Genomic DNA, 72,089 nt, shown 5'->3' with positions numbered 1-72,089 from the left:
GCAGAGTTTCTGAATGGCAGAATGTTGTCTAATTAAAGTCCCTGGTGCATTAAAAAACGAGTAGGTCATACTCGTAGCGGTAAGGTCTTGCTGAATCCCAGTTTGGAGGTAGTTATTACTTCCAAGAGGTAAAGCACGCTTTTGGCACAGTACTTCAAAGCGTTTCAGTTCACAGATGTAATGCGCTTTGGTGCATACTAATTCAAGGTGTTTCAGTTCACAGATGTGAAGCGCTCTTTTGGCACAGTAATTCCAAGCGTTTCAGTTCACAGATATAACGCATCTTGTGTACAGTAATTCAAGGTGTTTCAGTTCACAGATGTAAATCGCTCTTTTGGAAAAGTAATTCAAAGCGTTTCAGTTCACAGATATAACGTGTCTTGTGCACAGTAATTCAAGGTGTTTCAGTTCACAGATGTAAAGTGCTCTTTTGGCACTGTAATTCAAAGCGTTTCTGTTCACAGATATAACGCGTCTTGTGCACAGTAGTTCAAGGTGTTTCCGTTCACATATGTAAAGCGCTCTTTTGGCACAGTAATTCAAAGCGTTTCAGTTCACAGATGTAACGCGCTTTTGTGCACAATAATTCAAGGTGTTTCCTTTCACAGATGTAAAGCGCTCTTTTGGCACAGTAATTCAAAGCATTTCAGTTCACAGATATAACGCGCTTTGGTGCACAGCAATTCAAGGTGTTTCCGTTCACAGATGTAAAGTGCTCTTTTGGCACAGTAATTCAAAGCGTTGCAGTTCACAAATGTAACGCGCTTTTGTGCACAGTAATTTAAGGTGTTTGCGTTCACAGATGTAAAGTGCTTTTTTGGCACAGTAATTCAAAGTGTTTCAGTTCACAGAGATAACGCGCTTTGGTGCACAGTAATTCAAGGTGTTTCTGTTCTTAGATGTAAAGGGCTCTTGGCATGACAATTCAAACGCTTCAGTTCTTAGATGTAAAGCGCTCTTGGCATGATAATTCAGGCGCTTCAGTTCATAGATGTAAAGCGCTTTTGGCATGATGATTCAGGCACTTTAGTTCACAGATGTAAGCGCTTCAATTCACAGGAGGAAAAGTTTCTTGGCATAACAATCTAAGTGATTCAAGTTACTTGAGTAAAATTGCCTCCTGGTATTATTAAGTAAAGTGTTTTAAGTTCAATGAGAAAAATCTTTTGGCATTTATGGTTGTGAATGTGAAGATATTTCTGGAGATAACCAAATCATAGTTTTTATTGTTCTTTGAAAAGCTTAAGATGTGAAAAGCATATTTAGGCCCTCATTACAACCATGGCGGTCGGTGTTAAAGGGGCAGTAATACCACAAACAGGACGGCGGAAAAAAAAATGGGATTACGACCGTGGTGGAAACCGCCAACATAGACAGCCCCTTTAACACTCTGACCGCCATGGCGGTACAAACAAACAGCGTGGTGGTAACCGCCAACAGACAGGAGGAAGACAATGTACGCACACACTATCACAAGATGCCTATCTGCCACCTTTTCCGGGGGAACTAACGCAAACAAAAACATGGCGGAAATAGTACGCAGAAGTGAAAAAACTCACCTCTCCACACCCCACGAGGAACCAGGTCGCCATGGAGACCGAATTGCAGATACTGCTGATGCTGGTCTTCCTTCTCCTTTATCAGGAGCACCAACGACGGGGGCGACGACCACGGTGAGTACTGTACCTACTGTATGTTGGAAAATGGGTTATTGGTAAGGGCAGGTAAGTACCTACAGTTAGCAATAGGCCACTAACATCCACTTAGGTCCAGTTAGGTCTCAGTAAATTAAACCCAGCTCAACCCTTGGTAGCTTGGCAACAAGCGACAAGGCTTAACTTAGGAGACAGAGTGTAAAGCATTCAAATATCACAAAACAGTAATTAAATAAACACAGGAAACAATTTTAAAATCCAAAACCAATTTATAAAAATAGATTATATTTTTATCTTTAAAATGACACAAAAACGAATAAAATCGGATAAGGGGAACAATGAATTTTTAAAGAATTATTGTTTTTTTAGCACCTAGAAACAAAAAGCGCCAATCGGGTCATCTGGTTGCACCTGAACCGGGGCAAAGTCAAAGTTTAAGGCCGACTGCGATGGAGCCCGGCTCGGCTACAGCCTGCGGGAGGCCTCGGTCAAAAGTTTACCTTCGCACTTAGTCATTTTTCTGAAGATTTTCTTCAGCGAGACGAACCTGCCAGTCCAATCCGACCTCCTGGAACCCTTCTCCAGATACGCGCCGCGGGAATCCTCGGTGGAGATTTTTACCTTCGGACTTAGTCGTTTTTTCGATATGAAAATCCTTCGACCGGGGAAACCTGGATCTTGATCTGACGTCCTTGGAGCCCTACTCGGATACGCTGGCTGGGAGGTCCCGGTCAACTTTGTACGTTTGGACTTAGTCTCTTTTTTGGAGATTTTCTTCACTGGGTTAAACCCGCAAATCAGGCCGGGTCACGGTTTAGGCAAGCCTACTAGAGTTGCCGCGGGGGGTCGGTCCCTCTATGGAGCTTTTTTTCAAAAGTTCTCCAAACTTCTTTTAAGGTTCATTTGGGGTCCACAGCTCACCCCAAGGGTCCAGAAGCTCTGAGATGATCTTTGGGGGTGTGGACTACAACTCCCAGACTGCACCTGGCACAAACTCCTTTTTGGCCACTGGGCAGTGGTCATCTGGTTGATTTCTTCAGGAGTTGGTGCAGGGGACTCTGGTTAGCAATTTGTCACCTGTAGCAAACAGGGAGTCCTTCCTTGAACCAGTTGAAACCAGGCAAAGTCCTTCTTGTGGTGAAGCCCAAGTGTGCAGCTGGTGCAGTCCTTCTGAGTGCAGGTTCCAGGTGCAGGCCAGGGGTCCAGCAGGGCAGTCCTTCTTCTTCTGTAGTTCTTCTTGGTAGGGATGTGGTAGGGAACTGAGGTTTGGGTGCAGGTCTGCCAGTTTTATCCTTGCTCCTGGGTGAAAAACAGGGGGGTCCTGATTCTCCAATCAGGTGCAGGGTACTTCCCCCTGTGATGACCACTTCCTGGGGAGTGTGGCAAAAATCATTCCCAGGAGACAAGATTCTTCAAAAATCCATCATGGCTGAAAATGATTTTTGGAGGTTACATCTGGCTAACCCACCCACTGTTGTGGCTAAAAATCATAAACACACCCCTCTCCTGCCCTCTCCTTATCTAATCAAGGGAGCACCTAGTTGTCTGGGGTTGCAGGATGTGGGGGTGTTGCTGGTGTGCTCCAAATGTCCTTCTCTGCCTTTGAAGACCAGTTTGGCATCCCTCCCCCTTCCTGCCTCACCCTCTGCTAAGGGGAGATTCCCTCCCACAGGCACATCTCTTTGTGTGAAGCCAGGCCACTTCACACCTCATCAAGGCAGGAGGGCCACGCTGCCAGAGGCTGGCCAATCAGAGCTCAGCCGCAAAAACAATGCAGGGCTGAAATTGGCAACTTTTCAGGTAAAGTTTAAAACTCTTTACCTGAACAAGTTGTGGGATTTATTATAACAATTAATTTGATACCAAACTCTTGGTATCCATTACTTAAGGGGACTTTAAAAATTAAAATAAAGTCTCCCCATTCTAGCCTATGAAGGTCATTCACTACAATGAGGGGAAACAAATTTGGCTGTTTTTACCTCACCAGGGCTTATAAAACTACTTTTATAAGGTCCCTGCTTATAGTTACATGGCACCCAGCCCTATGGACACAAAGGCACACCTTAGGGGTGACTTCTATGTAAAAATAAGGTAGTTTAAGACTTTGGAACTACTTTTAATTCCAAAGTCGAATTTGCATATAACTTGAATTTAAAAGCCGCCAGCAAGGCAGGCCTGCCTTTAAAATTACACTGGGCACCCCAGCAGTGCACCTATGGGTGCACTACCTATGCTGTGGTCCCTAAACCTACATGCCCTACCATGTAGTAGGGACTTATAGGTAGGTTGAATTAGCCCATTATAATTAGCCTAGTTTGCAGATTGATTTTACACAGAGCACAGGCACTGGTTAGCAGTACCCAGGGCACCCTCAGAGTCAGGAAAACAAAAGCAAAAAGTGGAAAATGGGGGCAAAAAGTTAGGGGGCCTCTGCAATCAGCCCTGTTTTCTCACAACCTACAACACAGGGGAGGGGTTAGGGAAAAAGAAAGTGACACACACACACAACACGCAACACCCATGCCTCCACCCACAACACCTTACACACAAATACATGCAGCAACAGTACACATACACCCCCACAACCCCTTGGAAGAACGCAAGGACAAAAGGAATTGATTTGAACAAATGTAATCATATGAAATCTCATTATCAAAGTTCAAAATACAGTAAACACAATTATGTACACCAACTACACAAGTCCGGATAGTGCACCAATCATTGTCCGTGGACCACTGGGCCCAAAATGCATGGGCGAAGCCCACACTAGATACCTGACTGGAAACTGAGAGAACACTGGAGAGGCATCAGATCAAAATGAAACAGTCACCTCAGGGGGAGGGGGGCACCTCAGCCAGATGAATGCACGACGCCACTGCTGCACGAGGGGGCTCCATGCCCATTGATGTGTCCTGGGGAGTGCAAAGCCACAGTCTCTCAAGTCTCTCCAGTGGGTGGTTTGCCCACTGCTTTATCCTGGGGAGTGCAAAGCCACAGTCTCTCAAGTCTCTCCAGTAGGTGGTTTGCCCACTGCTCTATCCTGGGAAGTGCAAAGCCACAGTCTCTCAAGTCTCTCCAGTGGGTGGTTTGCCCACTGTTTTATCCTGGGGAGTCCAAAGCCACAGTCTCTCAAGTCTCTCCAGTGGGGGGTTGTCCACTGCTTTATCCTGGGGAGTGCAAAGCCACATTCTCTCAAGTGGTTGCCTTTCTCCACTGGTTCTGGAGGGGCCTTTGTGCCCACAGTGCTTCATCCTGCCAAGGACTGAGGTAGTGGATGTGATGCTCCACTGTTCTGGAGGGGGCTTTGTTCACAGAGTGCTTCATCCTGCCAAGGACTGAGGTAGTGGAAGCCTTTCTCCACTGGTTCTGGAGGGGCCTTTTTTGCCCAGAGTGCTTCATCCTGCCAAGGACTGAGGTAGTGGATGTGATACCCCACTGGTTCTGGAGGGGGCTTTGTGCCCAGAGTGCTTCATCCTGCCAAGGACTGAGGTAGTGATTGCCTTTCTCCACTGGTTCTGGAGGGGCCTTTGTGCCCAGAGTGCTTCATCCTGCCAAGGACTGAGGTAGTGGATGCCTTTCTCCACTTGTTCTGGAGGGGGCTTTGTGCCCAGAGTGCTTCATCCTGGCAAGGGCTGAGGTAGTGGATGCCTTTCTTCACTAGTTCTGGAGGGGCCTTTGTGCCCAGAGTGCTTCATCCTGCCAAGGACTGTGGTAGTGGATGCCTTTCTCCACTGGTTCTGGAGGGGGTTTTTGTGCCCAGAGTGCTCCATGTGCAGTGTGGCCAGTACAATTCCCTCACCTGGGTGTGTGTGCCATGAGATTGCCGAGGTACGGGTAGCATGATACGCCATGGAGGCAGCAACATACCCCACACTGCAGCCGCTTCGCATTCCACCTGCAGTTGACAACAGTGATGACAGTAATGATTCATGGAAGCTGCCCAGGGTCCTGGAACTCACCACCAGCCTCGGACAACTGTCTACTGGGGATGGTAGGCATGTCTGCGGTGGTGTCACTGTCCGAGGACGTCGCAGGGCTGCTGGCGGTGCTTGTGGCAGTGTCTACTGTGGCGGTGCTGGCTGCGGGGTCGGTGTCGGCGGTGCTGGCAGCGGTGTCTGTGGCGGCGGTGCTGGCTGCGGGGTCTGTGGCAGCGGTGCTGGCTGTGGGGTCTGTGGCGGCGGTGCTGGCTGCGGGGTCTGTGTCTCGGTGCTGGCGGCGGGGTCTGTGGCGGCGGTGCTTGCTGCGGGGTCTGTGACAGCAGTGCTTTTGGTGGGGTCTGTGGCGCCGGTGCTGGCAGCGGGGTCTGTGGCGGCAGGGCATGTGTCAGCACCTGCTGAGGGAGAAAGCAGGATGTCTCCTGCAGCCTCGGATGGCTGCCCACTGGGGAAGAGGCTGGGGACTGTTGCAGCGGCTGTAGATGTGCCGGAGGCGGTGCATGTGGCGGTGCAGGTGGCGGTGCAGGTGGCAGTGTTCACCGCCGTACAGCTTGGCGTGGACGTGGACAGAAGGTGTGACACTGGTCCCTCAGTCTGTGCCACCATGTCCTCTCCTTCCCTTCAGTTTTTGGCCTTTCCCCACCTTTGATGGTGGTGCAGTTGTCTTGCCACTATCCCCTTTCGTTTTCGCTGACCCCTTGGTGGCAGGTGTTTTCGGCTTCTCCCTCCGGGCACCTTTTTCACCTTGGCTGGGGCGGAATGTCCTTGCCCTCGCTACATGGCACACTGGCAGCCCTGATGGTTGGCGCACTCCATGACCCCGCAGTTGCTAGCATCACTGTGCCTGTGGATGTGGTGGCTGAGGTGCGGGGCTGAGACCTGGAAAGCCTGGCCCTAGGGGAACTACGGGGGGGAGGTGAAGGGAAGAGCTCAAGGTTTGACAGGAAAAGTTTTTTATACACACTGGGACGGGTAGATGGAGGGGGTTTGGGAGTGGAGGAAGAGGTAGTGGTTGTAGGAGGTGTACGTCTGCTGAATGTGGGTGAAGGTGCATGGGCTGGAGGCTGTTGTGAGGTGGATGGCTGTTGGGTGGGTGTGTGCCTGCGTTTGTGTACTTTGGGAGGAGGGACTCACAGACACAGTGGTAGAGGACACTGGGGATGTATGAATGGTGGTGGGGTGGTGAGTGCACATGAGTGGTATGAGGTGATGGGAGTGCTGGTGATGGAGGTAGTGGCTGATGATGTAGTGCATGCAGGTGTGAGTGGAGACAATACAGAGAGGGAGTGTCAGGAATAAGGCCAGGCGCGGTCCAGGTCTCGCCTGAAATTCCGCTGCGCGACTTTGCAGCGCTTTATGCGCACCACGAGACTGGGAGGCAGGAGGGAGACGTGGAGGAGGGGGACACAGTGGAGGAAGTGGATGTTGGTATGTGTGCATGGGTATGGTGCTTGTTTGAGTGCCTGTGGGATCTGTGGTACTTATGTTTGCCTGAGCCACTCTTGTGTGTTGATGTGTGTGCATGCTGGTCTGATGGTGTGCTTGGGATAGGCTGAGGTACAGGGGATTGGGTCTGGGTGGAGGAGGTTGGAGGGGGGAGGCTGGACACAGGGACAATGGTTGCAATCAGTGCGGAGGCCAGAGCCTGAAATGGTCTCTGTTGGGCCGCCGCACCAGAGTGAATGCCCTCCAGGTATTCATTTGTTTGTTGCAAATGCCTCTCAACACCCTGTATGGCATTCAGAATGGTTGACTGCCCAACAGTGAGGGATCTCAGGAGGTCAATAGCCTCCTCACTGAGGGCAGCAGGCCTGACTGGGACAGAGCCTGAGGTGCCTGGGGCTAAGGAGATGCTCACCCTCCTGGTTGAGCGGGCACGGGAAACACGCTGAGGGACTTCTGGGAGGGCGGTGCTGGTAGGGGGGGTGGCGGCTGTACCTGTTGTTGGGATGGGCACAGAGGTGTCCGCCACCGCCAGGGAGCTTCCATCGGAAGAGGAGTTGCTCTCTATGGTTTCCCCTCATGTCCCCGTCATGGTGCTCCCCTCACCCTCAGTCCCACTGGTGCCCTCACCCTCAGTAGATTTGGCCACCAGGCCCATGTGAGATGCAGCTCCCTCCGTCGCCGGTGCCACTGTTCCTCTGCCAGATGATGCTAATGCACACAAGGACAGGGTGACAAAACAAAAAGGGGGCGGAGAGACAGAGGATACCGTTGGCTTACACAGCACACAGAGAGCAGCCCTATGCACTAGGCCATGCCCAACCATTTACCACGATAGTCACCAGCCCATTGGGTACAATGCCTAACGCCATCAGCTGCACACCTGAAACCCACAGGACCCTGCGCAGTAGTAGATGCCCAATAACACTATTGGGGTAGGAGTGCTTCAGAGCCTTCCCAACAAAGGACCTACCCTGCCATCTTTGCCCTGGCCTCGGGGCACCCATAGCCCACATCCCCCACCCAGGTACCTCTTAACGCACGCAAAGTCAGGATTCAGAATCTGTACTCACCCCCTTGTGGCTGCTGTGATGCCTTCAAGCGCCCATCCAACTCCGGATAGGCCACGCCGGGATGCGAAACATCAGGGGGGTCATGGTGTGACGGGCACTGCTTTCTCATTGGGAGGCCAGCCCCAGCTTGGCCTCCGCTGTCTTCTTTGCCTAGCGGGGCAGGTCCTCCCACATCTTGAGGCAGTGGATGCTCTGCCTGTAAAAGACCCCCAGGATCTGCACGTCTTGGCGATGGCACGCCAAATACCCCTTTTCTGGTGGGTGCTGGCCTGCATGTAAAAGACAGCAGAAAAAGGAATTAGTCAACCTTCCGGACCGTCACACTCATGGTCAACCAGATCCCTCCTATCCACTGACGCACATACATTGACCACCCTACATGCTGCATTCTGGCCAGGACGCCTTCCCCCCCCCCCACATGTGGCTTACATACACAGCACTCCATACATTCATGGGCCATGCATCATGCTCACAGTGTACTCACCTGTTTGTCTGGAGGACCGTAGAGTAACGTGTACTTAGGTAGGACCCCATCCACCAGTTCTCCAACTCCTCCACAGTGAAGGCAGGGGCCCTTTCCCCAGACACATGAGCCATGGTCAGTTCCAGACACAGGTCACAGTAGCACTTGCAGTGTAGTTCCTCTCCTGTTGAAGGTCAGGTAGAAAGCCTGTGGACAGTTAGAAAATGGCAGTGACGTCCGTGGCGGTGCGTACCGTCATTGCCGGCGTACATCGCCATTGGCTCCTGGAACCCATAGGGCCCAATGATAACCAATGTGAAGTTGCGTGACTGTCTTCGACCGCCTACCACGATGAACCACAGCGCCAGCAGAGTTACCTCATTTCCTCTTGTCCCTCCTCACAGGTAAGGCATCTGCCATTTCAGGGGTGCACAGGCCATTGCACCTAACTGCGTCACAGCAGACATTGGTACAGCAACTGATTGTCGGATTCACGTTTTGTTTCTGTAAAGGAAACAAATCATCATTAGTGCAATAGATGTGGGAATATGACCCTCTGCTCACCGTTTTCTTCCATAGGCTTCAACCGCTGAGGCTGAATATGAGATAGCGGCATCCTCCCATGTACAGACCCCTGGTGGACCTTGCGACAATGGAGGATAAACACATAATCATAACCTACAGACTTGATCGTGCCACCATCCAAGAACTGTGTGCCCAATTGGAGCCAGACCTGATGTCAGCCATCCGCCAGCCCACATGTATCCCCCCGCTAATGCAGGTCCTGTCAGTGCTCCATTTCCTGGCAAGTGGTTCCTTTCAAACAACAGTGGCCATGGCATCAGGGATGTCTCAGCCAATGTTCTCCAACGCGTTGACCAGTGTTATCAGCCATGCTGAAACACATGTGCAGCTACATCATGTTCCCCCAGTTGGAGGATTGGCCACAGTGAAAGCTGACTTTTATGCCTTGGGACATATCCCCAACATCATTGGTGCCATTGATGGTACACATGTGGCATTTGTCCCTCCCCCGGAGAAATGAACAAGTTTTCAGAACTAGAAAAAGCTATCACTCTATGAATGTGCATATGGTGTGTTTGGCGGACCAGTACATCTCCCATTTGAATGCCAAATATCCAGGCTCTGTGCATGACGCCTTTATCTTGAGGAATAGCAGCATCCCATATGTGATGGGCCAACTGCCAGAGGCACCGGGTGTGACTTATAGGTGAGCCAAAGGTCCCCACACACTATGAGTAGGTGTCTGGGTATGGGGTTGTCCCTTAGGGTTAGTGTGTGTCTAATAGTTGTCCCTCAATATTTGCAGGTGACTCTGGTTACCCCAACCTCTCATGGCTACCGACCCCAGTGAGGAATGCCAGGACAAGGGCAGAGGAACGTTACAATGAGGCACATGGACGAACACAGAGGATAATTGAGCGGACCTTTGGCCTCCTGAAGGCCAGGTTCTGGTGCCTCCATCTGACAGGTGGATCCCTGTACTACTCACCCAAGAAGGTGTGGCAAATCATCGTTGCATGTTGCACAACTTGGCCAGGTGCCTTTTCTGCAGGAGGATGTGCCTGGTGATGGTCTTGGGGCAGCGGTGGAGCCTGTGGACAGTGATGAAGAGGAGGCAGAGTAAGAAGATGTTGACAACAGAAGCAATATAACTCAGCAGTACTTCCAGTGACACACAGGTAAGACACCTAAGTTCACTTTACATTTCAGTTATCTGTTGGACATTGTACATGGCAGCCTGTTTCCCTATGTCTATGGCCACTGACTGTACCCTTTGGCATCTCTATTTTCAGATCTCTGTGCCCCACTCTGGCTCTGCTGTGTGTACTGTTGCCCACCAAAGGTCATTCCAAAGTATATTTCAATGTACATTTGAGTTGCATTGCTTAGATAATGTTGTACTAATACATATGTGAATCATTTGACAGACTCCAGATTAGTATTTGTTTCAAGGGTGTTTATTTAAGTGCTCATAAGTAGAGGAGGATGTGCAATGGGCTGGGGTGATGGTGGAGGAACATCCATAGTAGAGTCCAATCTCTTAGTATCACACGTGCATTTTCCAATGGGGCATAGGAAGGGGAGTAATAGCAGTTCATGGTGGACAGGGTGACAGAGTGGGACAAAAGGTTACCAATCAGGAGAGTCTTATTTCTTGGCAGGGGTCTTGGCAATGTTCTCTGGCTTCTGCCTGGATCTCAGGGACCATTTGCGGGGTGGTTCTCTTTCTGCAGGGGGTGAGGTGCTGGTGGCCAGTTGGTCCTCTGGCGGGGCCTCCTGTCCACTAGCGCCGGAGGAGGTGGAAGGCTGTTCATCAGTTTGGCTAGTGTCAGGCACCCGTTGTTGTGCCACTGCCTCCCTCATGGTCTTGCCCATGTCAGCCAGCACCCCTGCAATGGTGACCAGGATGGTATAGATGTTTTTAGGTCCTCCCTGATCCCCAGATACTGTCCCTCCTGCAGCTGCTGGGTCTCCTGCAACTTGTACAGTATCTGGCCCATGGTCTCCTGGGAATGGTGGTATGCTCCCAGGATCCCTGCAAGTGCCTTGTGGAGAGTGGGTTCCCTGGACCTGTCCTCCCCCTGTTGCACAGCGGTCCTCCCAGCTTCTCTGTTGTCCTGTGCCTCTGTCCCCTGAACCGTGTGCCCACTGCCACTGGCCCCAGGTCCCTGATCGTCCTGGGTTTGTGGGTCTCCTGGGGTCCCTTTAGTGGTGGACACACTGCTGATTGACGTGTCCTGGGGACAGTGACATGGGCCCGCTGGGTGGGTGTTGTGCTGGTGTTTCTTGAGGGGGGAGGCTCTGTGGTGGTTTTTGACTGTGTCAGGGGAACTGACTGTCCAGAGGTCCCAAATGGGCCAGGTTGGTCATTGTGATCCAGGTGTGCAGAGCTGCTGTAGTCATTGTGGGCCTCTTCAGGGGGGGTCTGGATGTAGCTGCCACCTCCTCTCTGGTGATGTTGAGTATGGGTAATGTGGGGATGCAAATGCAGTGTTATCGTATTGCGTGTGCCATCTTGTGCATGGGTGTGTTTCACTATATGATTGTGATTTCCCTGTCAGCTTGGCCTTGTGTGAGTGGTGATTTTGATGGGCTGGGTGAGTCTCTCTACTGGGCATGCTGTGGTGATGGGTGTCCATGCAGGTCTGGGGGTCCATGCTTTGGGGTTGCATGCAGGGCTTGGTATTGGGATGGGTGGATTGTGATGGTGGGGTATGTGTGAGGTGGTGGAGTGGTGGGTGAGGGTAGGGGTAGGAGTTTGTGATGGCATGCAGGTAAGGTGGTGGGGATAAAATAGTAAAGATTTGTCTTACCAGAGTCCAGTCCTCCTGCTACTCCTGCAAGGCCCACAGGATGCATAATTGACAAGACTTGCTCCTCCCATGTTGTTAGTTGTGGGGGAGGAGGTGGGGGTCCACCGCCAGTCCTCTGTACTGCTACCTGGTGTCTTGCAACCATGGGACGCACCTTCCCCCATAAGTCGTTACACCTCTTCCTGATGTCATCCCTTGTTCTGGGGTGCTGTCCCACGCCCTTGACCCAGTCCACGATTCTCCGCCATAGCTCCATCTTCCTAGCAATGGACATCTGCTGCACCTGTCATCCGAATAGCTGTGGCTCTACCCGGATGATTTCCTCCACCATGACCCTCAGCTCCTCTGAAAACCTGTGGTGTCTTTGGGGTGCCATGGATGTGGTGTGAGTGATATGTGTGAGGATGTGTGGGGTGATTTGTGGGGTGATGTGTTGGGGTGTATGCTGTGATGTGCGTGGATGGTTTATGGGTGATGGTGTTCTGTGTCTCTGATTGAGTGGGTGCTCCTGGCTTGTGTCTCTCTGTGTTGGCAATCTTTTATTTCGTTGAAAGGATTGTGGGAAATGTTGGTGTGTGTTTTATAGTGGTGTGAGTGTGTGGCTTTGGTGTGTGTATGTGTGTCAGGTGTGTGTAGTTTGAATTGTCCAATGTGTTGTAGTTTTGTAAGTGTGTGTGTATTTTGACGGAGGCAGTGTGTATTGCCAATGGTTTACCGCGGTTGAAATACTGCTGCGGTGATTCATGGGTCGTGATACTGTGGGTGTATTCCTGTTGGCGTAACGGTGTGGGTTTTGCTATCTCCAGTTTATCACGGACCTTTGGTCTGGCGGACTTGTGTGGGTGTCTGTATAGTGGCGGAATTCTCAGTGTGGGTCATAATACCCATAGCGGAATACCGCCGCGGGCACAGTCTGTTTGTCAGCCGTCAGCACGGCGGTAGGCGTCATTTAGCCCCACGGTTGTAATAAGGGCCATAATCTAGTAATGATTTTTGCACATCCGTTAGTAACCATCATGCCTGATAGACTGATTGATGTCTTAAACAATGGTAATCCACACAGCAAAGAGATATATATCCTTTTTCTTCCTTGAATCATATGAATATGTTTCAAACATACTTCATTTTTTCCTTATGACTTTCTTGAGATCACACCTGATTTGCTAAATGATGTCTTTAACAGTACTGATCCATGCCTGGCGGTAGCCTGGCAGTCAAGTGGAGGGGTCGGGGATATGGCCCTGGCTAATGCTCTACGGTCATAATTCACTGGTGGAACACCTCCAGCCTGTTGACGGTTTTACTGCCAGTGTACCGCCGGCCCCCAGGGTCATAATGAGGCCCTCAATTTTTAGATATCCTTTTCTTAACATCAACCTTTATAGACTGAATGATGTCTGAAATTGTGGTGATCCATGTAGACAGAAGCCCATATAGTCATTTTCTTCCTCACATTCTATAAAAACAATCCATCCACATTTTATATTTTGGATATCATTTTGTTGATATCACATTGAAAATACTTGTAGAAAAAATACTGTACCTTTCTTTTATTACAGAAATCCTTCCACCTCATTTATGCTATATTACTGTTTTGATATCTTTTTTATGTCATGATCCCTGATAGCCTGAATAATATATATACGTCCATACAGAAGACTACATCTCAAATTTATTTGAAAGAAGCATGCTCAGAACTTTGGCTAAAGGAATAGTAGGATTGGAAGCTTGAAAGGCAGTTTTTGTTTCAATTGCAAAGTGATGTCATTTCACTCTGTTCATCCGGTTTGACTCTTTAAATATATAATATAATGTCCTGAGGTAATATGTACACATTTATTGGAAATAATTCCTAAAGTACAGAATGTTCTATCAGAAATTGATATCTGTCCAGCTTTAAATATTGTAATCTTAGTATCCAGTTTTGTTCCGTCTGCTCTGCATAGTTGAAACATTGCTATAATGTATTTTTCACTCCTTTGTATGAGCAATGTAGAGGATAAATTTGAATTACAGGTTGGACACGTCATTTCAGTCACTCTTTTTTATTAACTTATCCGAAGACACAGTTTTAGATTAAGGCAGAAATTAGTACAGAAATCGCTCAGATTAGGCTTCAGTTGTAGATGTCAAAGAGCAATCTTCACACTCATGGTTCAATGTATAACTTAGTCCAATATTGCATTAATATTTACTCCTTTATCTTCTAAAACTGAAAGAATCACCATACGAAATGTGTGTGCATCTTGTTTAGCATTCAAAGTAATACTACACATCCACTATATTTGTCTACTAGTTGTTGAATGCTCAAAGCCAAATTTATTACAGTTCTGTCACAAGAAAAGCATTGAAGGCAATTAGATAGTGCTGTGCACAATGTGCTCCTTGGTTTTTCTTGAATTGCATTTACAACATGTGGTAAATGCAAGAGAACATTGAGAACAACATTGTTGGAAAGTGGATTATTGGTAAGGGCAGGTAAGTACCTACACCTAGCAATAGGCCACTAACCCCCACTAGGTTCCGTCAAGTCTCAATAAATTAATCCCAGCTCAACCCTTGGTAGCTTGGCAATGAGCAGTTAGGCTTAACTTAGGAGACAGGTGTGTAAAGCATTTAAAAATCACAAAACAGTAAATAAGTAAAACACAAAACACAATACAAATCCAGCACCATTTTATAGGAATAGATTATATTTGTATCTTTACAGTGACACTAAAATGACAAAACTCCAATGTAAGGAAGCAGATATATGATTTTTTTTAAAGATTGAAAGTATATCTAGCGCTTAGAGGCAACTAGCGCTCAAAGGATTAAAAAAGGTCTCACTGAACAAGGACAAAATTCAGAGTTCAGGCCACTCACAAGGTAACACTGTTACACTTCCTTTCAGAAGTGTTTCTTGATTCAGGAAAGTGGTCCACAGCACCAGCCAAGGGTTCAGAGACTCTGGCTTGCCTCTTGGGGTCTGAGACTACATGTCCCAAAATGCACCTCTGCAACTTATGTAGCTGTTTACAACAGTTGCTCCAAATATCTCCAAACTTCTGGATCTTCATCCAGAGATCCTTTTTGGGTCCTTGAAGTGTCCACAACTTGATCCAAGGTTCCAGAAGCTCTGAGTTGCTCCTTGGGAGTTCCCAGAATGCACCTGATCAGAATCCACAAATGGCCACTGGATGTTGGTCAGCTTGGCTCTGCTTGCAGGACTTGATGCAGGAGGCTCTGGGCAGCTCCTTTGTACCTTTAGCAAACAGGGATTCCTTTCTTGAAGCAGTAGAAGACAGGCAAAGTACTTTTAGTGACGAAACCCAAGTGCAGAACTGGTGCAGTCCTTCAAAGTGTTGTGTTCAGGTGCAGGTCAGGGGTCCAGCAGAGCAGTCCTTCTTCTTCTTTCTCTTGTTTCTTGAATGGATCTGAGGTGTGGGTGCAGCTCTGCCAAATGTATCCTTGCTCCAGAGGTGAAAAGTGGGATGGGGGTGCAACAGTTTCATCACAGGCAGGCCACTACCCTCTAGGATGAGCACTTCCTGGGAAGTGTGGCAAAAATCAATCCCAGGGAGCAACATTCCTTAAAAATCTGAAATGGCAGAACATGAATGTTGGAGGTTATGTCTGGCTCAGCCCACCCACTGGGGTGCCTAAAAATCCTTAACACACCCCTCTCCTGTCCTCTCCTAATCTAATAAAGAGGGCAGCTGGTTGTCTGGGTTTTCGGGAAATGGGGGAGATCCTGAGCTGCTCTAAATGTCCTTCCCACATTTGAAGATCACTTTGGCTGCTATTCACCCATCCTGTTACACCATCTGCTGAGGCAGAGCTCATCACCCAGGGTCTTCCTTTGAGTTCAGCCAGGCCACTTCACACTTCATCAAGGAAGCCTGGCCAGGCTGCCAGAGGCTGGACAATCAGAGAAGGGCACTACAAAGCTGAATCTGGTAACTTTTAGGAAGAGTTCTAAAACTCTTTCCCTGAACTAGCTATATTCAATTGAACAAGGGGAAGTTGTTTCATTTTATATAACAATCAGTCTGAAACCAAACTTGCCATATCTGGCTCCTTTAGAGACTTTATTAATTAAAATAAAGTCTCCCCATTTCAGCCGATGGAGCCTCTTCACCACAATGAGGGAAAAACAAATTTGGCTATTTTTCCTCACCAGGGCTTATAAAACATACGTTATAAGGTCGAGTTTATAATGTGTAATGTTCTAACAACTGCTTGGGCAGCATGGTATACTGACATGTTGTGTTTGGTCTAATGATGTTGTGTGCAATACAGCTTATTTTTATATACCTTGGTGTTGTGTTCATTTGTGGTGGGTCTAATTCGTCCTGTGTGTTGTGTGTTTTGTGCAAATGCTTAACACATTGCCTCTGGGATAAGCCTGACTGCTCTTGCCAAGCTACCAAGGGGGTAAGCAGGGGTTATCTTGGGTGGGGAACTCCCTCATCCTGATGAAAGTGGGTGGGTTCTGCCTGGTTCATGTGCATTCCCTTGCCAACCAGAAAACCCATTTATAACATTTCCCCTATTTACTTAAGTTGTTGATTAACTCTGCTGCCATCTTCTTAGAGGAACACAATTTATTAATAAACTGTCTTCACTCCTCTGTCACAATACCTACTCTAATGTCCTTTAAAATGTTTCCATACCCTGTGTCAGAGGCTTGACACATATTTTTAACAAGGTGATTGTATTAAAACTATTGCCAGATGTTAGGATTTTCAATACTTCCCAATGAGTTTCAAATATCTTAATGTGAAAGAGTTTTAAAAACAGGCTGTCCTTTTACAGGAGCTAGCTGTAGTAGGTCTCTAAAAGCAATCAAATGTTTTCCTCCAAACAAGATGTTGCACTCCATTTTGAGTACCTGCTGCATTCTCAGGTGAACAAAGGCAAGCATGAGATTGGAGACCATGCTCATCTCATTAATAATTTAAAAAGTAGTCTCTGTAAAGTTATTGCTTTGATATTGTGTGCAGCTAATCCAGTAGGTACTGTCACAACATACAATAAGTCTGATTCCATAGTTTTCTTTAGGTAATTAGAAATAACTTTAATTAAAAAAGTTTTTACGGAACCTGCTTGACCACTCATATATAGTAGGATTAGTTTGAATGATGATCAATTGTATTGCTTGTTCTCATGTCACAATCCACGTTTTGTTTTCTCTTCTTCTTCAATATCAATCTTTGTTCATCGTTGATTTGTCCAACTAACTTTTTCAGATCTACAGATTCCTGTCTAGCTTGTTCCATGGCAGTTTCTACTTCTTTCATTGCTAATGCAGCTTCCATTTTCAATTTATTTTCAATAAAATGTTTTCTAAGAGTATCTTGACTTGAAGGTTAGGAACTTTGGCTATGTTGAGAACTATCATTAGCTACCTCAGTAGCAAGCACTTCTTTCTGTTATATCTCATCATTTAAAATCTGGAAGTAGTTTTTGAACATGGGGCACTCAATACTATCTTTAACAGCATCACATCAATCTTCATAGCAGTCATAATCACCAGGTAATTCCATTTCACTTTGCCAAGGTTTAAAAAGTTGAAGAAGTGCCAAATAGAAAAGTTCTCTTTTATCAGGTGTTTGGAAGCTTAGTTTTCGGTGGCTAATTAGATTTCCTTTTCTGTGTGTCACTAAACATCAATCAGATCCACAAACTGTTTAGTTACATTCTACTATGTTTTCACTTACATTACATCTGTATCTATACCTCTGTAGAATTTCATAAAGGCATTTGTCTTCTAGATGTAGACTTGTTCTTGGATAGTATGTATCCAACATATTTGCCTTTGCAATGTCTGTAGTGTCTAATTCAAATTATGGAAGGTACTGAATTTCAGGGTAAGACTTCAATACTCTCTTTCTTGTAGTACATAGATTGATACTTACCCAGACAATCCTTTTAGATTTTGATAACAAACTTGCTGAACTCACTGTCACAGGGTTCATAGGACCCCATTTCCCAATGTGAAAGCATTTTCAAGCTGAAAGAATACAATTTCTTGCTAAGTGTCTTCTCTGCAGAAATCTATTTCCACATCTCCTTCATTTCAGTTTTTTCAGACTTTGTGATATACAACGTGACATATCGAGCCATGGCGATGGAGGTGTCTGCAACAAATTGTATGTCCATGTTAGCATTCCATATTTTTAAAATCACAGGATTGTAGTCATTAATTTATTTAGAATTTTCGGTTCTCTTTAAGTTATATGTGTTTTTGGTGGTTTCTGTGTCAGAGTATGTCTGACTGAAGAAATAAAACATGTTCACTCTTCCTTTAGAAAGACAAGCCATAGAAATCCAAATCAACATTTTGTGTACAAAATTCCTTTAGACCTATACATCCGACAACAGTACTTTCCACATCTATGTGTTTTGAAATGCAAAACTTGTAGTCTAAGACCTTTTTCACCAGTTGGTTTAGGTATGCTACATGTGACATACTGTTCTATGAAAGACAACATAGACGCACCACTTTGTGCTTCAAATTTGGGTGCATCTTTTATCCATAGTAGCATGTAAATATGAAGAGCAACTCTTGCCTCATACTCTCTCAGCCAAAAATAATCACCTACATATCCAAAAGGAGAATTGGTTTTGTTGCAGACACATGCAAGCATAGATTAGAACCTATGGTTAAAATACTTACAAACAATTGCAGGACCTAATGAGCAAAGTTCTCCAGCTGTCTTTAAATGGATACATTTTTAGTTAGAGTTTGCGTCTCTTAAAAAATCATGTTATCGTATGCATACTCTGCAACTCAATTTCAAATACCAAGTTGGTGGTCCTAGATTTCTCAGCGTACACTTTAGTTCCCCATGATGATGGTACCAATATTCATTGGTGCCACATTGGCATGCCATTAAATTAATCAATTTAAATTCTAAATGTTCATATTTTTCTTCCACTCTGTTCACAAAACTTCTGGCAAACATATTTGAAGATTAACTCTTGTTTTGAGAATGTGATTTACTGTATATGAACGTTGAGACAAAACAATCTCAAATAGAAGGTGCAATATGTATGAGATACACTGTCTGAATCTTCGATCCTCTGAATATAATTGTGTTGATCGGTATTCAGCTGCTGGTATTTTTATGGGCCGGTCATCATACCTCCTATTCCAGTGGCAAACAAGTGGGTTAAACATCAAGGCTCTAAACTTTTCCCATACACTCATGGAAGCTCCTTTAGTCTGCTTCATTTGCAAAAGCTCAATAGCATCACCTACAACTTCTTTGGAATGTAATGTATGCATGCTGTAGTGCTCATAAATTAGCTCTGATCGGGATGGATCAACTTTTTCTATGTGTTCACCTTCCATCAAACTATCAGCATCTACATTTACGACAGCTTCCACATCAACATTTTTGAAAAACGTTATTTTGTACCAGGTAGAATGTTGATTATTTACCTGTATTACCATCTACTAACTCTTGCCAAATTATTTTATTCTTAGTTGGTACACCGTTTCCTAATACATTCAGTGGCTCTTCATTGTCTTTTGCTTTTCCTACAGTTTCAACATGTTTTAAAGTCTAAAGGCAAAAATACTACTCTTGCTTTAAGGCCTTTCAATACCTCTGTTGGAATGCCCCCCCCCTGCAGCTCCAGGGACTGCTACCTCCCTGGGGCACATATTCAAATGCGGGGAAACCGCCCCCGCTGCCCCAGGGACATCCAATTCCCCTGGGCTCTAATCAAATTAAATGCAGGGGGCCACCCAGACTACCCACACCCCTGGGGAATACCACCTCCCCCAGGGTCCACATTCTATTTCAATGTGGGTGGTGCACGACCCACCACAGCCCCGGAGACCATCACCTCAAGAGGGCAAATATGAAAGAAAAGAAGGGGAGTGGATTTTGGACACCAACAGCCCCATGGATCACCACCTCCCCTTTGCAGCTTTACAGCTGCCACCAAGTCAGAGCAAACACTCCACTTGGATGAAGTGAGAGCTGTCAAAATGTTCTCACTTCATGCAAGTGGAGGCTTACTCTGTCTCCCTGCCGCAGAGAGGCAGGTAGGGAGACAGAGGAAACACTGCTGTCACAAAGAGGGAGCTGCTTTACCAGCTGCCTCTGTGATAGTTTTGCCAGCTCCCAAAGGAGAAGGGGAGCCGGCTGGGAAAGTGGGGCCCTTCAGGCTCCCTCCACGGTCCCCAATTTTGTGACTGAGTGCCCTAGGAGGCATCCAGGTCATAAGGCCAGGCCCGGGTGGATGGGGTCACTAGTGCTGAAATTGGCCCCGGGGAGGGGGCCATGAGACCCCTTCCCCCCAAAAACAAATTAGGCCACACCCCGGGGATGAGACCCCCGGGGCCAATATCAGCCTGTGAAGGGGGGGAATGTGCAACCCCCCGCAAAAACATATTTAGATCGCATCCTGGGGCCGAGATCAGCCTGGGGAGGGGGGATGCGTCCCCATTTCCCCCCAAAAAGCAATAATTAGGCTGGGCCCTGGGGAATGGGGTCCCGTGGGGACGATATCGGCCCCTCTACCCCCCCAAAAATAAATTTTGCCTGGGGTCCGTGTGGACGAGATAGGCTACACAGTTACTCTCCCTCAAAAAAAAAAATAATTAGGCTGGGCCCTGGGGTCCCTCCACCCAAAAGTTGATAATTAGGCTGAGCCCCAGGGTAGGGGGCCATGCAGCCCCTGCCCCAAAAAATAATATTTAGTCCGGGCCCTGGGAGATCATGGTGCCTCCCTTCCCCCCAAACAAAATATTAAGCTGGGCCCCGGGGCATGGGGTCAGCCTGGGAAGAGGGCCCATGTGGGGTTAGGTTGCTATCAGGGTTGGCTCTTCAGCCAACTGGTGCTCTGCATGGCTGAAAGCCATGCATGTTGGTTTTGTATTAAAACTGTAGAAATTCACTGAAAAAAAAACAAAGGTTGCAGGGATCTCATAGTTAGAAAATAGAATGAAAAACCCATAGAAATTCATTTAAAAAACAAAGGTTACAGGGATGTTATAGTTAGGCTCACATTTTAAACTTGCCGAACCATAGAAATTCACCTGTTATAGTTATGGTTATCTCAAGTAATAATAGCTCGGACCCTCGCCATGCACTACTAATTACTCCATAAATTATGGACATCATTGATAATATCAATGTAATACTTGCAGTAAAATCTTTGATGACAAAACTGTGCATGGTGGGGGCAAAGTCAAACTGGCAGTGTAAGCACTGTCCTTCCAGTCTGCAGTGGCAAGCTGGGAGACATTTTGTACTTTGTCACACATGTGGTGGCACAAACAGTGCTGCAGCTCTGAGGGAACACTCTGCCTTTCATGCCCGGGGTACCCTGAGTACCAGATACTAGGGACTTATAAGTAAGTTAGCCCTTGCCAATTGGGTGTAGACAGTATGACATACAATTTGTATAGGGTCATAACACTGGCACTAAGGTCTGGTTAGCAGGCTTCAGTGCACTCTCAGAGTAAAAAAACTAGTAGCATTAGTCCAAATATGTGAAGGTTAACATGCAAAAAGAGGCGCTTCTTTACAGGCATAAAGTGGAGTTGAGTGTCAAAGAGTGTAGTACAGTTTTGTGGAGTCAAGTTGCACAAAGTGGAATAGAATGGCGGACAGTGGAGCAGTGTGGATCAAAATATAGTACAGTGTTGTCAACACCAGGACAGTGCGCGCTCTACGGGCATCTAGAATGCAAAAAACCAACACTCGCAAGATAATGTAATTTATGCATTGTGATCATATGTTATTGTTTAACCTTTTGCATTGCAGAATTCCATCCAAAAGATTCATTTTTAAGGTGCTTATAAATACTGTACATTTGCAATGTATTGCTGCAGACATTCAGAGTGTGTTAGGGTGTGGTCCCTTTCCAGGGCCTTCTGGAGACTTTCCCTGCAACATGCCTGGGCGTGGTTCTAGGCTGGGCCAAGACTCTATAAAAGAGAGTCAGCCCAACTTCCAGTGCTCACTATTCAGAGGTCCCGGTGCAGAGCAGCAGCTTCTTCCTGAGCTCCTGTCCCGGCGGCCTATTTGGATTTTCCAGTCTTCTGCACTCATCTCTCATTGGTGATCACTGTTTCCAGGCGGTAAGACGGTGTTTGGACATTTTCCAACACCGTAATTGAGAATTTTCATATTCTTGATTTTAATTCTTAAATGAATAACAGATTACTTGTGCGCTGCCATTTTTTGACATTTGTATGGTGGTTTGAAAATAGGGAGGACGTGCAATTTATTCCATAAAGATTTGACTTCGTTATTACATTGTTGTTCATTGCGCGCTACCTTTTCTTGACATTTACATGGTGGCTCACTTCTCGTGTGTAATTCATGCTGTTCATTGTGCGCTACCATTTTCTGGCATTTACATGGTGGCATTCGAATCGGCAACACGCGCAATTCTTTCCTTGAGTGTTTTTTCATGTTATTCATTCTGCGCTACCATTTCTTGGCATTTGCATGGTGGCATTTGAATCGACAAGACGCGCAATTTTTTTCCTGAATGCTTTTCATGTTGTTCATTGTGGGCTACCATTTCTTGCCATTTGTATGGTGGCATTTAAATCGCCAAGACGCGCAATTCTTTCCTCGTGTATAAATAATGTAAATTACTGTGCGCTGCCATTCTAAGACATTTTCTTGGTAGCATTTAAAGTTGACACGTCGCGTGATTTATTCTTTGAATCTACGTTGTGTGATTTCATGGTGCACAATCCTTTATGGTGTTTAATACTCATATACAAATCTGCAATGTGCGCAATTCACTTTCCAATGTTTTTTCTGAGAGGAACACAACAATACCAGAGTTCTAGATGTAATGCTGTGTGTTCCTGATATGTATTCTTAAAAGGAGATTCATATGGTTGTTTAGAAATTGCTCTGAGTGTTTCCTGATTCTCATGCTAAAGAAAGTACTTGAATCTGAAAGTCCTATTTAACTTTTCTTGTTTCCTCCTCAGGTATTCGGTCATCTAAAGCCTAGTCAGTTTTAGGACTATTCTAGGGTTGTTCATGTTTTTTCGGAAAAGACGAAGCTTAGAGTTGTAGCATGGTACTGATTTCATGAGATGTAATTTTGATGTTGTGTTTTAACCTTTTGCTTCCTACAGGTCTCCTTCCCAGCTGTTCCCGTCCTAATCCCCTTTTCCCCACTTGGACTCTTTTAGACTCTGTGATAAATCTAATCAGAGTATTGGAGCTGTCTTGTGGTGGAAGTGTTGGGAACGTGCACAGACCCCGAGGATCTGGTGACTCTGACAAGTGTTGTAGGGTGGGATAAAGTATAGTATAGTGGAGTATAATGGAGTTGGGTACACTGGAGTGGGGTAGTGTACAGTGAAGTAAAGTGTCAGAGTAGGAAGGGTGTTGTAGACTATAGTGACGTGAAGTACAGTAGAGTGTAGTGGCATAGCATACAGTCGAGCAAAGTGTCATAAATCGGAGTACAGTGCTGTACAGTAGATTGTAGTGGTGTGTCATACAGTATTGGAAAGTGATGTAGACTACAATAGAGTCGCAAACAGTCTAGTTGATTTTTACAGAGTGGAGTGGTATACAGTGTTGTAGAGTATGTTGTAAAGTGTGGAACAGTGGATTGGTAAACTGTTTTGTGGAGTGCAATGGCACTGAGTGGAATATTTTAGAGTGGTGACAAGTAGAGCAGTGGATTTGAGTGGATCACTGTGTCAGGGGTAAAGTAGGGTGCAGTGGCATACAAAGAGTTCTGTACAATGTAATAAAATGGACTAGAAGATCGTAGAGTAGAGTGGAATAGATTGTTATACAGTGGCATATAGTATAGTACAATTTTGTAGTTTGGAGTGATGGCGTATAGACAGAAGTAAACTCTTGGAGATTGCCATAGAGTGTAGTGGAGTGTTGTAGAGTGGAGTTGCATAGAGTACAGTAGTGTGTGAAATAGCAGAGCTACGTAGAGTAGATTGTATTATAGTAGCGTAGAGTGAGGTAAAGTCTCATTCACTAGAGTAAAGGTGAGTGAAGTGATGTAACATAGTGTGGAGTAAAGTCATAAACTGTTATAATTGGGGTCTCGTACAGTAGAGAGGAGTGCTGTGTCATGTAGTGGAATAGAGTGTTGTACATTGGAGTTTACAGGCATAGAGTGGAGTATGGATTTGGACAGTAGAGTGTACGAGGATAGAGTGGAGTAGAATGTCATAGAGTGTCATGTAGTCTTTTATAGAATGGAGTTATATAAAGTGGAGGAGAATGTCATACAATTGAGCGGCATAGAGTCGACTGGGATACACTGTAGTGGCATAGAGTAGATTACTGTAAAGTGGAGTAGCATACAGTGGAACAGCATACATTTGAATATTGTACAGTGGACTGTAAAGGGGTGGAGTGGCATAGATTAGAATAGAGTAGAGTGGAGAGGTGTACAGGAGAGTGGTGTAGAGTAGGATTAAATGGATTAGCGTAGAGTGGGTGGCATACACTGAAGTGGTGGAGCGTAGAGTCGAGAAAACTGTTATAAATTAAGGAAGTGTCTCATTCAGGAGGGTTGAGTGCTGAGTCATACACTGCTGGAAACTGTTGTAGAGTAACTAGAGTGTTGCACAGTAGTGTTCATGCATAGAGTCAAGTGCAAATTTGGAAAGTGGTGTACAGGGATGGAGTAGATTAGAGTATAGTAAAGTGGCACATAGTGTAGTAGAACTTTATTGAGTGGAGTTATATAGAGTAGGGGAGAGTACACTGGAGTGGTGTAGATTGGAGTAGCATACAGTTGAGTGGCACAAAGTGGAATAACATTGAGTTGAGTAGCGTAAGCTGTAGTAGAGTACGGTGGAGCGGCATATAGTGTAATTGCATATAGTATAGTTGCGTACTGAGAAGTGGCATAAAGTTTATTAGCATGTATTGTAGTAGAGTACAGTGGAGTGGCTTACAAGGAAGTTGTTTAGACTGAAGTGGTATATTATGGGGTGGGGTAGAGTGTAATGCATGCAGTGGAATGGTGTTAGACCTGCCCGCCTTAGGGTGGTCAGCCCAAACTTTTTGCCTGCCTCCCTCCACTTTTTAGATACTGTTTTTGCTGGTTTTTAGACTCTGCACACTTTACCACTGCTAACCAGTGCTAAAGTGCATATGCTCTCTCCCTTTAAACATGGTAACATTGAATCTTACTCAACTGGACTATTTAATGTACTTATAAGTCCCTAGTAGAGTGCACTGTGTGTGCCCAGGGCCTGTACATTAAAAGCTACTAGTGGGACTGCAGCACTGATTTTGCCACCCACTTAAGTAGCCCCTTAACCTTGTCTCAGGCCTGCCTTTGCAAGGTCTGTGTGTGCAGTTTCACTGACAATTCAACTTGGCATTTAAAAGTACTTGCCAAGCCTAAAACTCCCCTTTTTCTACATATAAGACACCCATAAGGTATGCCCTAGGTAACCCATAGGACAGGGTACTGTGTAGGCAAAAGGCAGGACATTTACCTTTGTTGTTTACATGTCCTGGTAGTGTAAAACTCCTAAAAAAAATTTACACTGCTGTGAGGCCTGCTCCCTTCATAGGCTAACATTGGGGAGGCCCTCATACATTGTTTGAGTGGTAGCTGCTGATCTGAAAGGAGTAGGAAGGTTATATTTAGTATGGCTAGAATGGTGATACAAAATCCTGCTGACTGGTAAAGTTGGGTTTAATATTACTATTTTAGAAATGCCACTTTTAGAAAATGAGCATTTCTCTGCACTTAAATCTTTCTGTGCCTTACAACCCACGTCTGGCTGGGTTTTGTTGACAGCTCCTTGTGCATTCACTCAGACAAACCCCAAACACAGGAGACTCAGCCTCACTTGCATACATCTGCATTTTGAATGGGTCCTCCTGGGCTGGAAGGGTGAAGGCCTGCTCTCACACAAAGGACTGCCACATCCCCTACTGGGACCCTGGAAGACAGGATTGAACTGAAAGGGGACCTGGTGCACTTCTAAGCCACTCTTTGAAGTCTCTCCCACTTCAAAGGCACATTTGGGTATATAAACAGGGCCTCTGCCCCTACCAACTCAGACACTTCCTGGAGAAGAAACTGGAACCAGAACCTGCATCCTGCCAAGAAGAACTGACTGGCTGTCCAAAGGACTCACCTGACTGCTTTCTGTGAAGGACTTCTGCCTTGCTGTTGCCCTGCTGCCTTGCTGCTCTCTGGCTGTGGTGAAGAAGTCTCAGGACCAAAAAGACTTCATCTCTACAAGAAGGACTCCTTGTGCAGCGAAGTTCAACTCACAGCTTGCCAGAATTGACACACAGCTGCACGCCCGATCCAGAAAGACGCAGCCTGACTTCGCAACAAGAAGATCGACACAGCGCCAGCGTAGCAACCGGAAATTCCACGCACAGCCCACTAGAACGATGCAGCCTGACTTCCACAGAGGAATCAACAAGAGTAATTCTATCAATTTGTGTATATTTGTAAATTGTTGCATAGTTTTGAGTAGTGTTTGTGTAATAAATACATTTTTGCTTTATCAAAAGAAAAGCACAGACTGGACAATCATTCATTGAGTGTCACGCTTGTGTGTTCGAGAATGGGGATTACTAGCCCACATCACCTTCCTTGAGTAAGCCTTATACTGCTCTCCAATGCTACCCTCTGAGAGTCAAGCGCTACAATGAGTGTTTGGTTTACAGTGGTAGTTGGGTGCGGACCCATTACTTGTGCAGGCCACACAACTAATGACCCACCTCCCAACATACCACCTAGTTTATGTTTGGGCTTCCTTGCTATTTTTAATAATGTTATGCTGTAAGATATCACTTAGTGGAAAATCCTTATAACTTACTCTTCTTACCTGCAGTATGCAACAGAATCATCCACACACCCTAATATCTAATGCTGCCAAATTTCAGCAAGGCCCTACTCTGTATGTATGTATAAATAGTTGTAGTTATATATATATCTTTCTGATGAGGTCTCCAACATTTGTTCCACCATTTTTCTCACATCTTAGACATCTGGAGGGCCATTGCAACAAGAGTGTCAACCTTAGGTGCAAATAGATGCCACAGCCTGCATTGTTGCAAGCAATGAAAGGACCTGCATCACTAGATCAAGATGGTAGCAGAGGTCCAGCTGGGGAAACCTTCCTGACCATGAAAACAGGTGTTGAGCATGCATATGGCTGGTGGCCTATTCCCTGCTTGATGGGGAGTTAACGGCAGAGACCAGCAACTAAGGTGTAAGTATGCTGTTCTGCTTGTGGGCTCTTGTCTGAAATAACTTTGTTTCATTGACCAACTACTTAAGTAGGAGTTCTGGTTGTGATATCACAACATTTAGGACACTGTGTTTTCAGTATGCAAGTGGGTGGAATCTGTATGCCTAATAATTTATAAAAGCTCATGCCAAAGTTATTTTCATAGTATGATGATCTTTTTTGACAATAGAAAAAGGTGTCCATTAAGGAATATTTCTGAATAAAATGCATACACATCAGTGCAATGTTTGTACTGAACAAATGATGTGTGATACAATGAAAGTTCTTACATGCTACAATGAATATATTTTCTAAATAATTGGATGTTCTCAGATTAAGAAAAGTGTTGAATGTCTCGTGGAAACCCAGATTTTTTGTATTAATGTAGCTTTTCCTTCAAGTATGATATATTACAAGGGTCAAATCATAATATAGCCGCAGATCTTTTGAGTGTTTAAATATAATAAGCGTAGAATGTGTAGTGCCCTTCTGCCTTGTTTAACTATCACACACACACAGTCAGAATGATCAAATTTGGCCTACCCAGAACCCATAATCACAAACTGTATGGAAATTACAAAGCTATCTCAGGTGTAGAAATGTTGTGAGTCAGCTATGGAGGACAAACCCTGCAGGTGCCAAATGAGGATGTGCATGCTCTGTATGCATTGGGTAAACACATGAGCATTTGTTTAATGTGACATCAAGGTGTGCTGTAAAGTGGTTGTTAAACATCATATATTTTCACATGCATCAGCCTGGACTATGGCCAGCATATTACATTCTTCATGTGTGGTTTATAGCATTTATGGAAGCAAATGTAGGGTTTCACAAAGAATACAGGTTCTTATAAGTTTTCTTACAAAAAAAAACAGAGCCACAGCCATGAATGCCTCAGATATTGGTACAGATTATATTGAGTTGTGTTTCATGTGAAGTGGTGAACATCAAGGCAGGGATTATGAACATACCTGTGCAGTGACTTAACCCAGACTGATGAAGAAAGGTTACCATTTAAAGTAGCATGTTTTGCTATATTTGCAGGTGTTTACAACCATTGCCATAACACTGTAGCACTGTTCAATGGTCATGCAGGGTACAGACTCATGACATATGATATTTATGCTATATGATCACTTAAGATGTGATGTCAAGTGACTTAGTCATTATCCAGCAGAGTGACATTAGATGAGGTACTGTGGAATGAAATTGCGAAGGGGTGAGAAATGTATGGTTGATAGGGGAGTGCATTATTAGGTTTTCACGCATGAAGTTACCTAATTGCTAGGGAAAGTATGGTCAATATGAAAGCATGTCAGAATGTTATCAATATCAAGCAGTACTACAAATATTGTAATAGGATTTAATGTAATAATATTTTAGGCTTACCAGCTTTTGAATATATGTGAGAAACAAACATTTAGACAATAAAATTTAGATATTGAGTGCTGTTCGACATTTTCATTTTCTGGTGATTCAGATTATGATTTTCTAGGATCATTTTAACAGCCCTTCAATTTTTTGAACAACAGGAACAATATGATGGTGGCAACATGTTACATTGTTCTTTACATAAATAACAATATTTTCTGATGTAAGAAGTGACAAATATGATGTGTACACATAACACACAAGACTAAATTCACAAAGAGTTTTGTATGCAAATATTTCTAATGATTTATATATTTAATGTTGGTGAATCTAACTATATACATAAATGTATGTGCTGATGGTGATGATGCTGGGATTCATTTATTATAGTTGAATGGTTTTACATACTATATCTATCTTATTTCATGACCTTTCTATCATGTGAAAGGTATTCAGTCACTTACAGTGTCTGTGCTACAAATGCTAACTAAGCATCCTTTTGGGGCGGAGCTTGCCCAGTCACAAGATGGCCTCGTTGTAGTCGAGCTCCATCGGCCACCTTACAATCCATTAATAATCCTACAAGCTAAACCATTCCGGACTGAGTACCACACATCTGCTGCTGGCAGAAACATTTTGGAGGTGCGTGATGGGCTCCGATTTTGCCGGAACCAGGAAACGGGGAGGAAAGCGTTGCAGCCTGGGAGCCCATGACAACGCGGCTGGAGGGAGGCTGTGAGGCCTGGCAGAGAAAAGAGGCATACGGGCCGACCATTGTTGCAGCAACGGCCTGTTGAGAGCAATGCTGTGGCAAGAGGCCTGAAGAAGGCTCTGTGGGCTGTGCTTGGCGACGCTGCTGGACGGACGCGGAGAACATCAAGGTGCTAGTGAGGCCTGTAGGAAAGTACCATCCTGCCTGGCACATTACCCCCAATTTTTACTTGTGTGTCAGTTTGTTTTTGCCTGTCTCACTGGGATCCTGCTAGCCAGGACCCCAGTGCTCATAGTTGTGACCGGAATGTGTTCCCTGTGTGGTGCCTAACTGTGTCACTGAGGCTCTGCTAACCAGAACCTCAGTGCTTATGTTCTTTCTGCCTTTAAAATTGTCACTGCAGGCTAGTGACCATTTTTACCAATTCTGATTGGCACACTGGAAAACCCTTGTAATTCCCTAGTATATGGTACCTAGGTACCCAGGGTATCAGGGTTCCAGGAGATCACTATGGGCTGCAACATTTCTTTTGCCAACCATAGGGAGCTCAGATCAATATTACACAGGACTGCCACTGCAGCCTGAGTGAAATAATGTCCACGTTATTTCACAGCCATTTTACACTGCACTTAAGTAACTTATAAGTCACCTATATGTCTAACCCTCACTTGGTGAAGGTTAGGTGCAAAGTTACTCAGTGTGAGGGCACCCTGGCACTAGCCAAGGTGCCCCCACATAGTTCAGGGCAATTTTTCAAGACTTTGTGAGTGCAGGGACACCATTACACGCGTGCATTACATATAGGTCTATACCTATATGTAGCTTCACAATGGTAACTCCGAATATGGCCATGTAACTTGTCTAAGATCATGGAATTGTGCCCCCATGCCAAATCTGGTATTGGGGTGCCAAACACATGCATCCCTGGGGCTCCAGCCCGGCCCCCCGGTATTGCCAAACCAGCTCTCTAGGGGTTTTCGCTGCAGCTACTGCTGCTGCCAACCCACAGACAGGCTTCTGCCCCCTGGGGTCTGGGCAGTCCAGTCCCAGGAAGGCAGAACAAAGGATTTCCTCCGAGAGAGTGTGTTACACCCTCTCCCTCTCGAAATAGGTGTTAAGGGCCTGAGAGGAGTAGCCTGTCCTGGCCTCTGGACGTGCTTTGAAGGGCACAGATGGTGCCCTCCTTGCATAAACCAGTCTACACTGGTTCAGGGATCCCCTGCTCTGGTGCTAAACTGGACAAAGGAAAGGGGAGTGACCACTCCCCTGTCCATCCCCACCACAGGGGTGGTGCCCAGAGCTCTTCCAGTGTCAGTAGGTGATGTCAGAGACCCCTCCTGATAGGTGCTTACCTGACTAGGTGGACAATCCTCCTCTGAGGGCTATTTAGGGTCTCTCTTGTGGGTTTCTCATCAGATAACGAATGCAAGAGCTCACCAGAGTTCCTCTGCATCTCCCTCTTTGACTTCTGCCAAGGATCGACCGCTGACTGCTCCAGTACGCCTGCAAAACTGCAACAAAGGAGCACTTAATCCTGCAGGCTTTCTCAAATGTTTCCTGGTGGTGCATGCTCTGGGGGCTGTCTGGCTTCACCTTTCACTGGAAGCCAAGAAGAAATTTCCGTGGGTCGACGGGATCTTGCCCCTGCTACTGCAGAGACCAAGCTTCTGCTTCACCGGTCCTCTGGGTCCCCTCTCATCGTGACAAGCCTGGTCCCTGAAACACAGGAGCTGAATTCAAGTGACCCCGACAGTCCAGTGGTCCATCTGTCCAAATTTGGTGGAGGTAAGTCCTTGCATCCCAACGCCAGACAGTAATCCTGTGTACTGCGTGAACTGCAGCTGCTAGGGCTTCTGTGCACTTTTGCAAGGAATCCTTTGTGCACAGCACAGCCCAGGTCCCCAGCACTCCATCCTGCATTGCTCAACTTGCTGAGTTGACCACCGGCTTCATGGGATCCTACTTTGTAGTGTTGCGACAACCGCTGTGCTCAGTTTTCTTGAACCCATGTTCAAGTACTTCTGCTGGTGCTGCCTGCTTCCGTGTGAGCTCTCTGTTTTGCCTCTGAATCCACTCTGTCTCCTCCTCCAAGGGGCGACCTCCTGGTCTTTCTTGGGCCCGGGCAGCACCCATTTTCTTCAACTGTGACCTTTGCAGCTAGCAAGGCTTGTTTGTGGTCTTTCTGCGTGGAAACAACTCTGAATCCTCCAGCACACCGTGAGACCTCTTCTGTACAAAGGAGAAGTTCCTGGCATGTTCCATTTTTGCAGAATCTTCAGCTTCTTCCACCCTGAGGCTGCCATTTTGCACCTTCATCCGGGGTTTAATGGGCTCCTGCCTTCCCTGGACACTTTCATGACTCTTGCACTTGGTCTCCTTCCTTTGCAGGTCATCAGGTCCGTCTTCAGTGGTTTGCAGTCAGTTTTGGTCTTTGCAGAATCTCCTATCACAACTTTAGTGTGTTTCTGGGAAAGTAGGGTCACTTTACTCCTACTTTTCAGGGTCTTGGGGTGGGGTATCTTGGACACCCTTAGTGTTTTCTTACACTCCAAGTGACCCTCTACACCCTACACTAGGCCTGGGGTGCCTAAGTGGTTGGCATTCCACTTTCTTAGTATATGGTTTGTGTTGCTCCTAGGCCTATAGCATCCTAGTGTATTCTACAGTGTTTGCACTACTTTTCTAACTGTTTACTTACCTGATTTTGGTTTGTGTGTATATTTTGTGTATTTTACTTATCTCCTAAAGGAGCATATCCTCTGAGATATTTTTGGCACATTGTCACAAAAATAAAGTACCTTTATTTTTAGAAACTCTGAGTATTGTGATTCTTATGATATAGTGCTATGTGATATAAGTGGTATAGTAGGAGCTTTGCATGTCTCCTAGTTCAGCCTAAGCTGTTCTGCTATAGCTACCTCTATCAGCCTAAGCTGCTAGAACACTACTAATCTACTAATAAGGGATAACTGGACCTGGCACAAGGTGTAAGTACCATCAGGTACCCACTATAAGCCAGGCCAGCCTCCTACAAGGCCTAACTGAGGAGAGACACTGGTGACTGCGGCTGGATACTTACACGGCCCCGCGTGGTAAGGTGATACGGGGTGGCCCGGTGCGCTGAAGGTGGTGGAGTGCGCGCGCTGGGAGCCCCAAAATTTTTGCTCCAGGCTGTTTGGGCCAGGCGCTGGACACCGGGCGCTGTGGTGTGGAGCGACGGTGGGTGAGGTTGGAAATTATAGCGGCCCTGCGGGGAGAGGTGGAGCAGCTGGTACGCTGCTGGTGGTGGGATACGTGCTTGGGGCCCTGACGTTGGGCTTTGCGCTGCTTAGGTCTGGTGTTGGGCTCTAGGACGCTGAGGTCCCTCAAGCTGTGGAGCTCTGAGTCTCAACACCATTGTTGGCCTATAACGGATGCCACGGAGGGAATATTCAGATGGGCAGGTTGGGGTATTGCCTATTGCGGATGGGATCTAAGGGCGATGTTGGGGGGTTGTTGTTTGCAGTATTATCTATGCTTAGAGGAGTGCGATTGCAGATTCATGATGAAGGGAGGGTGGACACAGTGTTGAGGTCCTACTGTAACGGATGACCCAAACTCACTCATATCCGGATAAACATAAGAGCTCTAGGGAGATCAGACTAGTTACCTGGAACATGCGAGGTCTCAATGATGCCCGAAAGACACCTAAGATAGTGGCATACTTACATAGACATAAAGTAGACATTGCTATTTTACAAGAGACACACTTGCCTCCAGATAGCCCTATGCTCATTCCTAAGAGGATGCAAGGACAGTTTCTGGAGGCTGGTTTCACCTCACATGCCCGAGAGGTGATGATTTGGGCCTTAAGGACTTCTGGCATCAGCGTCCGGGAGGTTGCAGCGGACCCGGCGGGGCGGTACATAGTGGCACAATGTAGTGGGAGTGCATTGTCATTTTTACTGATGGGTATTTATGGTCCGAACTATGATGACCCACAATTCTATCACAATTTGGCTGTTAGGGTGGGCTCCTGGGAAAGTCTTCTGCAGCTATGGTGTGGAGACTTTAATTGCACACTGGACCCTACATTAGACAGGTCGGGAGGTGTGGCCTGCAGACCAGCAGCCCCGGCGAGGGCAATACTGGACTTGGCTTCTGAGCTGGGGTTGGTGGACATCTGGAGAGATAGACATCCAGAGAGAGGTGGCTATACCCTCTATTCAGCTGCGCACAACTTATACACATGTATAGATTTGTGACTGGTTTCCCGTGGTTTGCTTAGCAGACTGCTATCTGAAGCCCCTAGGCCTAGAACGTACTCAGACCACTCCCCGATCCTGCTATTGTTGACTTTGAGCGCAATGCTGACCCCGCCTTTCCCATGGAGGTTTCCCCCATTCTCACTTTTGGACTCGGTCTTCAGGGATGAACTGGCCACAGCGATCAAAGACTTTTTTCAGATTAACAAAGGTTCTGTGGCCAAGGTGGGCACAGTGTGGGAGACGTTTAAGGTTTATATCCATGGAATCTCTATAGCCAAGCATGCGGGGTTCTAAGATCGCTTAGGGGTGGTTTACGGCTGTTGGAGTGAGAGCTATCACAACTAGAACAGGACCACCAAATCACTGCCGATGTACAAATATTAGAACCCATCCACTCTAAATTGCAAGAGTTTCAGGAAACAGCCATTGCAGAAATTCAACACCTGGGGAAATATGCGACCGCTCGAATATATGGAGAGGGTGAAAGAACTGGCTCAGTCCTAGCAAATCTGGTCTGTCCCCATCAGGAAAAAAACATAATTATAGCAATAAAGGCAGAGGATGGAGGCAAGATTAGAGAATCCGAACTTATAGTGGTAATATTTTGTGAATACTATCAATCCTTATATACCTCCAGGGTAGACCCAGACCCCGAGGCATTGATGGACTATCTCACACATATTACTATGCCACAGCTGACAGACACGGATAGGGAAACCCTTATGGCACCACTGACTTTGGGAGAGACAGAAGGAGCGCTAGGGTGGATGGGGCAGGGTAAGGCTCCAGGTCCAGATGGACTGACGGTACGCTTAGTGGCGGAGGGGCTTATGCCCCCATCGATGAGGGATGCAATGATAATTACCTTGCTTAAGCCAGGGAAACCCCCAGAGCAATGCTCATCCTACCGTCCACTGTCACTACTAAATGTAGATGTTAAAATCTATGCTAAAATGTTGGCGGGTCGCTTGGCCAGGGTGCTGCCACACTTGATCCAGCCATAATAGGTGGGGTTCCTTCCAGGCCGTAACCTAACTATGAATCTCCGCACCCTGTTTGGTACAATCCAGAATATCAACCCAAAGCTAAAAGCAGTAGCAGTTTTTTTAGAAGCTGAGAAGGCATTTGATTAGGTGTAGTGGGGCTTCATGAGGGCAGTCTTGCGGCGGTTTGGTGTGGGTGACACTTTTCTGCGCCTGGTTTCCAAATTGTGTGGTGAATGCTAGCCAGGGTTTGCATAAATGGAATGGTAACAGAGACTTTTAAGATCACTAGAGGCACTGGAAAGGGATCCCTGCTTTCCCCCTTGTTATACGCGCTGTAGGCAGAGCCCTTGGCATGTGACCTGAGAGAGTACCATGGACAACGCAGCCTTCGTTTTCACAATTATACCCTTGTACTATCTACGTATGCGGACGACACACTATTATATATTACGGATCCACAGCGTAATGTTGCCTCAGTCCTCCATGAAATTATGAGATATGGCGCACTGTCCGGGCTCAAGGTCAACTGGGGCAAGTCCATAATGTTCCCCCTGACCTCGGTAACAACACAGGTGGATGTGGGATTCCCTCTTGAGTGGGAGATGGAGTCGGTGAGATATCTGACGATTAAGGTACACACAGACCCTAAGATAGTAGTAGCTGATAATTTTCATGCCGCACTTCAGAGGTTGACGGGGGATGTGGAGAGGTAGATCAGGCTTCCATTATCTTTGGTCAGCCGAATAGCACTCTTGAAAATGGTGGTGCTACCGCAAATTTTTTTCCTGTTTCAAAACATCCCGATACTGCTACCAAGAACCTATTTTAACACATTGAGAATATTACTCATTAGATTAGTTTGGGCGGGTAAGTAACCGCGAGTGAAGTGGCGCACCCTGACTCTTCCACATGAGTTGGGAGGTCTCGAGGCCCCGGACCTGGAGGCCTACAGTGTGGCTGCCCTCGCTGCGGCAGCACAGGCTTGGATTCATGGGACTGGCGACATCCTGTACCTAAAAATAGAGAGGGAGTTGGCTTCACCGGTCCCTTTGCAGAGCAGGATGTTCCACGCCCCGAATAGATGCTATAATGAATTTGCTTCCCTGAACTTGGTTACTGGTGCCTGGCATGAACTTTTGTACAGACAGGGATTGGTCCTACTGTATACCCCGCATTTGCCGCTAGACTGGCACGCTTGGTTCGTGCTTTGCCGTGATCAAAAGTTAATACAGGCTATGAACGAGCTGGGCATTAGCACTATGGGGGACTTATTCCAGGAAGGCATTATGAAAAGGTGGGACTTGTTGGAGAGCCGGGTTGCCAAACCTTCCTCTCTACTCCGGTATCAGTATCATAGAGTGAGGCATGCGATGGCAGTGCTATTAGGAGATGATATGCAAGAGCCCCCAGACGTACAGGCCCTCTCAGTAGTGATATTAAATGACCAGCCCCAGCGTCTAGTCTCCTGTCTATATGCACAAATTCAGAAATCACAAGTCCACGGGCTATCGACTGCGTGGCTGGAGTGGCAGAGAGAGTTGGGGGTACAGATAACAGATGAACAGTGGCACTACTGCTGTTCCAGAACGTGTACAATTTTCTTGAATGGCAGACATCGTCTTATACATTTTAAGTATTTAAATAGAGTATACTACACCCCCCTTAGACTCCATAGATCCGGATTAAGAGAAAACGCGAGTTGCCCTAGATGTGGGAGGGAACAGGCTGGATTCTTGCACATGTCCTGGGCCTGTGATGGAGTGCGGCGCTTCTGGAGTGCGGTAATTTGTGAAATAGAATCCATGGTGGGCAGCTCGACTGCGAACCAATCATGGCACTCTTTGGTCTGGGACAAGAATCTGCCGATAAAATTTTGAAAATTGATAGCTATCGGGCTCCTGCTGACTAAAAGACACATTGCTATGAGATTGGACTGTGGACCAGTTCTGACAGTGGAGGACTGGCACAGAGACATGGTGTACTGTAATACACAAACAGACAACTACAGTGAACTGTTCACCCCAACCAATAGCCCTGTGAAACACTGGCATATCTATAAGCAGTATCTGATCAGTAAAGAAACGTAAGAGCCTGAAGTGGGGGATCTTGTGTGATATGTTAAGAATGGACTGTGAATTATACAAATGAGGGTGAGATCCTTTAGTACAATGCATGGGTGGATGTCTCAAGATTGGATTGAGGAGACCAACGTTCCTTGTCTCATATTCTAGTATTATTTGACATCATATATTGTATGTGATTGCAATTGCATGATTATGGGGGTCATTACGACCCTGGCGGCCGGCGGTAGGTTGGCGGTAACACAAGTTGGTGTTCCGCCAGAAATTATGACCATGGCGGAAAAGCCACGGCCATACCGCCGGCCCCTCCACTTTCCCGCCAGGTTTCCGCCTGGCGGTCAGAATCCCCAGGGCAGCGGTTCAAGCACCGCTGCCCTGGGGATTATGAGTCCCCGACCGCCAGCCTGTCCATGGCGGTAAACACCGCCATTGAAAGGCTGGTGGTAAGGGGACTTGGGGTGCCCCTGGGGGACCCTGCACTGCCCATGCACTTGGCATGGGCAGTGCAGGGGCCCCCAGGCATAGCCCCGTCGCGCATTTCACTGCCCGAATTTCGGGCAGTGGAATGCGCGACGGGTGCTACTGCACCCGCTGCACATCAGCATTGCCGTCGGCTCTATTATGAGCCGGCAGCAATGTTGATGTGACATTTCCGCTGGCCCAGCAGAAATGTCATAATAGGGAGCCAGGAATACCGCCGGCAATGGCGGTATTCTGTCTCCCGTGGCCTCGGCGGTCTTATTGCAAGACCGCCGAGGTCGTAATGACCCCCTATATGTGGAATGAATAAAAGCATAAATAGAGATAACATTTTTTTTAAAACTAAGCATCCTTTCACAATGTGAATTATATTAAAGTGTAATTATAATCTATTTCTATGGCTAGCATATGGTGTCATGATATGTTTGTGCTCACTGCTTGCAACTAAGGAAAACATTTTGGAAATTATATTAAGCATGAACATCATGCACATGTAAGCTATTAACTTTTATTTTCAATTTTTAGGATCCTCCAGTACAAATGAGGGATACTTTGACCATGAAGGTGGGTAAGCAGATATCTACTGGGAGCCTGACGAAGGTATCACCAAGACCAAAGGACCCAGTGTGATGGAGGGTAAGAGGGCTAAAGATGAGGACTCAAGTATATCTGACCCAGAGGCCTCCACATCAAACCAGCCCTAAGTGGTGGTGGATCCAATCACATGGACTTACAACATTGGCCACCACCACTCAGAATATCCTCATCCTCCTTCCTATTCCTCCCAATGTGGGCCAACACCCAGCCAGTAAAAGGGCAATAGTCTCCTTCACCCAAGGCACCTATGCTCCTGCCTTGTTCATCCAGCAGTGATGTCTGAGAGGGATCTGGATGTCCTATACAGCATATATGTTGGCCAGATTGCACTGTCATGTGTCATCCAGGGGTGTCAGTCAACAATTAATCTAGTTACCCAGCCTCCCAAGATGACATGAACAATTCAGTGTGTGCTACACAAAGAGGCATGTCACATATAAAACCACCTCAGACATCTCTGCCTCTCACTTATCAAAACTCACCATTTCTCCTAAGATCCTTCCTCTTCCATCAGCCACCCCGTCCGAACATCAGACACATGCTTATACTCCCATCCACATACTCTGGCAAACACAAACACACAAAACTATATACAGAAAAAGCTGAAATATGTGCACAAACATACTGACAGAGAAACTAGCACCACACCCTCCAAACCTCAGACACATCAGAACACACAAAGACTCTGATACACCCATCCATCCACAAATCATTTCTCGCATCTGCTTGATTCTCACAATAACCACCACATACTCAAAAACCTCTACATTCTGAACTACCTCAACACCCTCAACCACCACCACAACCTCAACCACCACCACCACACCCACAACCAATACCACTACAACCTCACCCAAACACACAATGTCACAACATCAATCCAAACCAGAGAAACACAAAACCTGAGAAAAGCACACACCATCACTGAAACAAAACATTCCAGAGGAAAAAGTGCCTGAAAACAAGCATACGCTATCAACCAAATAATCGACACCACAGAAACACACACCCTCATACAAACACACATCATCAACCCCCAAAAAATACAACAGAAACATACACTCTCAGACAACCACACTCCATCTACCAAACAACCCACATCACACACATGCACACACACACACACACACTCATACACATACACATCCAAAGCCACTACATCCACAAAACAAACACACTCATACAAATCAAACACTTCAACCACATTATAGCCCACACCCAAAAGCACAACCATATATCACTATGAATCTTCAGACACACCCTCAGCTATACCATAATATATACAAAACACACCACTGCAATTTCTCCTAAACCCTTTACTTCTCACACACCCCATCCACCCTTACTCTTCCCTTCTAAATCACCCCTATCCCTCCCAAACCCCAGGTGAAAAGGCCCATCCCTCCTCCTGAATGGTAAATTCAGATGCCTGACTTCCATCTTTTAATGGGGTGATATTTGAGCACTTTGCAAGAAGGTAATTTTTATAGCGCTGACTTTGGAGGCAAGATGACAATATGTCATTTTGTACAGGATGCATCGTTTGTATATTATAGATTTTTTCCTATTTTTGGTTTATAGTGATTGTAATTTATGATTTTTGTTTTGAGACTAGCATCTTACAATATATTGAAATCTATTTTGTCTTACCAACATGTTTATTGTTCTGGTGTACGCACACACATTGTTCAGGATGTGTTTGTTTTACGACCATTTAGATGTTTAGTAATCATGTTATTTATTTGGAAGTGTAAGTTGACTTTTGGTCTTCTGCTCTTTCTAATAGATTACTATGTGGGTTACACTACATTATTTCCTGCCACGTCTAATCTTCCTTCACTTTGGGATTGAATGTTTTTAAACGGAACTTGTTTAGTAGTTGAGGGCATTGTTAAATTACTGTAACAACAAACAATGTCCTTGTCAGGCTAAAATATGTATTAGTATACATTTGGTTTATTGTTAAAATAACAGTAAATATGTACAATACATGTTCATGAACCTGACTGCACATTGCCTGTAAAGGCCTGAAAAAGACCGCTTATTTAGCACTACTTCAGTGGTTCCCACAACAAGTACCATAAGGACACACGTAATATCAGTTGCACAGGCCCAACAAACATTATTTTACAGTTTACTGGACATGTAAGTGTCAATGTGGGCTTTGAAACAAATGTTGGTAATTATTAGGTGAGGGACAAATTATGTGCTCACCGTTCGGAGAGGGCAAAGTACAGCAAATGAAATAGAGCAGTATAAATAATGTGGTACCCAATAATATAGGTGTAAATGTTTTCAAAATACTTTTCTGATTAGATAGCGGATAATGAAACTTTAGAATTAAATGTATATGACAAATTTAAAAGTGTAAGAGTCTCCCAGATGTATAAGCAATTTACTTTAAATAATCCATTTACTAGTATCGAAATATTTTCATTCTATTTGATATGTTTTATGCGCTTCGTCATGAAGACAGACAATGAATACAGTTGGGCTGAAGAGTTCCAAATGTGGACAATCATATGTACACTTTATTTTTTTCACATTAACGTTTAACAGAATACGTTTGCTAGTTTTGCAGACATGACAATGAAAACCTAGGGTCTGAGTTAGAGTTTGGTGGATGGGGTTGCTCCGTCACAAATGTGACAGATATCCCATCCACCATATTATGATTCCGTTATAGCCTATGGAAATCGTAATCTGCCAAACTGGATATCTGTTATGTTTTGATGGATTAACCTGTTCACCAAACTCTAAATGAGGCCCATAATTTATTGAGGTAAAGGGCAAGATTTATCATTCATTCAACAGAGTATGTTACATATATGTACATCTGTCATAAAGGACAATTTCATGCAATAGCATGCATTGAGATGCACAAACCTCCTATTATGGGTTCAATGTGGTGGGTCTTCATCCATATCCAAAAGCAGGTATGCACAGGTTGCAACATCAGGTTCATTGGCAGTAGTCAATTACAATAGAATGGTAAAGATAGCTTACGTCCATTCATCAGCTTGAAACCGCTACATCAGGTGTGGAGGCTTAGCTGCTATGATAATGCCAACAGAAACCAACATCATGATTAGGAGGACAGAGTTGTCGCTGTACTCCATTCATCAGATGCTTTTTCGCTCTTAGTTCACTGATAGAGAAGTTGGCACGTGATGGTAATGGTGGGGACCTGATGGATTTTTGGCAGTGAAACCACCAACATATAAATCAGGAGGGACCATCCTCGCTGGAGCCACAAGCCCCAGGAGGCTTTGGTGCTGGTTTTCACACCAGCAGGCACCTGCACAGGTGGAGGGGGGGGAGGCATTAACATCCCCCAGAACTGATAGTGTTACAAACACTCCTGCAGCTTGAGGTACACCTGGGCAAAGAGCGGGCCAAGGGTGAGCCTGTTCTGCACCCATCAATGACAGGAAGAGGCAGGTGGGGCCACAACCCCCTTGGCTTGTCTTCTTGAAGGGTGGGTGCCTGTAGTTCCAGGGCCAGAGTTGACGGCTGTGAGCAGTTGCCTTGGACCATGGCGTATTACTTCATGCCAACTGGTTTGTTGTGGACCACAGAACAATTTCCTGCCCTGACTCTTACGGTTATACTTACGACTGTCTTTCCATTTTTTGGGGTTGGAGTTTGAACCTGTTGTTGTTGCGAGGGTCTGTCCTCGATATTAGAGCTTGGTCATAAGGACCCTCCAGTTTGGTGTGGGGCCGGCAGGGGCCAATGGTGTCAAAGTGTGTGAGAAGCATGGGGAAACACAAAGGCCCTGATTAACAAGAATCTAGAGCATCAGTACTGATGTGTCAGATTTTTTGCACCTCTCCACCTAACAACACCATGTATCTACCATATTTTCAATACAGCACACCATGGTGCACTTTAGGCCAATAGCTTCAAGATTTTTGATTCTATTTTGGCGCTTTGCTCCACAACTGTCAAAAATGTTGACCCTATTGGAGCAAAGTGCAAAGAGTCCCATTGATTTCAATGGGTGTTTTTTTTAACACCTGCTTTGGGCAGGCGTTAGAAATGATGTCAAAAATAGTGCAGTGAAATCTTGTAGATTTAATTACACCATTTTTGCGGGTCTCCTATTGTCGGAATCTCCCCCTTGCATGCATTGTACCTGGGCAGGCATAATGTGGCGCAAGGGGTCGCAAAGTGGCACAACACCTGAATTGCACCACTTTGTAAATATGGTACAGTGATTTTTTGCCTCGTTGAGCCACTTTAGCATTAAAAAAATGACGCTAATGTGGCGCAAGGAGGCACTAGGGTCTTGTAAATCTGTCCCAAAGTGTCTTCTATTAAAATGTCCCTCTTGCTTGCTGCATGATGTGTTTCTACTACAGAGGGCTTTCTAAATCTGGCAGTGCGTGTGGTATCTTAAGAAATTGAGCTGGCAGAAAGAAGGCTCACCTTGTCTAGGGATAGCCTATGACCGGCCATTTGGTCCTCGATGCATCCTCAGTGCTTTAAATCTTCCCTTTTTGCCAAGTGTGCACAGGAGTTTGCTGTTTGTCTGCACATAGATGCTGATGGAAGGGAAGTCCAGCAAGCTTTTGATGGTATTCCTCAAGTCGCTCTCAACTTACTGACAATATCTACTCCCAATATGGGCCCCCAAAACCTAAAATGGTTTGACAGAGAGTGTCCCTTCACTTAAGCAGTCGCCTAGGGATAGAAGCCTGGTTGTAGGGTGAGGTAGGCCTATAAGAAAACCCTAGACAACCGTAAATGTACTCTGACAGAGATGAGTTGGGAGGAGCTTTGTCAGGCTTAGAGAGTAGGGACAGCTCTCTGTTTTGGAAAGTAGAAAGCAGGCCCTGCTTTGTTGATGGTTGCCCAGCATTATGCCATCATCTTTCTGAGCAGCAGTGGATCAATCAGTTAGAAGGCATCTTTAACTGATGGGGTGGTGGGTCAATGATTGGGCAGCAGTGTTCCAGGTAGTTCCCCAGTGTTTTTTGATTTGGAAGAAGTTACTTAAGGCATCATGGCATTATCCCACAATAAGGGCCCCAGGCCCGGATGGATTTCCCCTGGACTTGTTTAGGACCAAGGAGGAGATATGGGGCCTGTCCAGACACAGGTCTTGAATGCAGCTGCCCAGGAGGGGGTGATGCACTTGTGCTCCACAGCTATGATTGTGCTGGTTTTTAAGAAGGGAACAAGGGTAATCCTCATTGTTACTGCCCCATATCTTTAATAGACACTGTGGTAAAGGTTCTGGGGAGGATAATCCTCAATAGGCTAGTGGAAAAGGCAGATAGGAGCAACATCATGAGTGATGTTCAATATGGTTTTAGGTCTGGCAGGTTCATCGCTGATCAATACTTGAACCTTTATTGCATTATTTATAAATACAATGTGGCCCAATCTGAATATTTGCACTTAGCTTTTATGGACCTGACATCAATGTTTGACAGGGTAAACCATGTTAAACTCTAGGCCTTCCTTTCCAAGATGGGGGTTGACCCAAATATCGTAGCCATTTTAGGTTACTTACAGTCTGATACCTTTGCTTTGGTACATTTTTCACAGGGCACTGCACACACCCGGTCTTTCCCCAATAGTAACAGTGTTTGCCAGGGGTACATTCTTGCTCCATTCCTATTCACTTTGTTTGTGAATGGGCTGGAGTCTGCCCTCCTCTCCGTCCAGGCGGACTACCCTAGGGTGAGGGCAAGATCCCTCCCAGGTTTTGATTTATGCAGATGATGTGGTCCTTTTGGCCCACATGGCCAGGTGGTTGGATTTATTCTTAGTTACATTTTTTCTGATTTATGGGGGATCTGGACCAGTATGTTAACTTTTCAAAATCTTATATTATGGTTGCTGGTCTAAGACCTTTAATATGGCAGATCATACCTTGGGTAAAGTCTCGGCCTTTCCCTGTTTGGGGTTCCTATTAGATGCAAAGAACACATGTAAGCTGTTAATTGAGGGTAAAAGATCTAAGTTTCTTCAAACTATCGGGGTGTTTTTTAGTTTTGTGTGTAGACTAGGGTCTTGGTCACCAAGGGTCCTTCTAAAAATCTAGCAGACTAAGGGGGTTATTCTAACTTTGGAGGAGGTGTTAATCCGTCCCAAAAGTGACGGAAAAGTGACGGATTTACCACCAGCCGTATTACGAGTCCATTATATCCTATGGAACTCGTAATACGGCTGGTGGTATATCCGTCACTTTACCGTCACTTTTGGGACGGATTAACACTCCTCCAAAGTTAGAATAACCCCCTAAATGTGTGTCCCAGTTATGGTAAGGAAGGGAGGTTTGAGGGTATGTAAACTTGGCTAAGATCCAAATTGTGGAGAATCAATTTTAGTGAGAAGTAGCACAGGAACCTCATTGAGTCCCCATATTTTCAGTGCGCGTGGAGCTTGGTCGCGTGATAGACAAGGTGGCCCTTAGCCCTCTCCTGCACTGGATCAAGGTTTGGACCAGGGAGGATCTGAAGCTGGACAGGTTGATTCCTTTTGACTGACCGGCCCTTGACTTGGAGAATAAAATCCTGTGGCTGGCGGAGTGGAAGGGGTGCGACGGGTGCAGTTGCCACGCAGACACTGAAAATCTATGTGGGGCCCTGTTAGGGGGCCCCACGACACCCGTTCCTGCCAGCCAGGTTCTGGCGGTGAAAACCGCCAGAACCAGGCTGGCGGGAAGGGGGTCGGAATCCACATGGCGGCGCTGCTTGCAGCGCCGCCGTGGAGGATTCCCTGGGGCAGCGGGAAACCGGCGGGACACCGCCGGTTTCCCGTTTCTGACCGCGGCTGTACCGCCGCGGTCAGAATGCCCATGGAAGCACCGCCAGCCTGTTGGCGGTGCTTCCGCGGTCGTTGGCCCTGGCGGTCCATGACCGCCAGGGTCAGAATGACCCCCATAATGGCAGCTTTTGCCTCCCTCTGGAGATTGGATAGTTTTACTGATCCCGAATCACTGCCCTCCTGTGAATTGAAATGTGTTAATAGGTTGTTCTTGGATCAGGCTCTGCTGGAAAGAGAAAAGCAGGAGATGCAGAAACCCTTGGTGCAGGGAAACATGCTCCTTAAGACTGTTCAACCATGGAGCCTTATTTAGCTCTGGTTTGCCACCAGCTAGATAGGTTTATTTTAGCCAAGTTCAAGCTCAACTCGCTTCATCATTTACTGGCCTTCCCATGAGGGTGGGCTTTGCCAGATTGTCGGCTGCCCTGCGGTACTGACAATAGGTCTCTGCAGGGCACTCTGCATTTTGTTCTGTTTTGTTCTTTTTTTAGTAGGCCCAGGAATCAATTTGAAGTCCCCGCGTTGAAGTCCCTGAATTTTTCTCAAGTACATCTGGCCCTGATTTACTTACAGATTTTCCCCTGTCGTGTTTGCTGTTTTATGCTTCCTACGAGACACACTGAAGTCCAGGATATCGCGATCTGATTAGTTGTTTTGACCTTGTTGTCCTGCGGTTTTCTTTCTTTTTTAATGACTGGCATATTTATGAGTAAAGTATGATTGAGATGATTTTGTATTTATGTGTATTTGATTCTTTTATGGTTGCATTTGTTGACCGAATAAAGATTTTATGATGATAAAATCAGGCAGGAGTATAGTTCTGACAGCAGACAGGTGGACCATTAATTTTGGTAGTCTGAACGCATCTGTGAAGTTATAAATCATGCCCTATGTCTTACTGTTTATTCTTGTGTAACATTTGTCAAAAGATTATTTTTGTGAAGTATGTATTTATTGTGTAAAGAATATAAGGTGATTAGAAAGAAGAGTAAAGGAAGAAAAGATGACAATCTCATATTAATGTCTGCAAGGACTTATCTACCCCTTGAGAATGCCAGGGACCTATTGAGACTCTCCCTCAAGTAGAATCAAAAAGAAAACATGAGCTGTTCACACATGAACAGAGTTTCATAGCTATAATGTTGCCTGTTAGACATGTCAAGCTAATGGTGGTGGTCAGCAAATGCAAACCACCATACAGTTTTGAACTGATGCTGCTAGTTTTTTTCACTCTTAGGGGCTTATTTACAAGCCCCTAGTGACACCGGAGCATCACTTTCAGCGACGCTCTGGTGACGCTTTCTCGGTTTCCACATTTACAAGGTGGCGCTAAGCTTTGTATGGCTTAATGCCTTCTTCTAAATATAGGCCCCACCGACTCAGTTTTCTCTGGCAGAGGGGCGTGCAATGGGTGTTGCTGTGGGCAATCATTAAATAACGACTATTTGCTACTTCTATGTGTGCTGCATTTTGCATATATGTCAGCCATCAGAACAAATAAGATAAACAGCTCATTGGTTGAGAATTTTTCACAGGTGGAACATTCAGAAACTGACATTAGTTGGAAAAACTAGAGAATGAAAAAAGAGGGGGCAACCTCACTAATAGAAGGAAACTCAGAAAGCAGTTTTTTAATATTGAAATTTAACACTTTTAGACTTGGTGTGAACAGTAGGGATGAATGGGAATGCCTTATTTTATGATGATGTACTGTTAGGTATTCTGGTATTTATTCTTCTGCCTATTCTATGTGGCTACTGGGTTATTTAATCTTTTTAACTTGGCCCTAGTACCCCTTTATGAGCATTTATTATTGTGATTTTGTTTCATTATCTTTGTGTGCCTTTTGAATACAGACTTTTTGATGTGAGTAGGTAGTTATATGAGGCTACCACATTGGGTTATAATAGGAGATAGGTCCATCAGTATCTGGTACCCCTTTATGAGCATTAATTATTGTGATTTATTTTTTTATTTTTCATTTTTCATTCTCTTTGTGTGCCTTTTGAACATAGACTTTTTGATATGAGTAGGTTGTTATTTGAGGTCTCTACATTGGGTTACAATAGGAGATAGGTGATACATCATGTAATGTGGCTTTTTCAATTCACGGTCTTTATATACTGTATAGGCATGTGGTTGCTGAGATTTTGTCCATTCATTTAGTGTCTGGTTTGGTATTCCCCGTACAAGCACTGGTTTCATTTCTTTTTTACATTGAGTAGTAATCCATGTTTAGAGATAGTTGAAAGGATTTTCGTACTGCTACATTACCTTTGGATTTGTGTCATCTTTTATAGCATTGTTTATAGATTTGGTTTATAGTAGGTGTAAGCAACAGGAAAGTCAGCTTCTATATAATATGCCCGCCTCGGTATACCGACTTAACCACTTGGTGGTTCAGCCTTTTTCTATTTAAAGAATTGTTTACAAGCTTCTGTTTCATTTTTATGTGATATTATAATTCTTCTTTTCAGAGAGGATGAAAATGTGTTATATTACATTATCTGTAAGTTTCCCGGTAGCTGTAAACATGTTGTGAGTGCGAGTTAGATGATGGCCGATTGATAGGATTTCAGGCAATATGGCTGCTTTTAGTTGCCACCTAAACACATTGGTTGTTAGCAGTCTAGGACCCAAATTGTTACTTATTTAGCACCGCATTTGTGTAATTTGTTGACGCAAAAGTAGCGCAAATGTACAAAATACATTGGCCCATATTTATACTTTTTTAGCGCCACATTTGCTTCATTTTTTGATGCAAAAACGTCGCAAACTTGCAAAATTCAATTGTATTTTGTAAGTTTGCGCAGTTTTTGTGTCAAAAAGCGGTGTAAATGTGGCACTAAAAAAGTATAAATATGGGCCATTGTATTTTGTAAGTTTGCGCCATTTTTACGTCAAAAAGCAGTGCAAATGCGGCTCTAAAAAAGTATAAATATCGGCCTAGATATTTTAACTCAACTTAACACAGGTGTGTTCGGAGTATAAATGTGGAGGTAGTGAGTCCACCTGTTATTGATCATTTAAAGATACGTGGTCTGAAATACGATGCCGCTGCTTCTTTCATATAGTGAATTGGCTGCAACCAGGCAGGCAGAGTAACAAGCTTGGTCTCAGTGATTGGTTCAAGTTTTGTGATCTTCTAATGACACCACTTTGCCGAGCAGGTTGTGATTACGTGGGTAATAAATGAAATTTGGGGATTGGATATTTTTTTAATTCCAGTGTTCATAATATATGGTCCATTTGTTACATCGGATAAAGGGCATAATATTCAACGTACTTTGTATTATGCATTTATACTATGGGCGGTTCATTAAGTGAAGAGATAAGTCTGTAATGGGATACCGTATGCTTCATTAGAAGTTAACTGGATGACTATATGATAGATAGGAAACTGTAATATTTCGGCTTCTTTCCTTTATGCAGAAAGGGCAGAACTCAATATGATTAACCAGTTAACCAGTTAACCCTGTGGTGATGTGGGTTGATTCTTTTGTACTATGTAGTATTTTTTTATATATACCTACTAATTGACACCATTTACTCAAGGGGGTGATTACGAAGACAGTCACCTAATTTTAGTGGATTGTTGAGATACACCCTTTATATGTTGTAATTTGCATTCCCAGATACCTGAGAGAGGTTAGGTTTGCTTGAATTTTGGAGTTGTTTTACAACATTACTACATTTGTAAATAAGGGTGCACTTTTTGCTAAAAATTGCGATACTAAGGGAAGTTTGTACTCTCATGGTGATATTATACCCTTATGTTTCAAGTGTGACTGGAAACGTGTTTGATCATTTCAGGTATTATTTTTAACTTACTAGTGCCTATTGATGGTGAGTAGACACGTTTGAACAGTGTGTCTTCAAGTGAGACTTGCTTTTACTGACACACTTTGACTGGATCATAATAACACAATAAGAGTGATTTCATTAATATTAGATCACCCTATAATACAACAATGGAATAAATTGGTTAATTATTACCCTAGGTGGAAGATGTCCCCAGAAGAACAAAGGGGTCTTTGACTAAAGTACCATTACAGATTGAACTCTGGTTATAATAATCAGAAGATATTAATCAGAAGGTACCAATCCCAGATTGTCTCGGACCCAGGTGGGGTTTGGCAGTTAGAGGTATATGCACATTGGTTTTATTGGTTGAGAAGAGTTATGTTGGAAGCATGGACTCTTCCAATTTGAATGAATGGGGGGTGGGTGGCATGCACAACCTCACAGTGTTGCGTATGTAAGTAATATTTTATTCCACGTGATATTGGGATTGCACATGTGGTCTATAGACAAGTTCTAATTATGTGGTTTTAATAAGCTTTATCAATAGTACACCATCAATAACTGTTTATAATAATGTTGTAGAATTTGTTCGGTTGCTTTTATATGTTTAAGTAATTTGTTTTATTGAGATGAATTGTATGTTGTTTAGATATTCCTTTGGAAGTAGTCATTAAATGTATTTGTCCTGAGGAAGATGGCATACATGGTTCAAGACCACCGAAATGCATCAACAGATTACAGAAACATGCCTCCCAGTGTAGTCATAGCCAGTGACACATCACGTGGGAGTGTCTCTCCTTATAGAGAAATTGAATGGAGTGCTTTTTTGCAAGTATCTCCCTGTAATTAATGTGGTTTTGTGGATTTGTCTATTATGTTATCTCTGTTTTTTTGCCACTATTGTAGGGACCCTTTAGCACCTAGTTTGAACATCTTTATTTTAGTAATAGGTCTATGGCCCATGTGATTTACATTCATGTACATTTTATTTGTTTTTATATTTTTCAGCAAAGGCTGGCTAGACTCATAACACTGGTGGCCCCCATGCTGGTCCCTTTTACCTGCAGAAAAAAAATAATCCTTTAACAAAAACATGTTATTTTTTAAGGATCATCCTCACACATGTAACTAGAAAGTGCTTATTCACCCCCTCTAATATGGAATTTTCTAAAACTGAATGACCTGAATGGTATCATCTTGTGAAATGTTAGTATATAAGATCACAATATCTAAAGGGACCAAAAATTGGTTGTATGATGGAACGACAAATGCCGGACCAACGCATGCCTTAACAATGCAGTCAGAACCATGACCACGTCATTTCCACACTAATTTTACCATTCACGCCTTTGCAACAAAGTTTGTTGCAAAAGCATGCCTAGTAAAGGCATGTGTGGAAACGCATACGAAACGGCATGCAGGGTGCTGTCTTACAACCCCGACTTGCCCTGAGGCCCAAATTTACCCCACCCCTAATCCCTAAGCCACCTTGAGCCCTAAAAAAAATACTATCCTAAACCCCCACCCTCTTCCTTAGAAACTAAAGTAACCCAACCCCCACCCTGAACTAAAAAAATAAATACCCTAATACCCACCCCTGCCTCATAAAACAAAACTTCCCTGACACACCCGCCCTGAACCATAAAAATAAATACCACCCCGGCCCTTCCCCTAAGGTGTAAACTACCTTGAACCCCCACCACTCTTGAACCACAAAAAAAATACTAACCAACACCCCACTCCTAAAAACAAATCTACTCCGACACCCCCACCCGCCCTGAGCCCTAAAAATAATACCCCATCCCTCCACTAAAAAGTAAACTACTCCAACCCCCCACCCACCCTGAGCCCTAAAAAAAACTACCCTGACTCTCACCCCTAAAAAGTAAGCCACCCTGACCTCCCTCCAGCTCTGAGCCCTAAAACCTTCCTCCAAATGTAAACTACCCTGCTCCCCCACGCACCCTAAACATGCACCCTAATCCACCAAAAATACTATCACGACCCCCCTATCCCCACCCCCAAAAAACTAAATTACCCCAACCCCCCACCCAGCCTATGCCCTAAATCCACCCCTCCTCTAAAAACTATCAACCAACCCTGCCCCAATCCCCCTTACCTCACCAAATCCTCTCCCAATCCTTCCTCCTCTTCTCTCCTTTCTTAAACCTTCCCCACCCCTTTAAAAATAAACTACCCTGCCCCCACCCTAAGCCCTAACCAAAAAAAAAAAATCACCCCACCCCGACCCTTAAAAAGAAAAATAGCCTACCCTCAACATCCTACGCACCACACACCCTGCCCCAACTCCACTTACCTCACCTAAACCTTCCTCCACCCCTTTAAAAATAAACTTAAAAATAAACTTGCATCACCCTGAGCCCTAAAGAAAAAAAAAACACCCGCCTCCTACAAAAAAAAATCCCCGATCCCCCACTGTAGTCCCTGAAAAAATATCCAAACACCCTACTGTAATCCCTGCCCCAGCCCCACTTAACTCATCGTGGCCTCTCCCGAACAGTGCATAGCTTTTTCTGTGCCTTAATCACGCATATGCGTAGTTCAGCACATGCGTGGTTAGGGCACAGAAAAAGCCATGCATTGTTCAGGAAAATGTGGTTACACTTGTATTGGAAACTTCTGCATCATGCAGGATGCGTTATTTAGGCCTTTTGCCCTAAAAACTCTTTTATACATGACTGTTAGACACTTACTAAGGGGTCACAATAACAGTCAACATATTTGCTTAAAGATTCTATAATGGAACCAATGCAAACAATGGGTCTAAAAAGAGGGTCAGTGATATTTTTGTGTATTTTTGGTAACCCATATGTAGCTGGAACGATTGGGTCCTATGGCTTTAAAAAACTATATTCTTCCTCACATATCCAATTTTGTTCCTTAGCCTCCTCAAGAAGACAGAACACCTCTCCCTTTAGTCTGTCAAGCCACATTTGCAAAACTGTTTGATAATGTTCTTTCACCATTAATAGCTTCATAACCATTTGCTCATAATCAATGACCCCTCCACCATTATCGGTGGATTTGATTGTGATCGAATGGTCCTCCCTGAGGGATTTAAGAGCCTTTCTATGTTTCTGGGTGACGTTCTTAGGCCGATAAACCCTGCTATCCAAGATCTCATGAATCTCAATTTCTACAACTGCTCTGCTGCCATGCTGAAAGAAGGATTGCCCAGTTGCTTTGCTGTTCTGCCTGCCTGCTGCTCTACTGCCCATTTGTCCAAGTAAGATGAACTGGACCTGTATCTTAAATCCAAGACCACCAGAATGACTCCAAAGGCTAGTTGGCTGGCCTCCTGATCAAGGCCTCAGGGACAGAAAAGGGTTCAACCATCTTTAACCCTGCACCTGAACTTTATCTGCTAAGAGTCCTGATACCAGAGTGGTACCACTCCAGTCCTAGATCCTTGGAAGTTGAGACAAAGGTGCCCTGTCAGCCCAGCTCAGGCTTCATCTGAACTGATCCAGTAGCATGAACTCAAATGGCACATCGGAGCCACTGCTGCAAGGCACAACGCCCCGTAATAAATCACATAAGGTACAATTCTCAGTGGGTCTAAACTAGTACCTGCATCCATCCTGCGCTCCATTGTGATCGGCCTTAACTTGTTACTTGTCCTGGTCTGGTATGACCAGATAACCACGGCTGCCGCTTTGTACTTTTAAGCACTTGTTTTAGCGAGGGGCCTCACTACGAGTTTGGAGGACAGACCACCAGACTGCCATGTTAGCGTTCCTGGAAAGACTGCCCTGTTATGAGCCATACAGACAGCACTGCTGACCACCAAGCAAAAATGGCAGACCACCAGCGGTGCCGTGGCCTAGATATATGTGGTCCAACCTCTAGTGCCGTCAGCACTACGGCCAACTGTCAAACTTATTATAAGCACACAGTCGCCGTGACTGGTCCCTTTGTGGCAGTCAGTCAATGATGGTCAGGACCACGCGGTTCGCGGTCAGCAAAGTAACAGACACCTGCATATTGGTTGAATTCAGAAACAACACAGCTGACACCTACTGGCCCAGTGGATACACCTGCAAAGCACACTATAAAAAAACACACTTCACAGACCACAATCCTTTGCACTTACACAGCAAGAAATAAAGCAACTGAAATCTGTTGAGTATATAGATTAGGCATCAATTTTTTTCACCATCTCACTGAACACTCTACACACACCTTTGTCCATTCACACCCTATTGCACTTCCCCTGTTAAGTAAGTCCCTGTCACCCTCATTAGTGTTTTTTCCATGTTCCAAAAATCATGTTCTGAAAATCCCTATTTTTCCGAAGATGAGTTAAGAGTCATAGTGGATGAAATCCTAAGAGTAGGGCCATAATTGTTTGGAGCACAAATCTAGCATACTCCTCCCAGTAGGAAAACAGAAAATGTGGGACATGCTCATCAACAGAGTGAATGCTGTAGGCACCACCCTGTGCACAAGGAAGAACATTAGGAAGAGGTGGAATGACCTCACTGGCAAGGTCTATTCCCTGATCTCCAGGCACCAGCTGCAGGCCAAGAAGACTGGTGGTGGCCCTCCCAGTGACCCATTAATACTATTTAGGAATAGGTCTTGGCCATCATACATCCTGAGGGATTGACAGGGATACCTGGAGGAGTGCAGTCTTGTAGGTCACAACACAAAAAATTACTTAAAAATGCAATGCCATGCATGTTCGTAGCTCAGCTTTGCCCACTGTCTTATTCACGTACCTCTCCATCTCCAACATTCAATGCCCAGAGTATCTGAGTGTTAACAGTGTCACTGTGTACTATTGGCCCCAATATCAGTTACCAAGGCCCATCACATGCCATATATCCAAATGGAGACTGGAAATTCCAACAACAGAAACACATTCCAGGATCCGTGGCATGTCCCAAAATGACAATTTATGCACAAACAGAAATGCAGCATGCATATAGATATGTAAAACAAAACAGTTGACAAGTATTGGGGAGTAGTGAGAGTATCCCGTGTGCAACTCCCAGCAGGCCCTGTTTCAGCAACTCCAACCACCAGCCCCATGTTCTCTTGTCCGATGAACCCTGTTTGTCAACTAACAAATGAACTTCACTCACCTGGGGGGATAACATTTGTATAGCGTGTGTTGTAGAGAGAGTGACATGACTACAACTCACAGGAGACCTTGTGTCTGTAACCCCAAACACCAGCACAGTGTTCACTTCCCCATATAGCCCTGATTTTTAACTCTCAAATGTAGTTTACTCACCTTGGAGAATACCATTTGTCAAGTGTTGGGAAGTAGAGGCACTGAACTAATTACAATTTACAGGAGGCCCTGTTTCAGTAACTCCAACCACCAGCACAGGGTTCATTTGCTCAATTACCCTTGTTTGTTAACTCACAATTGGAGTGTACTCACCTGCGAGGATACCATTTATATAGTATGTATAGTAGAGAGACTGACCTGACTACAAATCCCAGGGCGTCTTGTGTCTCTAACTCCAAACACCAGCCCAGTGTTCACTTGTCCAAATACCCCTGTGTATTACCTGTCAATTGAAGTGTACTCACATGGGGGAATACCATTTGCCAAGGATATGTAGTACAGAGAGTGACCCAACAGCAACTCCCAGCAGGTCCTGTTTCTGTAACTCCAACCCCCAGCACAGTGGTCACTTGCCCCCAAACATCTGTTCGTCAACTCTCAAATGAAGTGTACTTACCTGGTGGGAGAACATTGCTCTAGTGCAGGGTTCTGCAAAGTTGGTCCTGGAGAGCCTGATCCATGCCAGATTTTTAGCATATCCACTTTTTAAAAAAATGCAGATTTCTGAAACATCTTGTTTCTAAATGTGGATATGCTAAAAATCTGGCATGGACCCGGCTCTCCAGGACCGACTTTGCAGAACCCTGGTCTAGTGTGTGTAGTGCTGTGAGTGACCTGACTGTAACTCCCAGCACACCCTGTTTCTGTTACTCCAACCACCAGCAGAGTGGTCACATGCCCCAGTACATCTCCCAGCAGGCCCTGTTTCAGCACATCCAACCACCAGAAAAGTGGCCTCTGGTCCAAAGTCCTCTGGCTGGCAACTCACAAATGAAGTGTACTCACCTGGGAGCAAGCAAGCACAGATCATGCTCAGATCAGAGATGTGTCTGTCTACGTAGCTTCACCTTGACTTGCTAACCCAAGATGAAATAATTGAGGACAGGAAGGCAAGCTCATGCAGTGTGTACAACAAGTATCCCTATGGTCTCAAGATGCACCTCTAAATTGGCAGCAGCAGCAGACACATTGACCCAGCACTGGGCATGTGATGACTCCAGTCACAAATGCAACCAAGTCCTGAGTCTGCCTGCATCCCACTCAAGGAGGCCTCCAAATGGTCAAAGCCATATGTTGCCTCTCCGCTGTGTTTGCTTCACTGGTGGCAAGATAACATTTTCAGGCCATCCTCCAAAGTGCAATTAATTTGCACATCTCAGCAGCTGCTTGAGTATAAATTAAATGGCATGTTTCACACATGTCATGTCAGTATACCCATCACCATTGGTTCCTTGCCACTATTGGTTTAATTACAACTTAACTTTGTACAAGCTTTCTGCTTACTGTAACTCTAAACCTTTGGAGGTAGATGTCACAATAGAACCAGTAACAACGTACGTTTTTTATCAACAGGTGGATCTGTTGCTGAGCACACAGAGGCCACGGAACAGAGCGCCACTACCCCATTGGATGAAGCCCTCAGAATATCTGACACTTCTGGACTTCTAGATGTGGAGGATGGTTCTGGCTCATCTGGGTAACCTGCTCAGACAGCAACAGTGAATCTCACTGTGCCCAGAACATCACCTCCCAGCCTGGGGCTTCGACATCACTGGCAACCATTCACCCCTCAACCTGTGTACTGAGCACAGTGTCTACCATCTCGTGTCCCCCAGTCCTGGATCCTGAGGTGCAGCATAGCACTTCAGACAATGAGGGTCCAGGAACCAGTTGGATGGGACACCCTGTGGCAAAGGAACAGGCCTGTGGGGTAGGGGGCATGGGAGGGATGCTGTTGGCCAGTGGGGTGAGATCACCGGAACTGCTCTTGACCAGGACACCATCAGTCATGTCTTGGGGGTCTATCTGGAGTCCCAAGGTGTGATGGGTCAGGTGTTGACCAAACTCCAGGAAATCAAGCACCTACAGAGGGACATGCATCAGGACATGTAGGAACAGATGGAGGCCCACAAAACAACATGGCCTCTCTAACAGGGGTGTTGAGAGACATACATACCACCCTGAGCAGGGCTTTTCAACACCAGCCTATCCCTTCTTTAGGCCAATCAACAGCAGGCTCAACAACACTGGGGGCAGCCACTGGAAGGGAGGCCATTCCAGAGGAACACCAAGGCCCAGACACCTCTGCCTCTGTAGCAGCAGACCACCTCCACCCACGCAAGCGTAGATGTCTAGCAAAGAAACCAGGAGGTGTGGAGGGCAAGACTCCTACTACTGCCAGAAATAACCCTCTTCCTTAAGCACCTCTTTTTTGTGTTACGCATTCACTCTGGACTGGTCCTGAACCACCTACCATTTCCAATGGGAAGAGTACGCTGGGCTTTAGACTCCTGATGGTGTGGCATCTACTCCAATAATTTTATTCACCATGACTGACCCCTACACATTTGAATTTTTGTTGAGTCATGTCACATATATTTTCTGGTAGTCATAGTTGCACAATAAAATCACCCTTCACTGACTCTTTGTCTTCTGATTTTGATTTCATATTTAGCCATGTAGATATGTCAGGCCAAGTGAAACATGCAATGATGATCCACGCTACTTGTCTATGACGGGCTATGTTGCATGTGCACGGTGTCCAGCTCAGGATTAAAACCCTCCTACACAAACATATACACACAAGTGTCTGCTTAAACGAAAACTATTACAGCATGCAGCACACAGGCTGTCAATCTGTCAGGGCTATTGGAAAGCAAACATGATTGACTCATACTGAGTAAATGAACATGTTGACAGGTACAGACCTCCAGACCATGGTAGGAAGGGATTTGGCAGACGTTGTCCTGTAGAATAGGCAAACATTGATGTGCTTTATATCAGAAGCTTGACCCTCGTCACATACCATACCAAAGTAATCCAACATTACGTAATCCAAGATACAGACAGATGGCAGTACAACAGTCCCTGATCACAGGGCCATCATAATCCAATTCCCATGCAGCTGGTGGTATAACACAAATATATGTCAGTGTTGTGCTACAGGCACTGTGGCCTACAATGATTAAACACATCTACAGCTACATAGAGGTCAGATGAAAAGAGTGTTTAGGAAATGTGAAGGAAAAATGACTTTGTCGTAAGCTAGGACTACATAGTTCATGCTCACATGATGACACACATGAATCAATCTGCCCACCACAGCACATAAAACAAGTCCAGTGGTCACTTCTGACCTTCCACCCAAACATTGTACAAGTTCTCTTGGCACAGGTCTCATACCACAAACTCTATGACCTACATTTCCTGGAACAATCCATGTCCACTTTGTATGTCAGAACAGCATCACAGACCTGTCAATGTCACAACTCTGAAATGTCCACATGAAGATGTCATGGTAAACATACCTGTACACTGAGCGAAACAAGGAGTATAGGCTTGAAACCATACATCTGACACAAGCTATATAGCAAGCATCTGGAAAACAAAGTACATTTCAATGAAAGTATTACAAACAAAGCAACCTCATCAAAGTGGGGATGTGTCAAAAGCTATCTCATCAAGCTGATAATTGCAGAATATTAGCTCCCTAGCTGTATCCAAAACACTCTACTCCAAACATTCTCACATCACACAGTCACAACCTCCTAAGACCTACTTACACTCATGAGAAATAGCTGTGGATGAAATCTTCTCGCAAGTAAGCTCTTTCCTCTTCACCACAGTCATCTTCAGTTGGCATTTCAGGATTCTCACCTGGTAGCACTGCAGGCTTCCCCTCCTCTGAGATGTGTGGGATATTCCTCCACAGGGCGATGTTGTCGGGCCTGCAGCATGCCACAATGATCTGACACACTTTTCCGGGCGAGTAGAGGAGGTCTCTACCAGCCCTGTCCTACATCTAGCCTTCAGGAGACAAAAGCCTTTACAACTGGCCTCCATGTTCTTCCACTGGCCTCATTTAAGTGAATTCTGTAGTTGGATTCCTCAGCAACGTCAACAACCAAGGATGGTTTGAATATGTTGAGCCTAATATTAAGGAATGGGACATAAGTGAATCAATGAGTTCCTCACTTCATGACTGTAGCACATGACATTGCTCACAAACGATCAGGACAGATGTGACTTACCAACCAGCCAGGCTCTCTCTGGGTGCAATTGTGACATCAGCTGGTGTATGGTGCTGTTCTACATTATGAAGGAATCATGTGCTGATCCTGGATAAAAAGCGCACACATGTGAGATGTAGAGATGTGCCAAACAGACGACTTGCACATTGATGGAATGGAAGATTTTTTCTGTTGTGATAGACTTGTTCAGTGTTCTGGGGTGGTATCCACCCAACATTTGTGCCACCAATGGCCCCCACCACATGTGGGAAGTGGGCAAAACCATAAAAGTCAGCCTTCACATTGGCTAAATCCTCACGTCTATATATAGCTGTAAATGTGTTTCACCATTGCCGAGAGGAAATCCTTCAAAATCAGACTGAATATAGACTGGGACATACCGGCAGATGAGGCCACTGTATGTTGGAAGGACCCTGTGGCCAGGAAGTGCAATACTGACATGACTTGTACAATGGGTGGTATGCAGGTTGGATAAGTAATAGCTGGCATCAGATCTGGCTCCAACTGACAGCATAAGTCCACTATTGATTGTGTAGCCCGGAGGTATAACATAATTATATGCCATTGCTCCATGGTCTGAAGATCTGACAGTGGACAGTATATAGGAGGTTGTCACATCTTCCCTCTTCCAGGGTACCTATGTGTGACAATACATGATTTGTAATATTAGTCAATGTTTCTACAGCAACATATATGAGGAATGGCAACAATATCATGTGACAAAGCATTTCTGACTGGATAGACATGACACCACATACACATCAGAGCTGACAACTACACAAGATTTACATGTGACCCCCCATGGTTGTCAACACGTGTCCACAGCATGGATTTAGATGAAACACAATTATTTGTTACACAATGGCCCCTCAAAATGTGACTGTCTGTTCTTACTGCCAAAAAGGCCATCAGCGATGGTGGACCATGCAGCACTGTCAATTGCCATCTGTGACCTTCAACACACTGCACTGTTGTTTGTGTAGAAGACCCTACATGACAAGACAGAATAAGGATGTTTGTGATGCTACAACACATATATTGTAGGTGTGATACAGTTTAGAAAGCCAAATACAGTACTTCAGACTGCCAAAATGGCAGATGCCTGACCTACTCCACTGGGCATTAGGAACAGCCCACAGCCACCATTGGACGTTGTCTCTGCTGTATGCAGTCCCAACCATGGTGGATACAGACATAGGCTAACATTGTTAGGCTGCGTATGTGGCGGACATGACTGTCATGTTGTGCAAATTCACTCACTTGACTCCTGACACTGCTGCCAGCAACACCTACACTACCTGAGCTGCTGCCTCTGGGAGCAATCATGCCACGTCCAGCAGGTAATAGGGTGCCTTCTCTCCAGAGTAGCTGGAGAGGCTTGTTAATGGAGTCCATCCCCTGTATTTACAGCTCTATGTCTCACCAGAGGAGCGGATAAGAACCTCATGGGCATAATTGATTCTGTTCAATACTATCCTTTCCTTCCTCACAGGCTACAATGTGTCCCTGTATGCCAATTAGACTTCTTGTGTACCTGTTGTTACAGTCTGTGTCATATCAATGGGATGTACATTGTGCAGGCATTGGTGGCCAGTACTATATGTTAAGTTCTTTACGTTGTGTTGTATGTGGGTTTTGTGGTCCTAGATCCTCCTTGTCTTGAATGTTTATAACTAGGCAAGGATACTTTACTGCCATCCCATGACATATCTTTCTTCCAGATTGTTGTAACTGTTGGACAACATGTATGTGCATGACAGCATGAACAGTGTATGCATCTTTTATGAGTCATTTGAGGATCTTGTAAGCAATGTGTATAGTACCACAGATCTTTTAAACAACATCTGGCCTTGCCAAATTGTTGGCTGGAATCCGCAACCTGACATATTCTGCCCTTTAGGTTGCCACACAAACCACACACCAAATGTTGTGGTCCTAGATCCTCCTTGTCTTGAATGTTTATAACTAGGCAAGGATACTTTACTGCCATCCCATGACATATCTTTCTTCCAGATTGTTGTAACTGTTGGACAACATGTATGTGCATGACAGCATGAACAGTGTATGCATCTTTTATGAGTCATTTGAGGATCTTGTAAGCAATGTGTATAGTACCACAGATCTTTTAAACAACATCTGGCCTTGCCAAATTGTTGGCTGGAATCCGCAACCTGACACATTCTGCCCTTTAGGTTGCCACACAAACCACACACCAAATTTTGGACTGCCATATGATGTACTGTTATGCATTGAAGTGATGGAAATGTGAGTGACATATAGATTCTTTATGCTCAGCCTGCAGAGACAATGGCAAGTCACATGTACCTCCCAGTATGGGGCCTAGTCCAGACTGTGAAAGAGCCACTGTGGCTATGCAACTGTAGTACTTTGCATACTCCCTGTACACCAAGGTAACCAAAGTGGGGAAGCCCTGTAACTCCACTGTATTTTGGGCTAGAACTGCTAGTACGAATTATATATACAGGCGAGATAGATCTATGAAGTGATATAAATCCTATGCGAAGAAATTAATTACTCACTCGAAGACGCTTATTGTCTATTTTATTTTCAACATTGTTGTTCTGTTCTTTTAGGCTTTTCTCTATCAACAATCTCCCTGTGTTAGTGAGTTCTGACAAAGATTATAGAAAAAAAATGTTCTATGCAACTGGTCACACCGTTATTATAATTACATTAACACGTAACATTAACAAACGAAACTAAAGGAATTTAAGGAAAAAAGTTCTTAGCACTGGAGTCATTCTTTGTATATGCTGCTGCTCTTTTGGGCTAGCAGTCTGTTATAACGGAGGGAATGTCTTTTGGAATCATTTAGTAGGTTCTTATTCGTCTTATGTATTTATGGTACCATCTATTTCATTTCTAGTCCATGATTGTAAATTCCAAGGGCATTCCTCCGAAGCCTTGTGTTGTCAACGCGTTCCGGCCTATGTGGTTTCTCTGGCCTCTTCAGGACGTAACACTCAGTTCCGTATCTTTAGAATCTGGATTTTTTAGGGTCCGGCAAGTGATTATAAGCTTGCTACAGGTGTTTTGGAAACATATTCATTGTAGTGGTCCCATCCATCTTAAAAGGATATTTTATGCGGGAAGCGGATAGTACAGAGTTCTCCGTTTCGTGTTCTTTTGGGGGCACTTTTTAAGTGCCGGATGTTTGGTCCCTCTCGCGCGCCGTGTATTCTTCCAGCGTGTGTCACACACCAAATTGTTGACTGTCATATGATGTACTGTTATGCATTGAAGTGATGTAAATGTGAGTGACACATTGGTTCTGTATGGTCAGCCTGCAGAGGCAATGGCATGTCACATGTACCTCCCAGTATGCGACCTAGTCCAGACTGTGAAAGAGACACTGTGGCTATGCAACTGTAGTACTTTGCACACTCCCTGTACACTTAGGTAACCAAGGAGGGGAAGCCCTGTAACTCCACTGTATTTGGGCTAGAACTGCTAGTACGAATTATATATACAGGCGAGATAGATCAATGAAGTGATATAAATCCTAAGGATTTTGTCAGGGCCCCCGAGTGGTGATGGGGAAAAAAATTATTAATACTCACCCGGACTTACCTAAGATGGGTCCCCCAACCTTAGGTGTCCTCCTGTTGTGGGTGGTGTGGCATCTCATAGACGCAAGGTAGGTTTTCCCCTCCAGAAAACAACGTTAACTCCATAACTTTGGCGGTAGATGTCTCTAGCACCAAAGAATAAATATGGAGTTAGGTTTGCGCTGAATTACCGTTAAAAAAAAATACGCTAATTCAGCGCAAACTGAGTATAAATATGGGCCTTAATCTAGGGTGTGAAGAATGGCAGAATTGACAGCCAGGCCCTCTGCCTTTAAAAATAGGTCTCAAGAGACTCCAGCCCACCTTGGAAATGCTCAGTGGTAAAAGGGAGCAATCGGGCCCTTAAGTGTTATTGATATAGTAATGAGTTTATCTACGGATTTAATATACTGGGGTATCATCGATGTACAACGACAAAAGTACAAAAGGCTACGTATTTTAAGTTATTTATTGCTGTTGTTCTTATTTTGTATATGTTTGATACTAATTCTATTCTGGAAGAACCCTTCAAATTTACAGTTAAAACATTTTCAGCCAATGTTCTCTAAACGAACAAAGAGCCCCAAAATGTTTTCATAAAACATTCTGTTTGACTAATGTTAAGGACGATCTACGACAACTGAGGTCAATTAAGCCTTTTAAACAGATAAGGTACAACAGAAAAGATATGCACATACAAAAACTCACAAGCAAATTAGTTTAACTGACATCCATTTCGAAGCACTCAGCAGGGAATGGAATTTCACTTCAGATAAGAGTTCCACTCCAATGAGTTTCGCTTAAATGAGGTTCAGAGTAAGTGTCCTAATAACTTCTGCTCTCTTAATTTCACATCAGTGTGGCACAAATTCTGCACGTTAAGCATGGGCACATCCTCCTGGAAGCATTCTCAAAGCAAGGATCGGCATACTGAGAATGTTATCAGAGGCTACCCACATTAATTAAAATGAAACTTCTATCAACATGATTTTTTCTGACAATATTTATATTGCACTCTATGGTTTGTCGTTCAGACTAATTAGATAATTGTTAAATGACAATATTAGCATCATGGCGGCAAAAGATAATCAAACATTTAAAGAATAACACATAGATATCGTTTGTCAACAGCGCGAAAGTGTTTATTATTTACTTGGAATCACACAGATTGTGAAATTTAGATTTTCAGACATCACACCCATCATGTAGGACGCAAGCAGCACCAATCTAGTATAAATGGGTTCTACAAAAGCTGCAGCTTTTCGTATGTAAACGAGATTGAATATCAAGATACAGAATCATTTGGTGATTTTATTATAGATTGACTACATAAAGGAGGCCCGATAGCTACCCTTCCCTAGACAGTAGGACGTCTCAGGAAACCACAGGCAGAATGTATGTTACCCTGACGTATTCTCACATACTTTCGGAAATGTTGCTTTAGACTTGATACACTATTAGATTCAATTCTCAAAATGACACTATTATGCCATCTGACGCGCATCTCATGAAAAAAATGTAACCCAAGCTCGATGGAACAATGCGGATTACCAGAACGCAAGAGGCTGCTGTTCCCATAGCTTCTGATTTTTCCACTTTTCTTTAGTGCAAAGAGCGTCCTCACATCCAAATTAGATGCAATTACTTTTTTCGCTCTAAGGTATAGCGAAAAGTGCTGGTTTTACATTTCATGTAATAACATGTAATTGTGGATTACTTTTCTGAAAATTTGTGAAATTGTGCAAAAGTAGATTGTGCAGTTTCTGCACACAGCTAGACCTACGGGAATTGTGAGATTGTGAGAGGCCTCTTTCTGAAATAAACATCTGCCAACTCAGTTGAATTGAAGAACTACCAGCCCATCTCTCTGCTCCCCTATCCAGCAAAAGTCCTTGAGAAAGTGATCAACTAGCAACTCACCCAACACCTAGAAGACCACAACCTCCTGGACCCCTCCCAATCTGGATTTTGAGCTAACTAGAGCACCGAAACAGACCTGATTTCAGCCACAGATGACATCCGAGTCCTCCAAGACCATGGGGAAACATCATCCCTCATCCTCCTGGACCTGTCCACCACGTTTGACACCATTTCCCACCACATCCTGATCAACTAACTCCACCACATCGGGTCTCAAGGAAAAGCCCTCAAATGGATACCCTTGTACCTCACTGACAGAACCCAAAGGATCAGGTTCCCACCTTAGAGCCCAAGAAGATCATCTGTGGTGTCCCCCAAGGATTGTCCCTCAGCCTGACCCTCTTCAACACCTACATGATCCCCCGGTCATCACCGTCAGATCACACGGACTCAACAACATCTCCTACTCTGACAACACACAGCTCATCCTCTCACTTTCTGAAGATCACTCCATCACAAAAGCCAACTTCCACAGATGCGTGATGAACGTAGAGGACTGTAAGAAGGACAACTGTTACAAACTCAAAACTGAGAAAATGGAAGTTCTCATTGTTGGGAACAGCACCTCTCCATGGACTGACACATGGTGGCCCGCAGAGCTTGGCACACCCCCACAACAACAGACCACGCCCACAACCTCTAAATCATCCTGGATAGCAAGTTATTTGTGAAGAAACACGTGGATGGGGTCTCATCCACGTGCCTCTATACCTTTTACATGCTCTGCAAGATCTTCAGGTGGCTCCCAGCAGACACCAGAAGGACCGTCATGCAAGCCCTCTTCACCAGCAGACTGAACTACAGAAACACGCTCTACGTGGGAATCACAGTACACCTCCTGAAGAGACTCCCGACAATTCAGAACTCAGTTGGAAGACTCATACTTGACCTCCCCAGAAGGTCCCACATCACACCCCATCTCAAGAAACTACACTGGCTCCTGATTCAGAAGACATATCAGTTCAAGATACTGACCCACGCCTACAAGGCCCTGCACACTGAAGGAGTAGCATACATCAACAAATGCCTGACCTTCCACCACTCGACCAGACTCCTCCAATCAGGTTCCCTCTACCTCGCAGACACCCCATGGATCTATTGAGCCAACAGTGGAGGACTCTCCTCGCACCGGGCAGCCAAGGCTTGGAACAACCTCCCCATGCACCTAGGCACCGCACCATCACTCCAGCGATTCAGAAGAGAAATAAAGATCTGGATGTTCAAATGATCATTCCTCCACACAGCAGCATACAGCTCGAGCCCCTCAAGACCCTCACAGGTGATTTGTCAAGCTCTATAAATGTTTGATTGATTAATTGATTCATAAACTAGGTTGTTTTCAGTGTTAAACAGTAATAATCACATCCGCTCACCATAAAACTCTTTATTAATACATTCCCACTGATTTATTTCTGAGTGCCAGACACATATAACAAATGAACCATTACCTATTCATAAACAAGGTGAAACTTAAATATACTACCTATGACTGAATCTGTCCCAAGCCTTTATGGAAATTCAAATCCACCCGACTTTCAGAGCCTGGGAGCATTCCAAAAAAATCTACCTCAGAAATGTCTTGATTCCACTCAATGACTGTGAGAGGGTTGGATTCCTTTCAATTACATTTAACGACCAATCTTCTCATTATAGTCCGTGGAATTGTGTGCTTACAATAGTGATGCAAGACTATGCAGGCTATGTAAGGGCCAGATTTCAAAGGAAACACATTGTCCTTGGATACATGATTCCTCCCCTCTTGATGATCAGAAAAACAAGCTACATCTCAAGAGGAAACATTCAAAACATGATAGACAAGACCACCACCAGTTCTTGCACTGTCTCCTATGATCACAGTGTATTGATGAAGTCAAAGGCTGAGGAGTCAGTGATTGACATAGTAGCTTGTCAGCTCTCTAAGGATGCCCCTCTGTGTATTCCCAACTGAAAGAAATGAAATATGAGGTTCCAATGGAAGAATTTCTAAACAGGAAGTTATGTTCTTGAGGCAAAGGTTGCTACTGCTACAACTGACACATTTCTACAATGGATGTATGTGTTATATGTAAAGCACAAACCTAACCAAAAGGCAGCAGAACTCTATACAAAGGCAAAAATACAGTAAATGAGTGATGAAAGACAGAGCTGGGTTCTGGGAGTAAAAGTGTACAATTACTGCATTGTGATGTAACATTCTTTAAAGAGGTGCAACTTCAACTCTCCTAGGTTCAAGCAAGTTTGGGTGGTTCTGTGGGAAAAGATCTGTTTCCTTTTTTTCATTTTTACACTTTTTTGCCTTCAGTCTGATGGAGTCATCGCTGTCCTGGGTGTGGGGATGCCAGGCATTGGGAGTTGGTGAGCTTGTGAGCCAAATAAGTTACAGTAATTGTTATTTTGACTTTGTAAATGATGCAGGTGATTTGTACGATAGCATGGAACAACACGTAGAGAGTCACATGAGCTATACGATGATATGGATAAAATTAGCATATTTCCTCAGGCACTACAGCATATCAGATATCATTACGGTGATCAGTGAGGTGGCAGGGAGGTCATGGGCATGGGTTTGCCACTATTCAAATTCATTTTTCATCCTGAAACAGGTTTGATATGTGACAGTTGTTTGACTAGTCATCACACAGCTATGTGTCAACTTATCAGCTTCCTCTGAAAACACTTCTTCAGGTAAGTGAAAGAGGAATTGCATACACAGTGACTGAACCTGCACTGTGAGGTACCTCATTCCCTGAAGCCTTCGACAGACACCACTGGGCTGTTGTTTATGAAGATTAGCAACACAAAAGTATGATGGACGGAGTGCTGAACAATGCACTCACCCTCAGTCACAGATCTGGGTTTAATCCATCGTTATTTTGCTCACCACTTCATCCCAGTTTGGACCCAGCCATACGCAAATCAGTCTTGACCCTGTTCCCCATGGGAACAGTCCAGCCCGAACTGCCAAGCCAGGTCCTCCCTGGACTGGAAACAAGCATCCTGGGACCGGTTTCAGGGTATGAACCTTCATCAGCCAGGCTAGCTTGAATCCAAACACATGGCCAGGGTAACATAGATGTGCAGATAGCAATACATATGCACCATACTCACAACTTGCAGGAATACCAAGTGAAGGACAGGTGGAGATATGTACCCTTTGTTAACAGAAGATGTCCACAAACCACTACAAGTACCCAGAGGTTGGCTACTACATACACTTTACACACACATTACACAAAACAATAGCACAACAATGTCAATGGCATACACCATGGTCATGTAACGAAAGTCACACATAGGCACAGACCCCTTAAATCATACCGTGCAAGTCTCTTCCAGAATAAACATCAAATGCCAGACAACTGGTGCCAACACCAACTACATCTCATCAACACATACCTGACTTACCTGTAGTGTGCCTATACATCTGCCTGATGCATTGGTTCACACACATAGGAATACAAATTTAACGACCATCACATACCTTATTCCAGATTTGTGAGAAGTAGCACCACACCTACTGTAGTGCCACCTCACATGCACCACTTACCGACCCACAACACCATCATCTCTGTACTGTAGACAATAAATGGCCCACCATGGGGCAGAGTCACTGTTAGACAGTGCAGATCATGGATGTCATAGTGCGACCCTGTAGGAGTATTTAGAACATCACTGACCTTACATGCACTGTGCTAAGGGACACATTTGCCAAGTAGCTGAGCCCCATCCTGTAGCCTGTACTGTGCATGTGTTGACAGTACAAATGTTGATTCATGTATTGGAAGATAGGAGAGACACTGGTAGTAATGTCGATCATTCAGAAACAATGAGATACACACCCTTGGACACCTGATGACTGGCACAAACATCAGCCGCCACTCAAGATCACTAAGGGACATATGTAACAGCCCCTAGTGCCATTATCATGGCCTGCACTGTATGTACAAGTTGGCTAATGACTACTCTTTTGGGACTTGAAGCCACATTGTAAATTGTGCCTCCTCCCACGCAGCACTTAGCATGGATGGGGTGTGGAATTTGTGTTGCCATAGGTGTGTCACCACAAGATACATAGCATGATGATGCTGACTCAGATGTAGGTGTCACCTAAAACCTGAGGCAGTGCCAACATCAAACACCACCCCAGGGGTGCCGTTTGCAAGTTGCAATAAGGAAATGGGCTGTTATTTGACCTCATATGAATGTGCCACCTATACATGCTGCATACTGCTGCACACACAGAAAGAGCTAATTGCCTATGAAAATAGTATCTGTATAGGAAGGTGTCCCTTCCTGCACAGATATATCCACCTCCACAGGACAGCCAGCGAAGCACCCCGGTGCAAGGTTGGCGGTGTTGGTGCAAGGCTGCATATTAGGTGCCGGTGAAGGGGACAACAAAGGGTTGCCTTGTAACATATTACACATGGTGCATTCCTGCATAGTGAAAATGATGCAGCACTTACTCATTAAAATGGGCATAAGTGTTGCACTTCATCTGTACTGACAAATGTCAAAATGGCTGGGATGTCCAGGCTTTGTAGGTCTACCATGTTGTTACCTCATCTGACCCCATTGTGGTGTGAGGATGTGTCATGTCCCCTCTAGTGATAGCACACTGCTACAAAGCTGCATTACACAACACCTGGTACATACATACTGAGCATCAGTTAGGTATACAAATTATATGTCTCAGATCCTTGAGCCAATACCCAAGATTGTCATGTCCAACAACACAGTGCTGGTAAAACCTAGAATAAGGCCAGGAACTCACACCATACCACAAACATGTATGAGTCACAACCAACTCCAACTAACAACTGCATGCTACATACCAAACCTGTTGCAAGCTTTAACAACAACTTACATCTTTTATCCTTTGCAGCAGATCTATGTTACGGCATAAAGCCGTGGGGGATGACCCCATTTGCAAACCCAAACACAGCAGCAGAGTGTGCCTACAATGAGGGACACTGTCAGACATGCAATGTGGTGGAAAGGACATTTGGCATACTCAAATCCAGATTCAGGTGCCTGGACCTGACGGGAGGCAGCCTCCTTTATGCCCCACACATTGTGTGAAAAAGAATCCTTGCATGTGCCATCCTACACAACCTATGTGTGCAAATGATTGTGTCAATGTGCAACCAGGTTGCTGACCTGCTTGAGGAGGAGGATGGTGCTGACGATATGGAGGGAGAACAGCACAACACAGCTGCTGGGGTATGCCGGAGACAGCATATTGTTGACAACTTTTGCACATAAGAACCACTGAAATCACCATGTTAAATTTGTAAATAAACACTTCACATATACAAGCAATCCTGCTTTGGTCTATTCAGTCTCCACTACCTATACCATAGGAATGTGAGTCTAACCTCAGGGAGCATGTAACAGTTACTAATCTGACAAGTAATGTAGCGGTATCATATGTGATGTGTTATATTGTACTGCCACCGTCACACATATCACTTACAGCCTTATCACTGGTATGTGACAACTGAAGGACACAATCCATGGATGACAACATATTTTGTATATTCATGTTGCCAACTTGCTAATCAATAGCTCATCACACCCAACTACATCATGTTCTAATAGGATGTATGCAAGGGGTCCACACATGAAGTAGTGGATGTCAAAAATTAGAAATTAAGTCATGTTGGAACTGAACACTGTCACAACTCAGTGTGAGAGTTGCAATGTCTGCATGGAACATATGTGACGAGGGGGGTACTTCATTGGTAACTATGGTCATCATGATTTGCCCAGGGATATTAACCAATGGAAGAAGTTGAGCCTGTGCAATCTTTCTATGGTAATCTGTCCTGCCTCTGCCATGGGGCACAACCATGACACAGGGTAAACATAACCTCACTCATTGCAAGGACACGTCTGTGGAATGCACATTAGTAAGGATGAGAACATATGAAGCTACGGCTGCAGGTCCACCATCCAAAATCAACAACCAGTGGTAAATGCAATGATTGAAATCCAAAATTTGTGATCAGGCCATATTCTGGGTGAAATGTAGACAGATTTGTACCAAAGATGTACACATGTCAGACAAATATGCTGTCTCAGGTCTCCATAAACTCCAAATCTAAATATGGAGACAGATGTCCGGTCATATTTCCTAGGTAGCAGTAGTTGGCCTATCATCAACAATGCCTGACCTGTGTATGTAGCTTTAAATAGTATGCTCTGTATGACGACATCACAAATCACATACTGTCGGAAAATGGATTATTGGTAAGGGCGGGTAAGTACCAACACTTAGCAATAGGCCACTAACCTCCACTTAGGTCCAGCTAGGTCTGAATAAATGAAACCCAGCGCAACCCTTGGTAGCTTGGCAATGAGCGACAAGGTTTAACTTAGGATAGAAATGTGTAAAGCATTTAAAAAACACAGTGTTTCTTGATTCAGGAAAGTTGTCCACATCACCAGCTAAGGTTTCAGAGTATCTGGTTTGCCTCTTGGGGTCTGGGAGTAAAACTCCCACAATGCACCTCTTCAACTTATGGAGTTGCTCCAAACATCTTCAAACTTGTGGATCTTCTTCCAGAGGTCCTTGTTGGGTCCTAGCAGTGTCCACAACCTGATCCAAGGGTCCAGAAGCTCTAAATTGCTCCTTGGGACTTGGGATTACAATTCTCAGAATGCACCTTGTCAGAATCCTCAAATGGCCACTGGACGCTGGTCAGCCAGGCTCTGCTTGCAGGACTTGATGCAGGTGACTCTGGGTAGCTCCTTTGTACCTGTAGCAAACAGGGAGTCTCTTCTTGAAGCAGTAGAAGACAGGCACAGTCATTCCAGTGGTAAAGCCCAAGTGTATAGCTGGTGCAGTCCTTCAGAGTACAGTGCCAGGTGCAGGTCAGGAGTCCAGGAGGGCAGTCCTTCTTCTTCTTTGTCTTGTTCCTTGTAGGGATCTGGTAGGGATCTGAGGTGTGGGTACAGCTCTGCCAGTTTTATCCATGCTCCTGGGTGAAAAACAGGGGGGTCCTAGTTTGCCAATCAGATGCAGGGTCCTTCCCCCTTTGATGACCGCTTCCTGGGAAGTGTGGTAAAAATCAATCCAAGGGAGCAACATTATTCAAAATTCATCATGGCTGAAATTGATTTTTGGAGGTTATATCTGGCTGAGCCCACCCACTGGTGTGGCTAAAAATCTTAAACACACCCCTCACCTGCCATTTCCTCTCTAATCAGGGGACACCTAATTGTCTGGGTTTGCAGGATGTGAGGTAGGTGCTGGGTTGCTCCAAATGTCCTTCTCTGCCTTTGAAGACCAGTCTGGAAGCACTCCCCCTCCTGCTTCTCCATCTGCTGGGGAACGTTCTCCTCCCCCAGGCATATCTCTTTGTGTTCTGCCCAGGCTACTTCACACCTCATCAAGGCAGCCTGACCAGGGTGCCAGAGGCTGGCCAATCAGAGCAGAGCACTACAGGGCTGAAGTTGGCAACTTTTTAGGTAGAGTTTAAAACTCTTTACCTGAACAACGTATATTAAATCCAGCATTTGTAAGTTGTGGGCTTTATTATAACAATCATTTTAATACCAAACATGAGGTACCTGACACTTAAGGGGAATTTATACATTAAAATAAAGTCTCCCCATTCTAGCCTATGGAGGCCAATCACTACAATGAGGGGAAAACTAACTTGGCTATTTTACCAAACCAGGGTTTATAAAACTATTTTTATAAGGTCCCTGCTTATAGTTACATGGCACCCAACCCTAGAGGCACACAGGGCAAACTAAGGTAGTTTAAGACTTTGGAAGTACTTTTCATTCCAAAGTCGAATTTGCATATAACGTTAATTTAAAAGCAGCCAGCAAGGCAGGCCTGCCTTTAAAATGACACTGGTCACCTCAGCAGTGCACCTATGGGTGCACTATCTATGCTGGGATTCCGAAACCTACATGCCCTACCATATACTAGGGACTTATAGGTAGGTTGACATAGCCAATTATAATTAGCCTACTTTGCATACTTATTTTGTGCAGAGCAGAGGCCCTGGGACTGGTTAGCAGTACCCAGGACACCATCAGAGTCAGTAAAACTCCAGCAAAAAATGAAAAATGAGGGCAAAACGTTAGTGGGCCTCTGCAATCACCCATGATTTCTCACACATACCAAAACACAATGCACAATCACAAATCAGAACTATTGCGTTGTACTGAATTCCAAACGTATGTGGAAACACTGTTGTCACACACGCATATATATATATATATATATATATATATATATGCATGACGTGCAAAGAATTGCATGCTGTTGACTCCGTAACAAACACATTGGTGGAACTGGCCAATCACACCTTTACCACATTGCCACATAGACTACCACATGTGGATATACCCTATGTGCCACATTGCAACACAGCACATGTCATATGTATGGTGAATCAGGGTGCATCCAAGAACAATGCAAAAAAACATGCAATCAGGAAATGAGTCAAACAATATGATGCAAATGCATCAAAAGCATCAGCTAATGTTAAGAAAATGACAAATGGGCCATTAGCGTGAATTCTATGTTCACACTGCTCTTAATGCAGCCTTCTGTGAAATTGATGCATAACCATCATGTGTCAATAGAAACTATGCAAATGTCAAATGTGTCAAATAAAAACACACTTAACTGAAAAACGTGATTTACACACACAGGAAGTGATGTAATAGGAAATCCTGTCTACAAGCATGGTACAGTGGTTGGAGTTTCACTTTCTCTTTACAGTCTGTGCCTTTGTGACTGTGTGGCTGAGTATTGGAGCTGGTGGTTGATTGTTGGTTGTGTTTGGAAGTTTGTGGTGTCTCTTGTGCCGTGTCCTGTTGAATTTTGTGTTCATTTGGTCCCAGAAGTTGTGGTTTTGTGCAGTTTTTGTCCAATTTGTATTTGTACTTTGGGGTGTCTGTCCAGGGTTGTTAGTTATTTGGAATAGTTGGGCTAAGTTAGTGGGGTTAAGTTTCCTTTTATTTTGCATCATTATTTATTGGGGTCAACTCTGACCATCAGTCGACATGTCTGGCAAGGGGAGGATGTCCAGAATGTCTG

The sequence above is a fragment of the Pleurodeles waltl genome, chromosome 12 (assembly GCF_031143425.1).
Source record: "Pleurodeles waltl isolate 20211129_DDA chromosome 12, aPleWal1.hap1.20221129, whole genome shotgun sequence".
Classification (NCBI taxonomy): domain Eukaryota; kingdom Metazoa; phylum Chordata; class Amphibia; order Caudata; family Salamandridae; genus Pleurodeles; species Pleurodeles waltl.
The sequence above is the reverse complement of the archived record's forward strand: the minus strand, read 5'-3'. Positions refer to the sequence as shown.